This window comes from Schistocerca gregaria, chromosome 5 (genome assembly GCF_023897955.1).
Source record: "Schistocerca gregaria isolate iqSchGreg1 chromosome 5, iqSchGreg1.2, whole genome shotgun sequence".
NCBI lineage: Eukaryota > Metazoa > Arthropoda > Insecta > Orthoptera > Acrididae > Schistocerca > Schistocerca gregaria.
In genome coordinates this window covers 648,729,479-648,801,567 of record NC_064924.1, presented here as the reverse complement: position 1 = coordinate 648,801,567, position 72,089 = coordinate 648,729,479, and the positions used below count along the sequence as shown (strand labels likewise).

General features: G+C 42.8%; 1 pseudogene; it reads left to right on the top strand.

Annotated features, from left to right (window-relative positions):
- The first annotated feature begins 15,199 nt into the window (after positions 1-15,199).
- Positions 15,200-15,317, top strand: LOC126274381 (5S ribosomal RNA; annotated as a pseudogene).
- Positions 15,318-72,089: the final 56,772 nt, after the last annotated feature.

Genomic DNA, 72,089 nt, shown 5'->3' with positions numbered 1-72,089 from the left:
TCACTGAATGAACGCGTAAGGGAAACCGCAGGCATTATTTTCGTCTGGGAAAATATAAAAAAATATATAAAAAATTATAAAAAATACGAGATTGTTTGTAACATGCCAAAGATACATGCCGGGGCTTACGCACGACTTAGGTGAAGTTTCCCCGAAATCGATCTACTCAATGGGTTACACGGCAGAATTTAAACGTCTAGTACTCCATGATCTTTTCTTTAAAATTAGTTTCGAGACATGCCCATTAAGCCATCCCAGTGGAGTGTTGTCACTTATGGAGATACGAACTTAAGACAGCGAGCGAAGAAAATCTCCGCTCCGTACGATAATTGAGACCTGGTCTCTTCGGTTAGCAGACCCACCCAGGCGGATCTGCGCGATCTTGGAGACGAAGTGTGTCGTATGTTGGACACCCACGATCTCGTCGCGAAGACATCCTCTGTTATTGATGGTTTTGTTTTTTCTGTGGTCGACTTTTACATTACAAGGCAGTAAGGTAACACCCCAAATCATTCACTTAGCCGTTGCTGCAGACGTGCCTGTCTCCAGTGCAGCACTTATCACTGTTTGAGTTACCAGTCAGAGTATATGCGGTCAGTCAGTAACTGAAGACTATGTATAGCACGTCACAGATGTGGTTCTAGCCGTAATACAGACGGCATTTAGCTCTCTAGAGGCAATATCTATTACGATCGGAAGCGTTTACGCTGTTAGTGGTTCCACTGGCTGTAGAAGTAAAGGATGTTAATGGCAGCATGAAAACATACTGAATAAAGGAAAATCCTTACGTGAAATGATTAGTGAGCTAATGCCAATACCAACAACAGTCACATATTTCTGTAGTGAGAGTGACATTATACATGGTAACGTCGAACTTTGTGATAGTCGGTGGAATACACTCCTGGAAATGGAAAAAAGAACACATTGACACCGGTGTGTCAGACCCACCATACTTGCTCCGGACACTGCGAGAGGGCTGTACAAGCAATGATCACACGCACAGCACAGCGGACACACCAGGAAGCGCGGTGTTGGCCGTCGAATGGCGCTAGCTGCGCAGCATTTGTGCACCGCCGCCGTCAGTGTCAGCCAGTTTGCCGTGGCATACGGAGCTCCATCGCCGTCATTAACACTGGTAGCATGCCGCGACAGCGTGGACGTGAACCGTATGTGCAGTTGACAGACTTTGAGCGAAGGCGTATAGTGGGCATGCGGGAGGCCGGGTGGACGTACCGCCGAATTGCTCAACACGTGGGGCGTGAGGTCTCCACAGTACACCGATGTTGTCGCCAGTGGTCGGCGGAAGGTGCACGTGCCCGTCGACCTGGGACCAGACCCCAGCGACGCACGGATGCACGCCAAGACCGTAGGATCCTACGCAGTGCCGTAGGGGACCGCACCGCCACTTCCCAGCCAATTAGGGACACTGTTGCTCCTGGGGTATCGGCGAGAACCATTCGCAACCGTCTCCATGAAGCTGGGCTACGGTCCCGCACACCGTTAGACCGTCTTCTGCTCACGCCCCAACATCGTGCAGCCCGCCTCCAGTGGTGTCGAGACAGGCGTGAATGGAGGGACGAATGGAGACGTGTCGTCTTCAGCGATGAGAGTCGCTTCTGTCTTGGTGCCAATGATGGTCGTATGCGTGTTTGGCACCGTGCAGGTGAGCGCCACAATCAGGACTGCATACGACCGAGGCCCATAGGGCCAACACCCGGCATCATGGTGTGGGGAGCGATCTCCTACACTGGCCGTACACCTCTGGTGATCGTCGAGGAGACACTGAATAGTGCACGGTACATCCAAACCGTCATCGAATCCATCGTTCTACCATTCCTAGACCAGCAAGGGAACTTGCTGTTCCAACAGGACAATGCACGTCCGCATGTATCCCGTGCCACCGAACATGCTCTTGAAGGTGTAAGTCAACTACCCTGGCCAGCAAGATCTCCGGATCTGTCCCCCATTGAGCATGTTTGGGACTGGATGAAGCGTCGTCTCACGCGGTCTGCACGTCCAGCACGAACGCTGGTCCAACTGAGGCGCCAGGTGGAAATGGCATGGCAAGCCGTTCCACAGGACTACATCCAGCATCTCTACGATCGTCTCCATGGGAGAACAGCAGCCTGCATTGCTGCGAAAGGTGGATATACACTGTACTAGTGGCGACATTGTGCATGCTCTGTTGCCTGTGACTATGTGCCTGTGGTTCTGACAGTGTGATCATGTGATGTATCTGACCCCAGGAATGTGTCAATAAAGTTTCCCCTTCCTGGGACAATGAATTCACGGTGTTCTTATTTCAATTTCCAGTAGTGTATTATCACTCGGAAGGTGAAGCAAAAAGATCAAATGAACGGATCTGCGTTAATTCGCGCTTTCAATTCCAGAGACTGAATCATTTCTACATCTTTCTAGGATCAGACCACCCACTGTCGTTACCATAGCACTGATGTAAGCTAAAGAATCATTATATAAAAGCAACAGGTCACTTAGAACAGGCAAAGACTTTTCTTCCAGTAAGATAAGTTGGCATTCACCCACAATATGCTGATTCATCTTCGAGGAACAAATCGATCGCTGAAAGGACGATAAATAACTCTGTCCGCTACGAACGTGGATGTGAAGTCGTAGTGAGTCATTTTAATGACATGGTTCCTACTGCAGGTTGATGGGCCTAGCCTTCTTTCCACCACTGAACCCGTTATACCCAGATGATTAGTTTAACATGGTTTCCAAATAATGGAAAACTTTAAATTTTTTACATTAACAGAATTCTGCCAAGATATGGATAATAACAAACAATGCTGCTGCCGCTGTGGAGAACAGTAGCACTCTTTGAGGGGTGTGGGAGTCAAATTGCCCACATGAATGTACTGTTCAGGGTGTGGCGACGAGCTTTTCTGAACTCCTTTGTATTTTCTGTTTCATATTTATTTATTTGATACTGCCTGTCACCAACTCCTCTCCATGCCAAAATCTCATCCCAGAGTAGCGCTTGCTACCTACATCCTCAGTTATTTCCTGGACGTGTCCTGGCCTCAGGCTTCTTTTACAGCTTTTAACCTCTACAGCTGTCTCTAGCACAAGTGGAATTATTCCGTGATGTCTTAACAGATATTCTCTCATCCTGCCCCTTCTTTTTATCAGTGGTTTCCGTATAGTCTTTTCCTAACCAAGTCTGGGGAGGATCTCACCATTACTTACCGTATCAGTCCACCTAATTTTCAACATTCTGCTGTAACATCACATCTCAGTGGCTTCTATTCTCTTCGTGTTCCTGTTTCCCAAACGTCTATCTCACAGTGCCATACAGTGTTGTACTATAAGCGTACATTCTCAGAAATTTCTTCCTCAAATTAAAACCTATGTTTGTTACTAGTAGGTATACACTTTCTGGTAGAGCAAGTCAGCTCTTAATGTCTTTGCTCCGTCTGTTATTGGTTATATTGCTGCCTATGTAGCAGGTGTAAAATACTACATCAATGTCATAAACCTCTTTAATTTGTGAACTTCATTCTTGGTCTTCTGCATATTCTATGTTACCCGTGTTTTCCTATAGCTCACCAATAATTTTCACAGTATTTCTAACATCTTGTAACAATTTTATATTTTTCCACTTCGACAAATATCACGAATGTGCCTTGATATTTCTTCAGTTTTGATTTCAATGTTAACCGCAGTACCAGAACTCCTCCCTAAAGCCAAACTTATCGCCATCTAACAGATCATAATTTTTTCCCATTCTACTGTATATTATTCCCGTCAGCAACATGGATACATGAGCTGTTAAGCTAATTCTTCGATAATTCTCGTAGCTGTATGCTCTTGGAATCTTGGGAATTGGGTGGAAGATATTTTTCTCAAAAGACTGATGGTATATCTCTAGAGTCATGCATTCTAGATACCAATGTTAATATTCGTATTGTGGCCACTTTCCCCAGTGGTTTTAGATATTCTGATGAAATGTTTTCTATCCCTTCTACTTCATTTGACTTTATGTGTTCCAAACGCATTCTAAATTTCGATTGCAGTATTCGCTACCGTATCTGATCCCTAACGACTCCTTTTTATCATTCTATCATGTCATCAGATAAGTCCGTCGCTCATGGAGGCTTTCAATGTACTTTCATTTATTTACTTACACACTGAGTTCTGTGGGACCAAATTGAGGATCAAATCTCCATTGTCATGTAACGTGTCAGTACACGAAATTACTACATTACAGTGATGACAGATAGAAATAAAATGCTTATGAAGCCCAAAATGTCAAGCCATAAGTTTCAGTAAGCGCTGTCAACAATATAACATAAGAATCAGCTTAACTTTTGAAGGAACTCCATAACAGAATAGAAGGAGTGACCCATGAGGAAACTCATCAGTTTCGATTTGGAAGATCATGGCTTATTTCTAAGATTTTTGAATTCTTGTGTTAGCTTATTGAAAACGGATGCAGCAGTATACTGTACACCTTCCTTCACAAGAGCCAAGGAAATAAGATCCAAATGCAGGGTGGATTTCTGCCAATTATTAGCTTAATGAAAGCTGCTCATTCTTGGGAATAAGCTGACATTGTCAACTAGAAACGACAGTAAAGAACATACATACTTAGAAGCCAATATCAAAATACAAAAACTAGTGTACATGGGTCGACAAGAGGTTCGCGAACTTACCCCACTTACTGCCCAAACCACCCGTTTCTAAGCCAAAAATATCCTCCTACAATGTGAAAAGTTCCCCCAAAATACATCATACGGCATAAGCGAATGACAATAAGCAAAGTAGGCTAATTTTTATGTCGAGTGATTACTTACTTCAGACACAGTTCGAATAGTAAAAATGACAGCATTAAGTCTTTGAACAAGATCGTGAATGTGGGGTTGATACGTCTGTTTACTATCTATCTGAACACTTTGAAATTTGAACTGTTCAGTTTCACTAATCATAAGCCCGTTCTGTGATATTAAAACGTCAGGTTGTGGTGAATTATGTGTTAGAAACTTTGAAAAGGGAGCCTTACTGTGATGTAGTGATACTTTATTTTCTTCAAGTCATCAACTTATGTCATATGCTGAACTGTTTGAAACAGAGCCAATGTTGCTCACAACATCCATTACTACTAAGCTAGTGTCATCAGCAAACCGAAATATTTTATCCGTAATGTATCGTGTATGTAAATAAGGTGCAAGAGTGGCCCTAACACTGATCCTTGGGACACCATCCACCCCCCCGCCCCCCCACCACCACCACCCATTTGACTGTACCCCACTCAGACCTCACATCACAGCCATTCTCAACACTGTGAATAACGACATTTGCTGTCTGTTGTTAAATTAAGAGGTGCATCAATGGTGAGCTACTCCCCATACTCCTTAATGGCCCTACTTCTGGAGCAGTATTCTGTGGTCAACACAATCAAACGCCTTAGTTAAATAAAAAAATTTTCCTATCGTTCGAAATCTTTTGTTTACCCCACCCAGTACCTCACAGAGAAAAGATAATATTGAATTTTCAGCTGTTAAACGGCTAAAACCGAACTGTACATTTGATAGCAAATTATGTGATATAACGTGATCAATTATCGATACATGCACAGGCTTTTCAATAACCTTAGCAAACACTGAAAGCATGGGAACAGGTCTAAAATTGTCCACATTATCCCTTTCTTCCTTTCTATAAAGCGGTTTTACTACTGAGTGCTTTAATCGTTGAGGAAACTGACCATTGGTAAAGGAAAAGTTACAAATATGGCTAAGTATAGGGATAACATGTGCATCATATCCATGAGAGTCCTTAGTGTTCAGCGATTTAATTATTGACTGAATCTCCTCTTGTCAGTATCACAGAGGAGTAATCAATCATCAGTCTCAGAAAGGAATTTTCTAAGAGAGTTATATGATTCCCTGTAGAAAGTAAATTTTTGTTTAATTCACCACAAATGCTCAGAAAACGATTGTTAAATACTGTACATATATCTGATTTATCAGTAACAATTCTGCTGATCAGACACTTCCCTCACAACTGACCAAATGGTTTTAATTTTATCATGTGAATTAGCTATTCTATTAACGCACTACATACTCATTGCACTACTATTAACATTTTAAAGCACCTCACAAAACTGTTTGTACTGGGAAACTGTAGCTTGGTTGTGACTGCTTCTAATATTTTGATATAATTCCCACTTTGCTCTATTTCATATCCTTACCCCACTAGTCAGTCATCCAGCTGCGTTTTACTGTTAAACCCTCGTTCTCATGGAAAGCATCTCCCAAAGAGCATTAGAAATGTGTTAAGGAAAGCATAATATTTGTCATCTATATTATTGGCACTATAAACACCCTGCCACTCTTGGTTCTTGACGAGTTTTAAAAAAATTTCTATTCCCATTGGCTTAAATTTCTTACATAGTTGGTAATTACGTGTCACATTTGTTTGAGTACAAAGGCCTTTTAGTGTTAAAATTTATGCATCATGGTCTGAAAGGCCATTCGCCCTTTTACTAACAAAATGCTCACCTAGTAATGAAGAGTGAATAAAAATATTGTCTATGGCTGTGCTTCTGGTGCCCTGCACCCTATATGAAAAAAAAACACAATGTGCATCAATTCATAGGAATCTAGGAGATCTACCAACATCCTTTCTCTTGCACAATCATTTACAAAATTAATATTGAAATCACCACATATAACTAATTTCGGTTACTTCCTATAGTGAATCAAGAACTCTCTCTAGCTTGAGCAGAAATACTTTGAAGTCAGAAATAGTGGGCCTATAAAAAACAACAATTTGAAATTTAGTTTCATTAAATTCAACTGCCCCTTTACAACATTCATATACCTTTTCAGTGTAGTGACTTGATACGTCTATGGACTCAAATGGAATATTGTTTTTTACGCACATGGTCACTCCGCCACGCCGCAAGGAATTCCTTGAAAAACAGCCAGCTGATCTGTATACTGGCAAAGGAAGCCTCTGAACTGTCAAATTATTTAAGTGGGGCTCCGATATACCAAAAATTTGAGAGTCAACGTCTATAAACGTTTCCCTACCTTTATCTCTAATATCTCTTATATTTTGATGAAATATGCTAATTAATTGTTTAGTTGCAAAAATGACGTCCTCTGAAGGTGATTTCTTAGTTAGAAGGACATCTTTTAAGCTGGTATACTTATTAGCTGATTTCAATCTATGGAAGGTGCAGCTCTAATACCCACTACTACTGTTTCCATGTCTCCTCTCTCTCCTCGGCGCTTAACAGTGGAATTCCAAATGAACTCCTCATGTTACCGCCTTTGTTTTTTATTTCATCGAAGGTTGTATTGATGTTTCTATATACTAAGTCAGCATTCCCGACAGTCAGTCTTTTTCCGAGGTCTTCAAGTTTTTCATGTTACTACTTCCCCTCATCATCACTGAATGTCCTGTTTATTTCATTCCTAGGTGCCTTTTATTTCTATACTACTAAATACCTCCCCCCATGAACCATGGACCTTGCCGTTGGTGGGGAGGCTTGCATGCCTCAGCGATACAGATGGCCGTACCGTAGGTGCAACCACAACGGAGGGGTATCTGTTGAGAGGCCAGACAAACGTGTGGTTCCTGAAGAGGGGCAGCAGCCTTTTCAGTAGTTGCAGGGGCAACAGTCTGGATGATTGACTGATATGGCCTTGCAACATTAACCAAAACGGCCTTGCTGTGCTGGTACTGCGAACGGCTGAAAGCAAGGGGAAACTACAGCCGTAATTTTTCCCGAGGACATGCAGCTTTACTGTATGATTAAATGATGATGGCATCCTCTTGGGTAAAATATTCCGGAGGTAAAATAGTCCCCCATTCGGATCTCCGGGCGGGGACTACTCAGGAGGATGTCGTTATCAGGAGAAAGAAAACTGGCGTTCTACGGATCGGAGCGTGGAATGTCAGATCCCTTAATCGGGCAGGTAGGTTAGAAAATTTAAAAAGGGAAATGGATAGGTTAAAGTTAGATATAGTGGGAATTAGTGAAGTTCGGTGGCAGGAGGAACAAGACTTCTGGTCAGGTGACTACAGGGTTATAAACACAAAATCAAATAGGGGTAATGCAGGAGTAGGTTTAATAATGAATAGGAAAATAGGAATGCGGGTAAGCTACTGCAAACAGCATAGTGAACGCATTATTGTGGCCAAGATAGATACGAAGCCCACACCTACTACAGTAGTACAAGTTTATATGCCAACTAGCTCTGCAGATGATGAAGAAATTGAAGAAATGTACGATGAAATAAAAGAAATCATTCAGATAGTGAAGGGAGACGAAAATTTAATAGTAATGGGTGACTGGAATTCGAGTGTAGGAAAAGGGAGAGAAGGAAACATAATAGGTGAATATGGATTGGGGCTAAGAAATGAAAGAGGAAGCCGCCTAGTAGAATTTTGCACGGAGCACAACTTAATCATAGCTAACACTTGGTTTAAGAATCATGAAAGAAGGTTGTATACGTGGAAGAACCCTGGAGATACTAAAAGGTATCAGATAGATTATATAATGGTAAGACAGAGATTTAGGAACCAGGTTTTAAGTTGTAAGACATTTCCAGGGGCAGATGTGGACTCTGACCACAATCTATTGGTTATGACCTGTAGATTAAAACTGAAGAAACTGCAAAAATGTGGGAAATTAAGGAGATGGGACCTGGATAAACTGAAAGAACCAGAGGTTGTACAGAGTTTCAGAGAGAGCATAAGGGAACAATTGACAGGAATAGGGGAAAGAAGTACAGTAGAAGTAGAATGGGTAGCTCTGAGGGATGTAGTAGTGAAGGCAGCAGAGGATAAAGTAGGTAAAAAGACGAGGGCTGCTAGAAATCCTTGGGTAACAGAAGAAATATTGAATGTAATTGATGAAAGGAGAAAATATAAAAATGCAGTAAATGAAGCAGGCAAAAAGGAATACAAACGTCTCAAAAATGAGATCGACAGGAAGTGCAAAATGGCTAAACAGGGATGGCTAGAGGACAAATGTAAGGATGTAGAAGCTTATCTCACTAGGGGTAAGATAGATACTGCCTACAGGAAAATTAAAGAGACCTTTGGAGAGAAGAGAATCACGTGTATGAATATCAAGAGCTCAGATGGCAGCCCAGTTCTAAGCAAAGAAGGGAAGGCAGAAAGGTGGAACGAGTATATAGAAGGTTTATACAAGGGCGATGTACTTGAGGACAATATTATGGAAATAGAAGAGGATGTAGATGAAGACGAAATGGGAGATACGATACTGCGTGAAGAGTTTGACAGAGCACTGAAAGACCTGAGTCGAAACAAGGCCCCCGGAGTAGACAACATTCCATTAGAACTACTGACGGCCTTGGGAGAGCCAGTCATGACAAAACTGTACCAGCTGGTGAGCAAGATGTATGAGACAGGTGAAATACCCTCAGACTTCAAGAAGAATATAATAATTCCAATCCCAAAGAAAGCAGGTGCTGACAGATGTGAAAATTACCGAACTATCAGTTTAATAAGCCACGGCTGCAAAATACTAACGCGAATTCTTTACAGACGAATGGAAAAACTGGTAGATGCAGACCTCGGGGAGGATCAGTTTGGATTCCGTCGAAATGTTGGAACACGTGAGGCAATACTGACCTTACGACTTATCTTAGAAGAAAGATTAAGAAAAGGCAAACCTACGTTTCTAGCTTTTGTAGACTTAGAGAAAGCTTTTGACAATGTTGACTGGAATACTCTTTTTCAAATTCTAAAGGTGGCAGGGGTAAAATACAGGGAGCGAAAGGCTATTTATAATTTGTACAGAAACCAGATGGCAGTAATAAGAGTCGAGGGCATGAAAGGGAAGCAGTGGTTGGGAAAGGAGTGAGACAGGGTTGTAGTCTCCCCCCGATGTTATTCAATCTGTATATTGAGCAAGCAGTAAAGGAAACAAAAGAAAAATTTGGAGTAGGTATTAAAATTCATGGAGGCGAAGTAAAAACTTTGAGGTTCGCCGATGACATTGTAATTCTGTCAGAGACGGCAAAGGACTTGGAAGAGCAGTTGAACGGAATGGACAGTGTCTTGAAAGGAGGATATAAGATGAACATTAACAAAAGCAAAACGAGGATAATGGAATGTAGTCAAATTAAATCGGGTGATGCTGAGGGAATTAGATTAGGAAATGAGACACTTCAAGTAGTAAAGGAGTTTTGCTATTTAGGAAGTAGAATAACTGATGATGGTCGAAGTAGAGAGGATATAAAATGTAGACTGGCAACGGCAAGGAAAGCGTTTCTGAAGAAGAGAAATTTGTTAACATCGAATATAGATTTATGTATCAGGAAGTCGTTTCTGAAAGTATTTGTTTGGAGTGTAGCCATGTATGGAAGTGAAACATGGACGATAACTAGTTTGGACAAGAAGAGAATAGAAGCTTTCGAAATGTGGTGCTACAGAAGAATACTGAAGATAAGGTGGATAGATCACGTAACTAATGAGGAGGTATTGAATAGGATTGAGGAGAAGAGAAGTTTGTGGCACAACTTGACTAGAAGAAGGGATCGGTTGGTAGGACATGTTTTGAGGCATCAAGGGATCACAAATTTAGCGTTGGAGGGCACCGTGGAGGGTAAAAATCGTAGAGGGAGACCGAGAGATGAGTACACTAAGCAGATTCAGAAGGATGTAGGTTGCAGTAGGTACTGGGAGATGAAGCAGCTTGCACAGGATAGAGTAGCATGGAGAGCTGCATCAAACCAGTCTCAGGACTGAAGACAACAACAACAACACTACTAAATACCACTGAACATTTTTGTACTTCGTCGATCAATTGCATTTCTTCTGTTGTTCATGGTTTCTTTGCAGTTACGTTTCTTGTATCAACGTTTTTCTCTCCAACTTCTGTGACAGTCATTTAGAGATAAGCCCATTCGTTTTCAGCCGAACTACCTACTGAACTACTCGATGCCTTAGCATCTTTAGCCTCTGAGGTCTTCAATTGTATCTCTTCATTCTTTAATACTTCAGATACAACTTCTTTCATCATTGATTCTTCCTGCCTTGTCTTTTAAATATTAGGCTATTATTCATCACTACCAGGTTGTGGTTTCAGTCTGTAGCTACCCTTTGGTACGCCGTCGACGCCATATCTAATTTCGGAATATCTCCCTCCTGCCCATCACGTAACGTAGCTTAGTGTGGAAGTGTGTGTTAGTGCGAAAATAAAACATCGGTATTGAAAAAACCTTGCTCGAAGTGTGCACCCTATGTGTTACTTGTACTGAAACTGTACACGGATACATCCAAATCCAGCTCTTTACTCCGCAAAACATTTTAAGCAGTGTGTGGCGTAGGGAAGGGCATTTCCAGAGCCAGCATTTCGCTTTCATTTAAGAGGAACCACTAGGAAGCCTTTGATAAGATTATAATCAGAGGGAGAGTGACCATGATCGGGTCGGAAGGTCAGATATGTTCTGCATTCAATTATGGAACAATATGTGACTGGTATGACTGTGAGTTCCTAGACTACGTTTACATTGATTTGGCTTTGAGTATACGGAGATAAGTCAACTGGGATGTTTGGGCGTAGATATTCAGTTGCGGCAATCAAATGATTATAAAGGGAAAGATGATCGTAACCTGGGAATTGGGCGACAGTTTAATTTATATCTGGAACGATGTTGAAATTCATCATAAACAAATAAATAGCTTGTGTCTTGTCTATTACATGAACTTCTTATTCTCGTCTTGTGTGAGATGGACCGGTTGCGGCAGAAGTACGTTGTTTCCAACAAAGTATATAGGTACTCTAGGAGTGTGACAAAAGGAACCCCATTTGGGGATGTACAGTGCTTTAAATGGCACAAATTTCGCTCCCCAGCCCAGAGATTGCTTGGACTTTTGTAAAACCAACGTTCATATTACCAGACAAGAATGCTAGAAGCTTGAGAGTATCCCAAAGCCTGCCGGTGTGGCCGAGCGGTTCTAGGCGCTATAGTGAGGAACTGCCTGAGCGCTACGGTAACAGATTCCAATCCTGCCTCGGGCATGGACGTACGTGTTAGGTTAGTTAGGTTTAAGTAGTTCTAAGGGACTGATGACCTCAGCAGTTAAGTCCCATAGTGCTCAGAGCCATTAGAACCATTTTTCAGTATGCCAAAACGAATCACACTTGAAGATATTGACAGCGAAAGCCCATTTCCGATGTCCAGGAGAAACCTCCCAAAACCTTACTGAAACTGTGGAAAAATATCTCGCTCCCTCTGTGTGTGTGTTCAAAATGGCTCTGAGCACTATGGGACTCTACTGCTGTGCTCATTAGTCCCCCAGAACGTAGAGCTACTTTAACCTAACTGACCTAAGGACATCACACACATCCATGCCCGAGGCAGGATTCAAACCTGCGACCGTAGCAGTCGCACGGTTCCGGACTGCGCGCCTAGAACCGCGAGACCACCGCGGCCGGCTCAGGGTGTGTGTGTGTGTGTGTGTGTGTGTGTGTGTGTGTGTGTGTGTGTGTGTGAGTGAGTGAGTGAAAAGTCGGTGTGCCAATGTGTCTCCTTCACAGCAACCACTGACTATATGTAGTATGTAATATACCCATAGGCTGCGAGAGCATTTAGAGGTGGAGCGAATGCACTTAAATGCACCTAAGGTGCCGTTAGTTTCCTGCCGGTGAGGCACTGCCAAAAATCTCCGGCTCGCGGTTTGTGGAGAATTCCAGCAATAAGCTCAGCCGCGTCCTGGAACAGCACCCATTCCGGGCTCGCGGGAATGCTCGCGATCGGGCTGGCCGTTTTTATTGCACCGCATACTGGCGCCGCGGGCGGCCGGGTGTGGAATTTCGGATAAAGGTGCCAGGTACGCGGCTGGCTCGTAACCCGAGCGCGTCGAGGCCTAAAATTACGCATAGCGCCGAGTAGATGGGGCCCTGCAGGTGGAAATGCAGTGCGGAAGCGCGAGGCAGGAAACAGGACGTGTCTGTTGCTGTTCTGCACATCATCCACTCCACACCTCTGCTGCGTCCTACAGTCTGGAAAAAGGAGCAATATTTTCAGAGATTATTAAAAAAAATTCCTTTTTCACAACCAAGGATCTTTGTCTGTGCTGGTATCCACTTCTGACTAGTAACAGAATAATTAACTATATCAACTGTATGCAGGTCTGTACTCGTACGTGCTCCTACAACTGGGGGGATGCAGCCATACCAGCAGAACATTTTTGGCTACGGCTGATTTTGCACTATTTTGTAGGTCCTGTAGTATGCCTTCAGAAAGTGAACACGCAGGTTACTACATATTTGACAGTTACAGCGAAGTTGAACGCACACGGTGGATGATGGGTGTAAGAACAAATTAAATGAGGCTGAAATGTGACAGTCACATTAAAAACAAACACCTACGAATGAAAAGGCGAAATAATAATTGAGTTCTGCAATAAATTTCTGCTAATACTAGCAAATACTGTCTTAGAAAATCACAAGAGTAGTAGGTATAATCGCCAAAATCCTAGAAATTCGGGAAGATACCACTTGGATTGCATCATGGCTACACACAAATTCCGGAATCACGTAATGCATTGTAAGACATGCACAGGAGCAACGTAGACTCGAATCACAATTTAGTAATGAAGAAGAGTAGGCTGAAGTTCAAGAGGTTCTTCCGGAAGCTCTACGTGCAAAGACGTGGGACACTAAGGTACTGAAGAATGATGACTTCTGACTAAAGTTCTATCGGGCCGTAGGTAGTGCCGTAATGAATAACACAGTAGGCAGTTCACATGAAGAGAGGTAGACATCGCTAACAAGGGCAATCACAGATGTTGGACAGACATATGAAGGTACAAGGAATATAACTGGCGAGACACCTTTGGTGACTGGTAAACGAAGACATTACGAGAAGGTTCAGGAAGATTCGGGACTCCAGAAACGTATTTCACTAAGGAAAGATCTAAATAGGATATGCAACATGACAAAGCAAATTGATACATAAAAGCAAATCGCCAGAGATATGTTTGTTGGAAGGACTGGTACAGAATATAGAAAAGTCAGAATAACCTCCGGCGAAATTGAAAGTAAAGGCGTCTACGATAAAACTGCAATTGGAATCTCCGTTTTCAGTGCAAAGGAGAGAGGCTGCTACATGGCCCTTAAGTGAGGGAATATTGGTCTAATGCTGTGATTCAAAAAGAAATGGGAGCGGAGCCTTGAGAGACTTTCGCTCTAATACGGAAGACTTTTGAGGAGGTGGCAAGCAAAGAAATACTTTACATCAAATAAGGAAGTTCTGAAGCCATTGAGGACAAGTGCAACCAAATGGCTATTCAGGTTTGTGTGAAGAGGTGTGAGTCTGGCGACGTACCAACTGAGTTTCAACGAAAAGTTATCCACATAGTGTAGAAGGGGAGCTATAAGGGAAGGTAAGTCGAAAACAGTCGTGCAGTCAGCTTAACTACACATGGAACTAGGCTGCTCACCAAAATAGTATACAGAATAATGCAAAAGAAAACTCAGAAGCTATTAGATAATGGTAAAATGTATTTCGACAAACAAAACGCTCGTAACAGGCTGTTCTGACGTTGCGACTGATAATGGAAACAAGACTTCAGGAAAATAAAGACACGTTCGTATTGTTCTCCCACCTGGAGAAACTGCTCGATGATGTCAAATTGTGTAACATGTCTTGAAGTATAAGAAAATAGAAGTAAGCTATTGGGAAAGATGGATAATATACAATACGTACAAGAACCTACAACCAACAATAAGAATATACACCATGTGATAAAACGTATTCAGACACCTGGCCGAAAATGACTTACAAGTTCTTGGCCTCCTCCAGCGGTAATGCTGGAATTCTGTATGGTCTTGGCACAACCCCAGCCTTGATGACAGCTTCCACTCTCTCAGGCATACGTATTGGAAATTTCTTGGGGAAATGGCCGTCCATTCTTCACGGAGTGCTGCACTTAGGAGAGGTATCGATGTCGCTCAGTGAGATCTGACACTAATTCGGCGTTATAAAACATCTCATAGTTTTCTACAGGATACAGGTCAGGACTCTGAGCAGGCCAGTCCGTTACAGTGAAGTTATTGTCGTGTAACAACTCCGCCACAAGCCGTTCATTATGAACAGGTACTCCATCGTGTTGAAAGATGCAATTGCTCTCCAACAGTGGGAAACAAGAAGATGCTTAAAACATTAATTTAGGCCTCTGCTGTAATAGTGCCGGCAACGGCCTTGCCGCAGTGGATACACCGGTTCCCGTGAGATCACCGAAGTTAAGCGCTGTCGGGCGTGGTCGGCACTTCGATGGGTGACCATCCAGGCCACCGTGCGCTGTTGCCATTTTTCGGGGGGCGCTCAGCCTCGTGATGCCAATTGAGGAGCTACTCGACCGAATAGTAGCGGCTTCGGTCAAGAATACCATCGTAACGACCAGGAGAGCGGTGTGCTGACCCCATGCCCCTCCTATCCGCATCCTCGTCGGAGGATGACACGGCGGTCCGATGGTCCCGATGAGCCACTTGTGGCCTGTAGAGGGAGTGGTGGTTTATGATAGTGCCACGTAAAACAAGATATGGTTCAAGCCCTGACATGAAAAGCACGATAACACCATAACACCACTGCCTCCGAATTTTACTGTTGGCTCTACACAAGTTGCAGATGACTTTTACCAAGAATTCGACATGCCCACACCCTGCCATCGGACCGCCACATTGTGGACCGTGATTCATCACTCCGCAAAACGTTTTTCCACTGTTCAATCGTCCAATGTTTACCATCCTTACACCAAGCGACGTGTCGTTTGGCATTTACCGGCATAATGTGTGGCTTATGAGCAGCCGCTCGAATATAAAATCCTAGTTTTCTCACCTCCCGCCAAACTGTCATAGTACTTGCTGTGGATCCCGATGGATTTTCGAATTCCTGTGTGATGTTCTGGATAGATGTCTGCCAATTACACATTACTACTCTCTTGAACAGTCGGCGGTCTCTGTTAGACCGCGTCGTCCTCTAGGCTTTTGTGCTGTACGTGTCCCTTCACATTTCACTTCACTATAACATCGAAACAGTGGACCTATGGATGTTAAGGGGCGTGAAAATCTCGCGTACAGACGTATCACACAAGTGACACCCAATCACGTGACCACGTTCGAACTCCTGAGCGGCCCGTTTGCTCTCTCACGATGTCTAATGACTACTGAGGTCACTGATATGGAGTACTTCTCAGTAGGTGGCAGCACAATGCACCTAATATGAAAAACGTATGTTTTTGGGTGAGCCCGGATACTTTTGATCAAACAGTGTAGGACCAAGACCTAAGTGATCGGATTGAAAAAGGTTTAAGTCAGGAACGTAGGCCTTCTCATCTACTGATCAGTATATATATCGAAGAGACGATGACGGAAACCAAAGAAAGAATCAACGGAATGACTTGTATTCGGCACGAAAACATTTTAGTAATTAGATTGAGATGTGATGTTATAGCAAAAAATTAGGTGGCTGTATTAAGGAACGTAGAGGTTCTCTGGGGAATAGGCGAGAAAAGAACATGTGCGAAACATTGATATGACAATGTAACAGGTTAGCAGCACTGTGTTAAGACATCGAGGAATAAGTTCCATGGTACTAGCGTGAGCTTTGGAGAGTGAAAACGGTATTGAAAGACAGAGACTGGAGTACTTACATCCGACAAATAATTGAGGAGGTAGGGTATAAGGCCAGCAGAAATTACGCAAATTAGGGTAGGAGACGCTCGCGTACCCGCCCTGTAGTCGTGATCCCTCCCATGCAACCATCACTCCTTCCATCGCTTAAAGGAGACTCTGAAAGCTCCATGATTCCTGTCCGACGAGAATGTTCACAGCAGGCAGTTACGGACTTCTTCACGCAGCAGTACACGGTGTTTTACCAGATGGGTGTCTTCAAAGTAGTGAGCCGTTGGGATGGTTACCTCGATGCTCACTGAAATTTTGTCTCATTGGCAAACAGATTCTGGACTGTACGGTCTTAGAACAGAGACTTTCTCATGGCCCTTTACATCTTAAGGTGTGTGGTAGTTTTCCTTTTGATGCTACTCTCGAGACTGTAAAAGTGAACCTCTGTGTGATGCAAAACGCCACTCTTCAAGTGTTACCAAGTGGAGATTAATAAAATTTTATTCTATTTCCTCTAGATTTGCCATTCCTTAAGATTCTCCCAGCCTGACACATACATTTCCTATGACTTCTTTTGTGAGCTTTTATATGAATTCGTGGCGCTCTTCCTTTCGGAAATGTCCAAAGAACAGACACCATGTATTCATGTAATTGATTCACCTAAATGGGCAATGAATCCACCTTCTTCAGTGCGGATGCACAAATACTTCCGACCTCGGCGGGAATCTCAGAGTAGCGAGCACGGAGTAAATGGACGGGGACTGCGGATAGGAAACGCTCAGTGGGAATGTGGATCGGTCGTGGGGCACGCCGAAATACCCGGCGCAGTGGTAACAACACTGTGTCCCGGAAGGCCCAGTGGCTATGGTTCAAATGTCTATGGGACTTAACATCCGAGGTCATCAGTCCCCTAGAACTTCCAACTACTTAAACCTAACTAACCTAAGGACATCACACACGCCCATGCCCGAGGCAGGATTCGAACTTACGGCCGTAGCAGTCGCGCCGATACTGCATGAAGTGCCTAGAACCGCGAGGCCACCCCGACTGGTTCGCAGTCGTTAACGAACGTGCCTAGTATGCAGGAGATCCAGGGTTCGAGTCGCAGTATGGTATACATTTTCATTCGTTTCCGCTGATTCGACGTAATGTGCCGATGCAGCTGAAATCTGTAAACCTTTCCCTGTGCTTTCTTTACTTTTCCACTCTACCTTCAATTTAGACACAATTCTATGTGCTTGTTTCATTTTAGGTAGCTTCGGCCTGGTACTATTACATATTTCACGCTTCTTCAATAGGCTGAAGTGTAATTTAACACTGATAGCTATTTTTGCCTATTTATAAGTAATATTTACATTTTTCAATAAATGTCTACTGCCAGTACTTGCACATTGCATCACTGCTTGTCAGATCCTCTTATATCTCTCTGGGTGTTAAAATTACAAACAACTTCAGTTGGAAGGACCACATAGATAATATTGTCGGGAAGGCGAGCCAAAGGTTGCTTTTCATTGGCAGGACACTTAGAAGATGCAACAAGTCCACTAAAGAGACAGCTTACACTACACTCGTTCGTCCTCTGTTAGAATATTGCTGCGCGGTGTGGGATCCTTACCAGGTGGGATTGACGGAGGACATCAAAAGGGTGCAAAAAAGGGCAGCTCGTTTTGTATTATCGCGTTATAGGGGAGAGAGTGTGGCAGATATGACACACGAGTTGGGATGGAAGTCATTACAGCATAGACGTTTTTCGTCGCGGCGAGACCTTTTTACGAAATTTCAGTCACCAACTTTCTCTGCCGAATGCGAAAATATTTTCTTGAGCCCAACCTACATAGGTAGGAATGATCATCAAAATAAAATAAGAGAAATCAGAGCTCGAACAGAAAGGTTTAGGTGTTCGTTTTTCCCGCTCGCTGTTCGGGAGTGGAATAGTAGAGAGATAGTATGATTGTGGTTCGATGAACCCTCTGCCAAGCACTTAAATGTGAATTGCAGAGTAGTCATGTAGATGTAGATGTAGATGTAGTCTCCGAAGACTGAATTTTCATGTTTACAATTGCGCCGTCAAATAACGACCTGAAAGAGCTTCCTACGTTTCCCACTATTTCTTTTACATGCAGAATGTAACAAAAATATACTGACACAATTGTTGAGACTGTAGAGAGGTCTCGAGGATCCCACTGAAGACCTGAACTCATGTTTCAAAACGCTAACCAATGACGCTGCAAGGGTCAGAACTTAACAGGGAACGCCCACCGCTAGGTCACCCCTGCGGTAGAAAACCTGGTTCTTAACGCTGACTGCCATCCACATTAGCCGAGTGGTCCTAGGCGCTTCATTCTGGAACCGCGCAGCAGCTACGGTCGCAGTTTGGAATCCTGCCTCGGGCATGGATTTGTGTGATGTCCTTAGGTTATTTAGGTTTAAGTTGTTCTAACTTCCAGGGCACTGATAACGTTACATGTTAAGTCCTATAGTGCTCAGAGCCATTTGAACCAAATTATCGCTGATGCCTCTGCCGCCACTGCAGTTAGCGGTCTCTGCAGCTTTGCTATCGGTGGCATCGACACGTTAGATTCTATCTTCGTCCTGAATACGTCACTCAAACGCGAGGTATTTAGCTGGCCGTTATCAGCGATACAACTCTCGTTTTAGTCCGCTGATGACCTGTGATTTACTCAGCAAGTGACATCCTTCCAGATGGACTGCTGAAAGTGGACCAACCAAGACTTCACACACATGTGGAAAAGAATCTTTTTGATATATCAGCTAATAGATCCTGTGTTACACTCTTCAACAGTCAAGGATTTCCTCCCAAGGAGACACCGAAACTTAGGCCTTACGAAATACCAGTCAAGACAGTAGGACCTAGTCACATATGTTGAGCGCCTTATGGACCGCATTTTTCAATGTAAGGCACATATTACTGAAATTTGGCATGCTATCAAGTGTGTGAGTTGGAAAGCGGGTGCAGCAATTGACTAAGTCAGTATAGTACCCTGTAACGTCTGTAATTTTATTGTTGTTGTTGTGGTCTTCAGTCCCGAGACTTCTTTCATGCAGCTCTCCATGCTACTCTATCCTGAACAAGCTTCTTCATTTCCTAGTACCTACTGCAACTTACATCCTTTGGAGTCTGTTTAGTGTATTCATGTCTTGGTCTCCCTCTACGATTTTTACCTTCCACGCAGCCCTTGAATACCAAATTGGTGATCCCTTGATGCCTCAGATATGCCCTACCAACCGATCCCTTCTTCTAGTCAAGTTGTGCCACAAATTTTTCTTCTCTCCAATTCTATTCAGTACCTCCTCATTAGTTATGTGATCTACCCACCTAATCTTCAGCATTCTTCTGTATCACCACATTTCGAAAGCTTCTGTTCTCTTCTTGTCTAAACTATTTATCGTCCACGTTTCACTTCCACTTCACTTACTTACTTTTATTGTGCTTACTTAATTTTTGGTCAGTTCCAGTCTCATGTCCAAGGATTGTTGTTGTTGTTGTCTTCAGTCCTTAGACTGGTTTGATGCAGCTCTCCATGCTACTCTATCCTGTGCAAGCTGCTTCATCTCCCAGTACCTACTGCAACCTACATCCTTCTGAATCTGCTTAGTGTACTCATCTCTCGGTCTCCCTCTACGATTTTTACCCTCCACGCTGCCCTCCAATGCTAAATTTGTGATCCCTTGGTGCCTCAAAACATGTCCTACCAACCGATCCCTTCTTCTAGTCAAGTTGTGCCACAAACTTCTCTTCTCCCCAATCCTATTCAATACCTCCTCATTAGTTACGTGATCTATCCACCTTATCTTCAGTATTCTTCTGTAGCACCACATTTCGAAAGCTTCTATTCTCTTCTTGTCCAAACTAGTTATCGTCCATGTTTCACTTCCATACATGGCTACACTCCAAACAAATACTTTCAGAAACGACTTCCTGATACATAAATCTATATTCGATGTTAAGGATAGTTGACAAATACCGGTACAAAAAATTTTAATAGTACCTGGGGACCAAGCATGTACACCGAATAATGTGCTTTTAGTCGAAGCAATTGAGCCTGCCTTGTACGTACGGTGTGAGTTCTTTAGTGTGAACTCTGTAACTTACCGTGATTCTACTACACGTCCTGATACTGGCCCAGCAAACATACTCTTCCCCAAATTGTTCATTATATATCAGATCCGCCCTACATATCACTAACAGTAACACTCCATAAGCGCATCATACCTCGTCTGCTGAATGTCTGCTCTTTCACGAAGTAGATTACCTTGCCAGTGTACTGGCACCATTCGTTGTGTTTAACTGGGACATTGTCTGTGGTGATTCAAATAATATAGTCGGAATATCTGTCGAAACATAACAAATCTGAGCCACACTGATGCTTCGAAGAACGAAGATGGACTTGGTGTTGCTAACTGGAATAATAGCTGTCACATTGGAATGAAATTCGGGTTACGTAAGTCGAGAGTTTGGTTACACTGCGAGCCATTCAATATGCCGAGAAGCATGTGTTACTCTTTCTCATTCCAGACCAGCGCCTTTTAGGGATGTGTGGGAATGAAATTGTAACAACAGTCAAAGAGAAGCGGAACACAGAATGGTGAGAATATCTGGAATGAATGCTGATGACTCTGCAGGACCTGCTCATGTGCCAAACTAAAAAACAAAAACAAAAGGAAAGAAAGACCTCACGGCAAGACACTTTTTCCTGAAAATTCGCCACTTTGTAGAATCGTTGAATGACAGTTTCGGAGAAGGGTTAGAGTCCTCGGTGTCTACATCAAGGGATCCACTACACATCGGCGAGTTTTTCAGTAATTTGTATTTCCATGCTGCATATGTGAACGGTAAAGAGTCTGTACAATCCTTAAGTATCCAATAAGAGTATATCTCGCTCATGGACATTATCAGTGTCGTGCTGCACGTGAATGTATAAAGTTTATTGGCTAAAATGTTTTCACAAATAAATTATTCCGTGATTTTGTTGTATGAATATATATAATCAGTTATTTAGAAAATGTGACAATCTCACAGCTATGTACAACACACAGGGGGCGTCGATGCCCTAGAAGATAACACCACTGCCAAGATTTGCCCGACTAACTTCTGTCTCAGGTTGAAGGCTTAGTTGGTCGAGTGAAGCTAATACACATATATGTCCACTACTTAAATTATTAAAATAAAATTAATAAATGGGTATATTAAAACAAAGAAGTGTTTACATCTGACAGTCTCGTTAAATTGAGGACATCTTGAGTCATGTGCAAGGAAATTGTGAACGCATGCACAAATCTGGCCTGGTAAGTTCGTTCGTTATTTACTACGTGTCAATGCGAAAATTTTAGAAAACTTTCTGGAAGTGAAACAATACCGTAATAACTACGAGTTTCTGAAAGTAATACATGCACAGAACGAGTTTTGTTTCGTAATATGACTTTTTTGGATTCAAGGTAGATGACAGGAGGCTTTCACTCATGAAATCGTGTTCCAAAATTCTGTAATTTTTATGTCAGGTCTAAGGAGAAACAGAAGCAATTTCCTTTGCATACTTTGCAAAAAAATGATTGAAATGGATCTAAGCACCGTGGAAATTAACACCTGAGGTCATTAGTCCCGCCGACCGGTGTCGCCGTGCGGTTTTAGGCGCTTCAGTCTGGAACCACGAGACCGCTACGGTCGCAGGTCCGAATCCTGCATCGGGTATGGATGTGTTTGATGTCCTTAGGTTAGTTATGTTTAAGTAGCTCCAAATTCTAGGGGACTGATGACCACAGATGTTAAGTCTCATAGTGCTCAGAGCCATTTGAACCATCATCAGCCCCATAGACTTAGAACTACTTAAACCTAACTAAGCTAAGGACCACACACACATCCATGTCCGAGACAGGATTCGAACCTGCGACGGTAGCAGCAGCGCGGTTCCGGACTGAAGCGTCTAGAACCACTCGGTCACAGGGGCCGGCGCATACTTTACAAAATCTCAGAGATTGGATATGATTTTCCATACCAAGATCATTTATCTCACGTCGGTATATGTGACTTTCACATTGGTGCGACGACTGAAGGAAAAATAAATAAATTATAGCTTTCGAAGCTAATATGATCTCCGGGAGATCCAGTAGACGATTTGTGTCGGCATACTGACTATTGGGTTAGCATGTGTATCACAATATGGAGTAGAATCTGTGCCGTGGAAACCTTTTTGACTATTTGTGAGAAGAGATGCGATCTTCCAAGAAAATATACGACACATGTATGATTGTCTGTGTGCACTGCTACAGAATTTAGCTAGAGAGGACTATAAAACACACTGCAATAAGCGATGAGAGTATAAGTTTGCTACCCTGTAATTAAGATCATAATTCCACTGTTTATGTGTATAAAACCAAAATAAAACATAAGAATATCAGCACAGTTCAAGTTATCAGGTTTATAATTGCCTAGGATTGAGTACCAGGAATGATGATGGTTTGGGATCGCCGTTCGTTTCCGCTGGTAGTGCTCTGTAGATTAGGTCACCCTGTAAACTGATCCCCTTACAACGCTACGGAATTAGCACATACCACAGCAAAGATAGAGCTTATTCACAATCTAGAGAGCAATAATGAAGTTTATGCAGTAATCGCTTTACTCCATTGTCGCTGACACCGTATATGAGCACCACTCTGGACAAATCAGCTTAAGCAGTCATCCGTGAAATGAATCCATTAGACTAGCTTTGAATCCGATTATGAAATATTGCAGAGATACGCCATTTGTGGAGCAGAGCTACTTGATCGCTAATGGATTACTTTGCAGTTGTAGGTTATTATCTCCACTTCTATGGTTAGCGTTTCGTAGTAGAAATTTCGCTACGTGAACAAATAAACACCACCCTGATGAATTTCCTAACTGATGCATGCGGTTAAACATGAACTGAATGAGACGTATAACTCCGTGGTGTTTGCTTCATTTCTGATCGTTCGCTTCCTTGAAGGTACAATCAACTTCCGAGAACAATTTTCTTGACCTTAGTGGTTGCTCAGAAACATGTGAATCCAGCCGAATATGACCAGTGTGAGACATAGCCAGGGAAATACTGCACCGACTTATGCTGTGTTAGTGCAAAGAACATCTTCCCACTACGACGCCTGATGATGAGGAAATTGAATATGCGATGACGAAGAATGGCCACATTGACCATATACCTGAATCTCTACTTTCAGGATTGTCTAAGGACTGCGAATACATAGTGTATAAGTAGCAAAACTTCCTGCCAGTTTAAAACTGTACTCCGGAGTGAGACTCGAATTCGGGATCTTTCTCTTCCGAGGTAAAGTGTTCTCCCAACTAAGATACCTAAGTATGACTCACGACCTATCCTCACAGATCTACATCGGCCAGTTCCTATTTCCAATCTTCCAAACTCGACAGAAGTTCTCCTGCAGACCAAGCAAGACTAGCACTTCTGGAAGAAAGGATATATGACAAGCGTCAACTTCTTTATAATCGATTTAAAGATTCACCAGTCATCAAGAAGGTTGTAGGAAATGTCGTGGTATTGCAAACATTCTATCAAAGTGATGAACAACGTGCTAAAACACATGAGTTGATTTATGACGGTCGGTGACGTATATGTGCATTTTTATATACCTGAAGCATCGTCAGTAATAACGCTTAGATGTGACCACTGTTCTTCGTAGTTCTTAATCGATGTCTCAGGAATAATTTCAGCACTAGATCTATCCAAATAAGGCAGGTGCTACTATCACTTAATCTGAGCTGTTTTTCTTTCACCACATACAAATGACTTTGACTAGGTCTGATTTATGAAATAATCCACAAAATTGATCGTAATACTTAGGATGCCTCTACCGCCCTGCTGCCCTTGGTATAACCTTGGAGCTCGTCACACGTGCAAGGATCGAACCGAACCTTTACTAAATAAAAAATTAACCCCAGTAAATGAAAAGAAAGGAAAGGAAACGCAAAGGATAGGCCATCAGTTCGGAACGACTATGCGGAATGTACAATTCCTCTATAATTTCGTGACTTATCTGTCTTCATATTATCCTGCACACAGTTCTCTTACGTTCCTTATATTTGGAGAGAGAGGAGTGATTTAAATGAAGAGTCATTTCTCATGTGAACAGTGGTTTGTTATTGTAATGCAACACTTAACAAGAAAATAAGATTTTAGCGTTAAAGTTCGGTATCTAACTGACTGTTCTTTCGTAAGCACATGGATAATATACGACGGTTAGAACTTTGATGAATTCTTCTAGGGGAATCAGCCTAGTGGTGGCGTCGTCTTGACGCAACCTTTCGGTGAGTTTCGTACTCATAATCGCCTGGCGAAGTCTGGAACTTTAACAGTGGTAACTATATATTTACAGCTCGTACAAAATAGATACGTGATTCAACGTTTTACTGACCTTCAAAGTAGTCATCAGCGTTGTGTATAACCCGTTGCCAGCGATGTGGAAATCTTAGGATATTCTTAGCAGTGCTAGTTGTGTTGACAGTTAGAGCATCGCGGTCTATTGCCCGGCGAATTTGTAGCAGTTCTGAAATGAATGCCGTGAAGTGTTTCCTTTCGTTTAGAAATCGAGTTGAACTCACGAGGGTTTAAGTCAGGGCAGAGGACTAGGCGGTATAGCACTTAGCAGCCCCATCAGTAAAAACAAATCAGTAGCAGCTTGCACTGTACGTGCTTGAGCATTGTCCTGCAAAATGATGGTCAGGTCTTGCAGAAAGTGTCATCACTTCTGCCTCTTTGCTGTTCATTTTTGGAACACAGCTTACGGCCAACTTCGAGACAGAAGTGATGACACTTTCAGCAGGACCGGATCATCATTTTGTAGGACTACGCTCAAGCACGTACAGTGCAAGCTGCAACAAATTTGGTTAAATGATGGGACTGCTAAGTGCTATACCACTAAGTCCACTCTCCTGATTTAAGCCTTGGTGAGTTCAGCTCGGTTTCTAAACTGAAGGAAACTCATCACGGCATTCACTTCAGAACTGCTACAAATTGGTCGGGCAATAGGCCGCGACGCTCGGACTGTCAACACAACTGGCACTGATGAGAGTATCCAACGACTTCCGCATCACTGGCAACGGGTTATGCAAAATGCTGGTGACTACTTTAAAAGACACTAAAACTCTGAAACACGTAGCTGTTTTTTACCAGCTGTAAATAAATATTCGCCACTATTAAAGTTCCAACCGTCGTATTTGCGGGTAAAATATTGAACCAACAACATTGCCTTTGAATAGGACATCAGGAAAAATGACAAATACTCTGGAAGTGAGTAAAACAGAAGTAGGATACAAGCGCGTATTCTATCTCCATCGGTTACTCAGAGAAATTGAAGCCATCGAAGTTAGAACTACCGGTAAAGTATTCGCTGACAGCGATTGATAACGAATAAATGAACGAAATCCGGATTACAAAGACACAAACGTGTAGCTGGGAGCCATTATGCCTTCAAAGTTTCCTCTGCTGTTAAGTTTCATTTCTAATTGAAAACATCATTCGGATTACTCTCTCTTAGGTGAAATGCGATAGAAGGATTGAACAGAAGCTCGATAGAGGAATAAGCCCGCCATAGTGAGACCAATGATCATTATTACTGGATAACGCCTGAATGTCAGGTTTCACAGAGCTCACATGTTAAATAGTCTCCACACACCAAAATAATCGAAGGGGCTAAAGTAATCGATAATTGTTCCATGTTAAGAATAACTTGAACTTACTAGACGTACCCTAACACCATGTTCCCAGGGACTATGCATACTTACGCATCAAGTAATGTGGCAAGACTGACCGATTAAAGCTCGCCTTTCATTGGCGTTATGAACGGTGCCTCACATTATTTAGAAGAAGAGAAGGCGTCTTTGGGTCATCCACCCAATCGGAACTATTCCCTGCATGATTTCTTTTCGGACAGGCAGAAAGAACCACGAAATCCCATGATTTTTACCCATGGTATTTTTACCAGGCATCTTTGCAACTCAAAGCAAGAGAAACAAGCATGAATTTGAACATTGGTACTGCTACTTCAGGGAGGGAAAAAACACCGTTCTGGCCTCTACGGGACAGAAAAAGGACTGACAAGGTTTCATCCGATACGAAAAAGAATGAAGATAACTAGAAAGTGGCTGCAGGGAAGACACTGCTGCTTTCCACAAAAGAATGATTTAAAATACGCATCCTCTCATAACTTTCTCCCAGGCATCAACATATCTTCAAAAAAAGAAAGGGAGGGCAACATATCGTAAATTATGAAAGTGGGGCGAGAGACGTACCCCTTTCAAAGCAGCTGTCTGTGGATCGACAACTTTCTACTACATCATTATCTATTTTCGTGTTGTCTCCGATACTGTCTATGCCGTAGATTAATTATAAAAATGACTAACTAACAATTCCCTGCCACATGCTCAGACTGTTTCGGTTACTTTGTCATACAGCTTAAGATAGATCGATAATCATGAAGGTAGAAGTAGCATCAGATCTTATTAGTTGCCAAGACGCATAAAGACTGGAACGCAAATTACACAATGGACAAACTTAACATACAGCGTCCGTCAAGGATCATTGATTCGCTTTAGCTTTTTTTAGGTTGTATATTAATAAATTGTGTTACATTGTACCATAATGTAACCACCATGCGAAGGTTATCTTCAGCTCCAGTAAAAATCCCCATACAGGAATATAATAGCAGCTCTAAACTCCATTAACGTAGATAATTTAGATTTTCGATGTTCATCAATTTGTCATTAACGTAGAACTCACCATAAGCTCTACGCTACAAGGTTAAATTTTGATAGTTCATCAGCACATAACCAATTCAAATCTGGGCGAATGTCATCCTCATTTCGTTCTAAATAATACAGGAATCATTTTCAGGTCATCAATTACAAATCTTGGAATAACACAGAAAAAGCACTTAAATTCATGGGAATGTACAGTCTCTGTGTGTTAGAGACGTGACCATCGCCGCATATTTTACGAATATACTGTTTCATACACGTAGCAACGGGAAATTAATTCAGGAACCAGTTATTGCCAGGATACATTTCTGCGACGTCCTATACTAGATTGAAAAAACTGAAAACTTACGACGCGTTGATGAAGGTTTCTCGGGTCTCCAGCCGGGTGGTAGCGTTGATATTTCGCGAGATATATCTGCGCGATATCAACGCTACCACCCGGCTGGAGATCCGAGAAACCTTCATCAACAGTTTCCGCCTTGAAAGATTACTGTCACATTCCGACGCGTTGCCCCTAAAGTCAGTATGAGATACATTATAGAGGAACATCCTGGTTACCTACTATCTAGAGACGTCATTTCTAACAGAAGAGTTACGCTTATTGTCCACTTCGCAACCTCAGACATACGTTACATCCTCAGATACAGCATAGCTAGAGATGTTTGCGCAAAAAAATGAAATGATGAAAGGAATTTGAAAGTTAAAGTCCTCTCAGTACTTTATATTTTCACAGATGTCCACCACACCATTGTCAACACCCTGAAACATTTCCCTTTGTATGAAGTCTGACACATAAGTCGACTAACGCAACCTGACCAACTATGTCTCAGATTTGGTAGTGGTAAGGAACTTTGTCATTGCATAAGGGAATAATTAAAGGCGAAATTAACATAAGCTAAATCAAGACAAAAATTACAGCCCTTAAAATTGGTCTCATGTAGCTAGTTGCTATCTGCGTCTATGAATTAGGTATTATAGGTGTAACACTTGCAATGCAAATATTTTAAACTCTGTTTCCTACAAAACTTAATAAAACATTCAGATCTGACCTAGTTTATTTTATTTATTTGCAACATCCTCCATCACGATATTTGTACTCTATAGTGTAAGCGAAACTCAGTTCATGCAAGAATTAGTTCTTAAGTGATCACATGTAAAGGTTTGAATAAAACTCTGAAGAGTGAAAAATTAATTCGTTAGACTCCCAAATTACATGAATACTGAAAATGCATTATCCAGAAAATGAGTACCACCTGACTTTACATGTCCATACATACACAAAATCAAGGAAAATAATCCTACAACCGTATTAACTCTCGTAGTACTACAATGCTGTCCAAACTTTAAAGGTGAAACTAGTTTGCGCATAATGTGTCACTGCCTAGTAAAATCGCTAAATGAAGATTGGGCCACACATAGAAAGAACTGCCACGACACAGTGTGGAAGATCATGAAAAGAAGTACACAATGAGACGAACAGAAGTAACTCTTTTATTGACAGACAGCCATCACTCTGACCCCATCGCAATTTATGACGGTCCCTTGGACATTACGAAGGACAAGCATGGTTCTTAATACGATAACTGAACGCCACAGATGGCGCAGCATGCCGGGCAACATGCTGTCATTATGGCAACAATGCTGGTAATAAGTTCCAGTCCTCTACCAATGCGGCAGCAACAGGAGGATGGTTGCTGTTCCTGATGCTGTATGTGGACATGCTACAACGCATCAACCCAACGCATCCAACTAATTCCCGATACGATTCGATGCTGTCGCTCCATTCGATCCACAAAACTGTAGCCAGGGCCGAATACACGGCTGAAAGGACTCACATGGGGATGGAGAAGGGTGTCACAGAATGTTTGATTAGTGAACTTACCGTCGTTAAAGAACCGGAGGTCCGTATGCCCTTAAAACATTATACCTCCCCACACAATGACATCTGTACCACTGAAACGATCATGTTCGACAATATTCTCATTTCTCGCCATATGCTGTGGGCTCAGTTCGAAGCGCTTCTGGGATGGTTTCTTAAAGCGAGCGTAACTTTCTTTTTCTAGTACTATGTTAGTCCAAGAAGCTTAGATACTGGATTAATAAAAAATAGAGAAACGTTAAGATGGTGGTTTCATTGCTTCAAATGGTGTAGACCGTCTCCTCTGTCACGAGTATAACACGCAGAACGTTCTATAGGTCGGCGTTGGAGGGTCACATTGGCTTGAATGCTGTTCACGTCAACAAAGCTTTCACTCATCATGCGAATTTTTGCACTTTAGCGCTTCGTCGAAGGTTCGTTTTAATAGAACGAAGTCTCATCCCCCATGACGATCTCTTCCAGAAAAGAAATGTTCGGGTTTTCCATTTCAGTCAAGTGGCGGCAGGCGTTCACGCCTTTGTTTTTTTCTGAAGTCAAGATGAGCGGCAAACACTTTGCACACACTTGTCTCTAGAATGGCGCGCGGGAAAAACGAGCACTTTTTCTGTGCGAGCCCAGATTTCTCTCCTTTTATCGTGTTGTTGTTGTTGTTGTCTTCAGTCCTGAGACTGGTTTGATGCAGCTCTCCATGCTACTCTAACCTGTGCAAGCTTCTTCATCTCCAAGTACCTACTGCAATCTACATCCTTCTGAATCTGCTTAGTGTACTCATCTCTCGGTCTCCCTCTACGATTTTTACCCTCCACGCTGCCCTCCAATGCTAAATTTGTGATCCCTTGATGCCTCAAAACCTGTCCTAAAAACCGATCCCTTCTTCTAGTCAAGTTGTGCCACAAACTTCTCTTCTCCCCAATCCTATTCAATACCTCCTCATTAGTTACGTGATCTGTCCACCTTATCTTCAGTATTCTTCTGTAGCACCACATTTCGAAAGCTTCTATTCTCTTCTTGTCCAAACTAGTTATCGTCCATGTTTCACTTCCATACATGGCTACACTCCAAACAAATACTTTCAGAAATGACTTCCTGATACATAAATCTATATTCGATGTTAACAAATTTCTCTTCTTCAGAAACGCTTTCCTTGCCATTGCCAGTCTACATTTTATATCCTCTCTACTTCGACCATCATCAGTTATTTTACTTCCTAAATAGCAAAACTCCTTTACTACTTTAAGTGTCTCATTTCCTAATCTAATTCCCTCTGCATCACCCGATTTAATTTGACTACATTGCATTGTCCTCGTTTTGCTTTTGTTGATGTTCATCTTATATCCTCCTTTCTAGACACTGTCCAGTCCGTTCAACTGCTCTTCCAAGTCCTTTGCCGTCTCTGACAGAATTACAATGTCATCGGCGACCCTCAAAGTTTTTACTTCTTCTCCATGAATTTTAATACCTACTCCAAATTTTTCGTGATGATCATTTTTCCCTATGTAGGTGGATGCGAACAGAATGTTTTCACAATCGGAGGAGAAAACTGGTGATTGAAATTTCATCAGAAGTTCCCGTCGCTGCGAAAAACACCTTTGTTTTAATGATTACCACTCCAATGCACGTATCATGTCCGTGACACTATCTCCCCTTTTTCGCGATAATACAATACGAGCTGCCCTTCTTTGTACTTTTTTGATGTTATCCGTCAGTCCCACCTGATTCGGATCCCACTCCGCTCGGCTATACTCCAGAATAGGGTGGAATAGCGTGGTGTAAGCAGTCTCTTTAGTAGACCTGTTGCACCTTCTAAGTGTTCTGGAAAAAGAATAGCAGTCTTTGGTTTTCTCTACCCACAATATTATCTATGTGACTGTTCCAGTTCAAGTTATTCGTAATTGTAATCCCTAAGTATTTAGTAGAATTTACAGCCTTGAGATTCGTGTGATTTATCGCGTAATTGAAATTTAGCTGATTTCTTTTAGTTCAAAAAATGGTTTAAATGACTCTGAGCACTATGGGAGTTAACATCTGAGGTCATCAGTCCCCTAGAATTTAGAACTACTTAAACCTAACTAACCCAAGAACATCACACAAATCCATGCTTGAGGCAGGAGTCGAACCTGCGACTGTAGCGGTTGCGCGGTTCCAGACTGAAGTGCCTAGAAGCGCTCGGCCAATCCGGCCGGCGATTTCTTTCAGTACTCATGTGAATAACTTTACACTTTTCCTCATTCAGGGTCAACTGCTACGTTTCGCACCATACAGATATCTTGCCTAAAAGATTTTGCAAGTCGTTTTTATCATCTGATGACTTTACAGGACGGTAACGACAGCATCATCTGCAAATAGTCTAAGACGGCTACTCAGATTGTCTCCTATTTCGTTAATATAGATCGGGAACAGTAGAGGTCCTGTAACACTTCCTTGGGGGACTCTGGATATTGCTTCTGTTTTACTCGATGACTTTCCGTCTATTACTACGAACCGTGATCTTTCTGACAGGAAATCACGAATCCAGTCGCACAACTGAGGCAATACTCTGTTGGCACGCAGTTTGGTTAGAAGACGCTTGTGACGAACGGCGTCGAAAGCCTTCTGAAAATCTAAAAATATGGAATAAATTTGACATCCCTTGCCGATAGCTCTTACTACTTCATGAGTATAAAGAGCTAGTTATGTTACACAAGAACGACATTTTCTGCTGACTATGTGTCAATAAATCGTTTTCTTCGAGGTTCTTCATAATGTTCGAAAACTGTGTATGTTAGAAAACCGTACTGAAAATCGACGTTAGTGATATAAGCCTACTTCCCTTTTTTTGGTATTAGTGTGACTTGAGCAATTTTTCAGTCTTTAGGTACGGATCTTTCTGTGAGCGAGTGGTTATATATAACTGCTAAATAAGGAGCTATTTTATCAGCATACTCTGAGAGGAAGCTGACTAGTATAAAATCTGAACCAAAGGCCTGGCCGTTATTAAGTGATTTAAGTTGCTTCGTTACTCCTAGCATATCTACTTCTATGTTTCTCATCTAGGCAGTTGTTCCTGTTGGGAATTCAGGAATATTTACTTCGTCTTCTTTGGCGAAGGAGTTTCGGAAAACCATGTTTAATTACTCTGCTTCAGAGGCACTGTCATCTGTGACTTCATTGTTGTTATCACGCAGTGAAGGTATTGATTCCGTCTTGTCACTTGTGTGCATTATGTATGACCAGAATCTCTTTGTGTTTTCTGCCAATTTTCGAGACTGAATTTCGCTGTGGAAATTATTAAAATCATCTCGCGTTGAAGTACGAGCCATATATCGATCTTCTGTAAAACTTTGCCGATCTTACGGTTTTTTGCGTTCTTTTAAACTTGACACGCTTTTTTCGTTGCTTCTACAACAACGATCTGATCCGATTTGTGTACCATGGGGAAGCAGTACTATCACTTATTAATGTATGTGATATGGATCTCTCAGTTGCTTTCGATATTATCTCTTTGAAAACATTCCACAACTTCTCTGCACTTACGTCATCAGATTGGAAGGAGTGAAGACTGTCTCTTAAGAAGGTGTTACGAGCATTTTTTTCAGCTTTTTTAAATAGATATACTTTGCGTTTCTTTTTGATGGTTGTAGGTGTTATGGTATTCAACGTAGCAGCAACTGCCTTGTCGCCGGTAATCCCTTTACTCGTCACGACACTCACTATTTGTCCAGGATTATTTGCTGCTAAAAGGTCAAGTATGCTTTCGCAACCATTAAGCTTCGAGTGGGCTCATGAAGTAATTGTTCAAAATAATTTTCTGAGAAAGCATTCTGTACAATTTCGGATGATGTTTTATGCCTGCCATCGGCTTTAAACGTATCATTTTTCCTGCATCTCGAGGGTAGATTGAAGTGACCACCGACTATAACTGTATGAACAGAGTACGTATATGAAATGAGAATTTTTTTAACTGTTTAGAAACTATATCTTCTGAGTTGGGTGGTCGGTAAAACGATCCAATTAATAGTTTAGTCCGATTGTCAGGTAGAACCCCTACCCACACAATTTCACACAAAGTATCTACTTAAATTTCGCTACAAGGCAAACTACCTCTGACAGCAATAAATACTCCCCCACCAACTGTATTTAATCTATCCTTTCTTAACACTATTAGATCATTTGAAAAAATTTCGGCTGAACTTATATCCGGCTTTAGCCAGCTCTCTGTACTTACAACTATTTGATCTTCATTGCTTTCTATTAGGGCTTGGAGCTCTGGTTCTTTCGCAACACAGCTACAACAATTTACAACTACAATACCAATCGTTTATACTACTACCTTACTGTGTTTTACCTGTCCACTTTTAGACGGGCGTCCTTTCTATGGTTCCCTGAGACCCTCTAACCTAAAAAACTGTCCAGTCCATTCCTCACAGCCCCTGCTATCCGTGTAGCCGCTTCCTGTCTGTAGTAGACTCCTGACCAATTAAGCGGAATCCGGAAACCCACCACCCGATGGCGCAAGTCAAGGAATCCGCAACCTACACGGCCACAGAGCCGGCTGAGCCTCTGATTCAGACCCTCCAAAGGACCACAGTTGGTTGTGTCGACGATGCTGCAGATGGTGAGCACCGCCTTAATCTCGAAAACAAGACTGGCAGTCTTTACCATTTCCGCTAGCCGCCCGAAACCAGACAGAATCTGCTCCGATCAAATGTGTCACACGTCATTGGTACCGACAAGGGCCACCATCTACAGTTGGCTGCACCTTGTACTCTTTATGGCATCCGGAAGCACCCTCTCCACATCCAATTATTGGCATATGATCAGTTCTTCCCTATGGTAGCAATGTATCCCTTTACACTACAGCAGATGCTTATTACGGTTGTCATTCCTTTTTAAACATCTTTCAACCTTCCTTCTCAAATAATCACGCTACATCTGCCTGCCCTCGATTTTTGCCACATGCACGGAAGCATATTACAACGTGCACACATTCTTGGTGGCTTGTTTAGCACCGTCGTTTGGGGTTTCGATATCCAGAAATCTAGGATATTACGTCACTGAACAGGCTGAACGTATTCCTGTTAGATGATGTCGTACGAAGTATGGAAATCGGATAGTGTCCTGAAGTTGATGTACCGGGTCTCCAGATTGTCCACAGTGTAAAGTTTTTAAATATGGCACCTAATTTCGCACACATAAACTGGTAATAAGCTAGCACCTCTTAATTTTATTAACTTGGATCTCACAGTGTCTATCATCACATTAATATTCCGTTATTGCTGAAGGGTCTGTACCAGTCCACACATGGTTACTATCGTAATGTACTGTACTAGTCTACGAGAATTTCTTTTCTTCTGTTAAGAGAATTATAGCTACGCCCTGCGACTCTTAAGCACCCGAGCTAACAATGCAAAGGCAGAACGTTGATCTGGCATGACGTTCTTGTCGCCTCGGAGCTTGCGTTCGCTGTAAGAGGTGTAGGTGAAACAACTGCTCGTATAGAACTGACCAAGAAAGATCGTGTATATCTTCAGCAGCTCGACTTCATCGTAAACTACATTCACGATTATGTAATTATGGCAACACATGCTCCTCCACATCCGGTGAACAGTGACGTCGTCCAAGATCCTATTGCACTGGTTGCCAACGACCCATATCTACATGTCGCCCAGCGGAGTGCTCAATAATTTTCCAGGTGGGTTGCGATGTGGAGGCTGTCATTAGGTGTAGTTGACAGATCTTTGTTGATTAATGATGTCTGCCATCTCACATCATGGAATAATATAACTCCGTTTCACTCTTTAAATTAATCACACTCCATGCAATCACAATCCTTACGAACATGCCTTCGTTCCATGTACGGATCCCAACCTAAACGATTGTGGATTGAAGACATAAACCACTTCCTGGACCACTGTGAATTCTGCTGCGACTACGTAATAATGGGCGATTAACCTTAATTAATAAATTCTTCATATTATTACGGATCATATGATGAAATCAATAGACTGGCTGGGTGAGATCAAGATATGTGAACACAAAATAAGCAGTCTTGCATATGCGGATGACTTAGTTGTGATGGCAGATTCGATTGAAAGTTTTCCAAGTAATATTTCAGAGCTAGATCAGAAATGAAAGGACTATGGTATGAAGATTAGCATCCCCAAAACGAAAGTAACGTTAGTGGGAACGAAATATAAACGGATTGAGTGCCAAATAGGAGGAACAAAGTTAGAATAGGCGGACAGTTTCAAGTACTTAGGATGCATATTCTCCCAGGATGGCAACATAGTGAAAGAACTGGAAGCAACGTGTAGCAAAGCTAATGCAGTGAGCGCTCAGCTACGATCTACTCTTTTCTGCAAGAAGGAAGTCAGTACCAAGACTAAGTTATCTGTGCACCGTTCAATCTTTCGACCAACTTTGTTGTAGGGGAGCGAAAGCTGGGTGGATCCAGGTTGCCTTATCAACAAGGTTGAGGTTACGGATATGAAAGCAGCTAGGATGATTGCAGGTACTAGTAGATGGGAACAATGGCAGGAGGGTGTCCCAAATGAGGAAATCAATGAAAAACTGGTAATGAACTCTATAGATGTAGCAGTCAGGGCGAACAGGCTTAGATGGTGGGGTCATGTTACACGCATGGGAGAAGCAAGGTTACCCAAGAGAGTCATGGGTTCAGCAGTAGAGGGTAGGAGGAGTCGGGGCAGACCAAGGAGTAGGTACCTGGATTCGGTTAAGGATGATTTTGTAATAGTTTTAACACCAGAAGAGGCACCAATGTTAGCACTGAATAGGGGATCATGGAGGAAGTTTATAATGGGGGCTATGCTCCAGACTGAACGCTGAAAGGCATAATCAGTCTTAAATGATCATGATGATGATGATGAATAAATGGCTGACACCACTAAAACTCCTCTTTGTGTGAGTGTCTGTGTGTAAGTGGTGTTGTGTAAGACTAGTTGAGGGATGACTAGAGAAACTTCAGTTAGTTTGGTAGATACTGTAGCGTGTTATTTCCTGATCCTACTGTCAGCTAGTACTGGGCACTGTACCGAAAACCATCTCCAGTTGTCCAGTTTCAGGGGGGATGGAGTCTATTCTCCAACCTAGAGCTAATGAACTGGTCATATGCAGCGTGACTCTGCTTCCTACACTCATGGGTTTCAAGCGACCCGCAACGCACATAAATACCACATGCAAGATTTTCGTATTCTCTCATTTACTGCATGCAGTATATTAGTCTTGCCCAAAAAAGGAACCAGTGCTTTTTTTACGAACTTAGTGTAGTTACAGTGTGTACTGGCATACATTTTCGCTAGAGGCAAGAGCTTTCCAATTATTCAAGAGAAAAATGCTACATCGACTTCAAACTGTGGGCTTTAGCGAAAACATATCCCAGTACAAAATTCAACTACACTACTGGCCATTAAAATTGCTATACCACGAAGATGACGTGCTACAGACGCGAAATTTAACCGACAGGAAGAAGATGCTGTGATATGCAGATGATTACCTTCCCAAAGCATTCACACAAGTTTGGCGCCGGTGGCGACACGTACAACGTGCTAACATGACGAACGCTTCCAACCGATTGCTCATACACGAAGAGCAGTTGACCTGCGTTGCCTGGTGAAACGTTGTTGTGATGCCACGTCTAAGGAGGAGAAATGCGTACCATCACGTTTCTGACTTTGGTAAAGATCGGATTGTAAACCATCACGATTGTGGGTTATCGTATCGTGACACTGCTGCTCACGTTGGTCGAGATCCAATGAGTGAGTTAGCAGAATATAGGTTCGGTGGATTCAGGAGGGTAATACGGAACACTGTTCGTGATCCCAACGGTCTCGTATCACTAGCAGTCAAGATAACATGCATCTTACCCGCATATCTGTAACAGATCGTGCAGTCACGTCACGATCCCTGAGTCAACAGATGGGGACGTTTGCAGCACAACAACCATCTGCATGAACAGCTGGACGACGTTTGCAGCAGTATAGACTATCAACCCGGAGACCATGGCTGCGGTTACCCTTGACGCTGCATCACAGACAGGAGCGCTTGCGATGGTGTACTCAACGACGAACATGGGTGCACGAATGGCAAAACGTCATTTTTTCGGAAGAATCCAGGTTCTGTTTACAGCATCATGATGGTCGCATCCGTGTTTGGCGACATCGCCGTGAACGCACATTGGAAGCGTGTATTCGTCATCGCCATACTGGCGTATCACCCGGCGAGATGGCATGGGGTGCCATTGGTTACATGTCTCGGCCACCTCTTGTTCGAATTGACGGCACTTCGAACAGTGGACGTTACATTTCAGATGTGTTACGACCCGTGGCTCTACCCTACATTCGATCCCTGCGAAACCCTACTTCTCAGCAGGATAATGCACGACCGCATGTTGCAGGTCCTGTACCGGCCTTTGTGGATACAGAAAATGATCGACTGCTGCCCCGGCCAGCACATTTTCCAGATCTCTCACCAATTGGAAACGTCTGGTCAATGGTGGCCGAGCAACTGGCTCGTCACAATACTGCAAGTCGCTACTCTTGATGAACTGTGGTATAGATTTGACGCTGCATTGGCAGCTGTACCTGTACACGCCATCCAAGCTCGGTTTTTGCTCAATGCCCAGGTGTATTAAGGTCTTTATTACCGCCAGAGGTGGTTGTTCTGGGTACTGATTTCTCAGGATCTATCAACCCAGATTGAGTGAAAATGTAATCACATGTCAGTTCTAGTATAATATATTTTTCCAGTGAATACCCGCGTATCATCTGCATTTCTTCTTGGAGTAACAATTTTAATGGCCAGGGGTGTACATTAAATTTTCTACAAACGTACTCTGTTCTTTCTTGTCTATGACTAATAATTTGCGCATAGCGTGCAACAGAATATGAAAACCTCATGCGTGGTTTTTGAAGGCATTGCAGGTTGCATAGAAACTATTGGCAGAGGGAGCAGAATCACGCTGTATGTAATGCGTTGTCTTAAACGTACTGCATAAGGAATTATTCAGATGTAAGTGCGGGTAGCTTGAAAGTGTTGTTAGTAGCGTCTTAGTTCTCATGCATCAGTGCAAGTAGTATTGCAAGGTGTAGTTAGATGCTATATCACTGAACCTAACTAAGATAAGTTGTCTTTGGCATAGTTATAACAGTTTTTCCGATTGTGTCAGTATGCCAAACCTTTTAAAACGTATGATGTCGCCTGATGACCTTTTGTTTAGCCAGATTCAATTTCTCCTACATTCAACGTTGTACTGTTGTTGTCAGAAGGATATTTAGTGCTTGATTATTCCAGGCTTACATAAGTCCGTTCTGGGTAAAGAGAACTATATTTCTTTTATTGTAAATGGTTTCGGTTAGGAAAGACGAGGTCGCATATTGTGACGAAGCACATGCGTGTTCTGCCTGGTACCGTGGGCAGAGATGTCACAGCTGCTGCGGAATGCCGCGGTTAGTCGGTGCAGTTGACTGGAGGGCGATACGTGGGCGTGAGTAGCGCTCCCAGTATTATTAATTTTGTCCTACCAGAATTTGAACTGGTGATGCTGTTCTTGCAGTGTGAGTTAGCTCGAGGACCATTTGCGTAGTATAAGAGCAAGAACGACACGTTATAATAGTGGTAGTGAGCTGTTAGGAAAGGAAGTTAATCCGTGTACGGTGACTTGTATGAGGGGCTGATCAGGTTACAAAATGGATAGTTAACAGTCAGTTCAAAGGAAGAACGTCGAACAGATTGGTTGGTTGATTTGGTGGAGGAACCAAACAGTGAGGCCACCGGTCCGATAGCACTTGCGAAGGATGGGGAAGGAATTCGGCCAAGAACTTTCAAAGGAACCATCCTGGCATTTGCCTGAAACGATTTAACGAAACAACAGAAAGCCTATATAAGGATGGCCGGACGCTGATTGAACCGTACTTCTCCCAAATGCAGTCCAATTTGCTAACTACTGCGCCACCTCACTCGGTATAGAACAGATGTTGAAACTTACAGTGGAAGTTTTTTTTGCAAGATAGCAAAGTGGATATCTTTTGTTTATTACATTACTGCGGTTTCGTTGTCTACATCTACACATCTACATGACTACTCTGCAATTCACATTTAAGTGCTTGGCAGAGGGTTCATCGAACCACAATCATACTATCTCTCTACTATTCCACTCCCGAACATCGCGCGGGAAAAACGAACACCTAAACCTTTCTGTTCGAGCTCTGATTTCTCTTATTTTATTTTGATGATTATTTCTACCTATGTAGGTTGGACTCAACAAAATATTTTCGCATTCGGAAGAGAAAGTTGGTGACTGAAATTTCGTAAAAAGGTCTCGCCGCGACGAAAAACGTCTTTGCTGTGATGACTTCCATCCCAACTCGTGTATCATATCAGCCACACTCTCTCCCCCATTACGTGATAATACAAAACGAGCAGCCCTTTTTTGCAGCCTTTCGATGACCTCCGTCAATCCCACCTAGTAAGGATCCCACACCGCGCAGCAATATTCTAACAGAGGACGAACGAGTGTAGTGTAAGCTGTCTCTTTAGTGGACTTGTTGCAACTTCTAAGTGTCCTGCCAATGAAACGCAACCTTTGGCTCGCCTTCCCCACAATATTATCTATGTGGTCCTTCCAACTGAAGTTGTTCGTAATTTTAACACCCAGGTACTTAGTTGAATTGACAGCCTTGAGAATTGTACTATTTATCGAGTAATCGGATTCCAACGGATTTCTTTTGGAACTCATGTGGATCATCTCACACTTTTCGTTAATTAGCGTCAACTGCCACCTGACACACCATACAGCAATCTTTTCTAAATCGCTTTGCAACTGATGCTGGTCTTCGGATGACCTTACTAGACGGTAAATTACAGCATCATCTGCGAACAAACTAAGAGAACTGCTCAGATTGTCACCCAGGACATTTATATAGATCACGAACAGCAGAGGTCCCAGGACGCTTCCCTGGGGAACAACTGATATCACTACAGTTTTACTCGATGATTTGCCGTCTATTTCTACGAACTGCGACCTTCCTGACAGGAAATCACGAATCCAGTCGCACAACTGAGACGATACCCATAGATCCGCAGCTTGATTAGAAGTCGCTTTTCAGGAACGGTGTCAAAAGCTTTCCGGAAATCTAGAAATACGGAATCAACTTGAGATCCCCTGTCGATAGCGGCCATTACTTCGTGCGAATAAAGATCTAGCTGCGTTGCACAAGAGCGATGTTTTCTGAAGCCATGCTGATTACGTATCAATAGATCGTTCCCTTCGAGGTGATCCATAATGTTTGAATACAGTATATGCTCCAAAACCCTACTGCAAACCGACGTCAATGATAGAGGTCTGTAGTTAAATGGATTACTCCTACTACCCTTCTTGAACACTGGTGCGACCTGCGCAATTTTCCAATCTGTAGGTACAGATCTATCGGTGAGCGAGCGGTTGTATATTAGTGCTAAGTAGGGAGCTATAGTATCAGCGTAATCTGAAAGTAACCTAATCGGTATACAATCTGGACCTGAAGACTTGCCTGTATCAAGCGATTTGAGTTGCTTCGCAACCCCTAAGGTATCTACTTATAAGAAACTCATGCTAGCAGATGTTCGTGTTTCAAATTCTGGAATATTCCATTCGTCTTCCCTGGTGAAGGAATTTCGGAAAACTGCGTTCAATAACTCCGCTTTAGCGGCACAGTCGTCGATAACAGTACCATCGGCACTGCGCAGCGAAGGTATTGACTGCGTCTTGCCGCTTGTGTACTTTACATACGACCAGAATTTCTGCGGATTTTCTACCAAATTTCGAGACAATGTTTCGTTGTGGAACCTATTAAAGGCATCTCGCATCGAAGACCGTGCCAAATTTCGCGTGTCTGTAAATTTTAGCCCATCTTCGGGATTTCGCGTTCTTCTGAACTTCGCATGCTTTTTCCGTTGCCTCTGCAACAGCGTTCGGTCCTTTTTTGTGTACCACGGGGGATCCGTTCCATCTCTTACCAGTTTATGAGGTATGAATCTCTCAATTGCTGTTGCTACTATATCTTTGAATTTGAGCAAAATCTCGTCTACATTTGCATAGTCAGTTCGGAAGGAATGGAAATTGTCTTTTAGGAAGGCTTCTAGTGACACTTTATCCGCTTTTTTAAATAAAATTATTTTGCGTTTGTTTCTGGTGGATTTGGAAGAAACTGTATTGTACCTAGCTACAACGACCTTGTGATCACTAATCCCTGTATCAGTCATGATGCTCTCTATCAGCTCTGGATTGTTTGTGGCTAAGAGGTCAAGTGTGTTTTCGCAACCATTTACAATTCGCGTGGGTTCGTGGACTAACTGCTCGAAATAATTTTCGGAGAAAGCATTTAGGACAATCTCTGAAGATGTTTTCTGCCTACAACCGGTTTGTACAAATATTTTTGCCAACATACCGAGGGTAGGTTGAAGTCCCCACCAACTATAACCTTATGAGTGGGGTATTTATTTGTTACGAGACTCAAACTTTCTCTGAACTGTTCCGCAACTGTACCATCGGAGTCTGGGGGTCGATAGAAGGAGCCAATTATTAACTTAATTCGGCTGTTAGGTATAACCTCCACCCATAACAATTAGCACGGAGTTTTCACCCGGCATGACACACTACTCGGCTGCAGTTTAACAGCGTTCCGGTCGGGTGTCTTTGTCTTCGTGTGACGTGAGGATTTGACTGATGCTGAGATTTTTCAGCGAAGACAAGGCCATGGGTAAGACTTTAGCGTACCTTATGTATGAATAATGCAGCCCTAGACACATTCACCAAGCATTGTAATGTTAGGTGTATAATAGTGTGTATAATTTTGCATGTCTCTACTTGAACGATGTGTGATTCGAAAAAGTTGTATGATCACATGGCCGGCTGTCATTATCATTCTTTTCATATCCATATGTTATATACTGCCTTTGTCTGCTGGACGGGAGAGGAGGCAAGAGGATTTTTATATTTTTCGGGAAGGAGTGGTTGGGGACTGTGCCGTCACGAAAGGCGAGGTCGAGTTCCCCGCCTCCAGAGATTCATTTCTAGCCGTGTGACGCGCTCGTGCCTCGAGAGGATGAATGGGGTGGGTGAGGTGATAGATGCGAGCGGCGCCACGGCCGAGCTATGGACAGAACGGACGGCGGTGGTATTCAGCAGCAGAGACGGGAACCAGCAACATCTCGCAGTGCCCTGGCCATGATGGCCGCCTTCGGCGCGTCGTCAGCAGTCAGTGGCGCGCGCAGAAGGCTGTGGCGGTGGCTGAGATATCGGCTCGGGATGTGCTTGGAGATGTGGAGCGAAGGAAGCCTGAAGCTGCACACTATTGTAGAATTTTGGAACACGAGTATAATGACTATTCCGGAGACTAGAAGTCTACTCTGTAGTAATTAGCATGGGTTTCGAAAAAGACGATCGTGTGAAATCCCGCTCGTGCTGTTCGTCCACGAGACTCAGAGGGCCATAGACACGGGTTCTCAGGTAGATGCCGTGTTCCTTGACTTCCGCAAGGCGATCGGTACAGTTCCCCACAGTCTTTTAGTGTACAAAGTAGGAGCATATGGACTACCAGACCAATTGTGTGATTGGATTGAAGAGTTCCTTGATAACAGAACGCAGCATGTCATTCACAGTGGAGAGAAGTCTTCCGAAGTAAGATGGATTTCAGGTGTGCCGCAGGGTAATGTCGTAGGACCGTTGCTAGTCGCAGTATACATAAATGACCTGGTGGATGACATCGGAAGTTCACTGAGGCTTTTTGCCGATAATGCTCTAATATCTTGAGAGGTTGTAACAATGGAAAATTGTACTGACATCCAGCAGGATCTGCAACGAATTTACGCATGGTGCAGGGAATGGCAATTGAATCTCAATGTAGAGAAGTGTAATTTGCTGCGAATACATAGAAAGAAAGATCCCTTATCATTTAGCTACAATATAGCAGGTGAGCAACTGTAAACAGTTAATTCCATAAATTATCTGGGAGTACGCATTAGGAGTGATTTAAAATGGAATGATCATATAAAGTTGATCATCGGTAAAGCAGATGCCAGACTGAGGTTCATTGGAACAATCCTAAGGAAATGCAATCCGGAAACAAAGGAAGTAGGTTATAATACGCTTGTTCGCCCACTGCTTTAATACTGCTCAACAGTGTGAGATCCGTACCAGATAGGGTTGATAGAAGAGATAGAGAAGATCCAACGGAGACCAGCGCGCTTCGTTACAGGATCATTTAGTAATCGCGAAAGCATTACGGAGATGATAGATAAACTCCAGTGGAAGACTCTGCAGGAGAGACGCTCAGTAGCTCGGTACGGGCTTTTGTTAAAGTTTCGAGAACATACCTTCACAGACGAGTAAAGCAGTATATTGTTCACTCCTACGTATATCTCACGAAGAGATCATAAGGATAAAATCAGAGAGATTAGAGCCAACACAGAGGGATACTGACAATCTTTCTTTCCACGAACAGTACGAGACTGGAATAGAAGGGAGAACCGATAGAGGTTCTCAAAGTACCCTCCACCACACACCGTCAGTTGGCTTAAGGAGGCTGGATGTAGATGTAGATATACAAGTTCGAAGCAGCTGGAGTGACACGAAGCAGCGTGTATTGGGCCGACACAAGACCGTGTGGTCCCAAAACATGGCGGGACAATGAACAATGGACTGTGCGGACGAGGCTTCTGTGTGGAATACAACATGGGGGGGGGGGGGGGGGGGGTTGCTTTCTTTATTTATCCGGACGCTCAGCGGTTCAAGAGAAGGCGAAGGAATGGGTTCTCCTGTTAATCAGGAGCACTACCTGACGGGTTTCGCAACTGATGGTTGTAGCACGGGAGCTTTGTGACTGAAGCGATACATCGTGTTACGACTGTAACCAATTGTAAAACGTTTTCCTGAACGGAAGTCAACGAGTGCTAAGTAACGGCTTATTTGTGTTTATGTCACACGGTGAATGCATCAGTGTCTGTGTGATACAGAACAGCCGTAATTGTAACAGTATACGCTGTGGGTCTAAGCAAGCAAATTGAACAGAAGTTGAAACTTCCTGGCAGATTAAACCTCTGTGCCGGACCGAGACTCAAATTTGGGATCTTTGCCTTTCACGGGAAAGTGCTCCACCTATTAAACTACCCAAGCACAACTGACGAATCCTCCACACAGAATTACTTCCGCCAGTAACTGAACTCCTACCTCCAAAAATCTGCTGCAGAGTGAAAATTTCATTCTGGAAACATCCCTAGGGTTTAGGGTTGTGGCTACGCCACCTCTCCGCAATACTCTCTCATACTCAAAGTTCCGTAGGAAAACTTCTGTGAATTGTGGGAGATACGAGATGAGGTACTGGCGGAAGTAAGCAGTGAGAAGTTGTCGTGAGGCATGATTGGGTAGCTCAGTCAACAGAGTTCTTGCCCGAGAGAGACAAAGGTCTCGAGTTCGATTCTCGGTCCGGTACTCGGTATTAACCCGTCATGAAGTTTTACATCAGTGCACACGCTGCTGCAGAAAAAAAAATACTCTACAAACAGAAGTTGATAGTCATAACATGTAAGCTTTCACGGCCAGCGTCTTCATTAATTAAGACTTCCGTGCTGAATTGCCGTGGCCCTTATATAAAACTGCTTCTCCTTCCTGACGTTTCGTTGCCTACTTCGGGCAACATCTTCTGAGGTTGATAGTGTTCACTATCAGCGTGCATCAATTGATGCCAGTGGTTGTAAGATCTTAATGAGTATTTTAATTCACGTGACTGAAATTGTGGTTTGTGGTTGTGTGTTACTACCTGATGTGAATGATTTGGCATGTACGTAATGAGTTGTCGTATATACATTGCACAGGAAGTTATTCAGACATAAGCGTGGATAACTAGGTGGATAACTAGGCAGGCAGTTGATTTAAAACATGAGCGGATAAAAGTCTTACGTCAAGATCGCACATTTTCTTTATTGATTACCAGCGCTAAGAATACGACGATGTATAATGTTTGTTATACACTGAACAACTTATTAGATTGGTATGAGGACGGCTCATCAAAGAAAACAAGCCCGAAATCGATAAGGAATATTTCAGAACATGATGTGGCATTTTGATCCACAGATTTTTCAAGTTAAATATCCTTTGATGTAATTATGTTTTTGCTGTCATTTTTGGTGGCGATAAATCGCCAAATAACTTAAAACTGTATGTTTCTGCCTAGTGGCCCATTGTATGGCCAGACTGAAGTTCTTCAATTTACTCATATTCTGCTGTAAATGTCGGTAACAATCAAACTCTCCAACAGATGTTCTTTTATTTAATTTGAAGGCTACCAGTTTCGTCATACCACTACGCCATTTCCACTCCCCCTTTGCGTCTTTCCAATAAATGATACTGTCATATAGTGCCATAAAACCATGGATGTCGTGAAGTCAATCGTTTCACTTGTGTTTCATTAGAAGGCTTGATACTAACTGTTGTTGTCAGAATAGTTGTGTATGCTTGATTATCTTAGCTATAATTATTTCGAGCTACAGAAAACTATAGTTAAGTTACTGTAAATGTGTTCTGTTCTGTTCATTGAAATTTTTTATGATGAATGTAATAACTGTTAAGCTGAGCCGGCCGGTTAATGACCTGTTGACATTTACTCGCTAGGAGTGAGATAGCAGTAAGAAGGCGTCTCATGTGAATCATATATGTGAATTAGATGCTTAATGTATTCCAAACTCAGTCTCCCTCTACAAATTTTACTTTTTACTGCTCCCTCTAGTACTATGGAAGGTATTCTCTATTATCTTAACTGAAGTACTGTCATCCTGTCGATTCTACTTATCAGTATTTTCAAATCTATTCCTTTCCCCAACGATTCTGCAAAGAATCTCTTTATTCTTTTTGTACCACCACATCTCCAAATCCTCGAGTTTCTTCATTTCCGGTTTTTTCACAGTCCATGTTTCACTACCTTACAATCCTGTGCTCCAAACGTATATGATCAGAAATATCTTCCTCAAAATAAGTTCTATGTTTGATCCTAGTAGATTTCTCTTGGCCAAGATTGCCCTTTTTGCCAATGGTAGTAGTCTTTTTATGTCCGCCAATCCTGATGTTGAGTGTCACACTCTTCTTATTTCTGTTACTTCTCATTACTTTCGTCTCTCTTCGATTTATTCTCAGTCCATGTACTGAACTCACTAGACCGTTTATTCCGTTCAGTAGATATCTTAAAACTTTTTCATTTTCAGAGAGGATTGCCATGTCATCAGCGAATCTTATCAGTGAATCCTTTCACCTTCAATTTTAATTCCACTCCTGAAGCTCCATTTTATTTCCGCCATTGCTTCTTAAATGTATAGATTGAACAGTAGACGTGACAGACTACATCCTTGTGTTACAAAATTTTTAATACAATCACTTCGTTCCCGGTCTTCCACTCTTATTATTCCTTCTTCGTTCTTGTAATTATTGTATATTACCCTTCTTACGTTGTAGCTTACCCCTGTTTTTCTCAGAATTTCGTACATTTTGCAACATTCTACACTGATGAACGCTTTTTCTTCTCTATAAATCCTGTGAACGTATTTTGATTTTTCTTTACCCTTTCTTCTGCTATCAACCTCAACGGTGCCTTTACATTTCCTTAAGCCAAACTGATCGTCATCTAAAATCCTCAATTTTCTTTTCCATTCTTCTCTATACAATTTTTTGCATGAACTGTTTTATCGACTTCTGTTTCTACTTCAATCATCTCATCAGACAAATTGTCCCCCTCCTACAGGCCTTCATGTATTCTTTCCACCTCGTAGTTCACTCCTCTGCATTTAAAAGTGGTACTCCCAATACACATTTAATGTTACCATCGTTGCTTTTAATTTTTTTTTTAATTTTCTTTTACGTCCCTGTATGCCGAGTCAGTCCTTCGGTCGATCATTTCGTTTCCTATTTCTTCACACTTTTCATGAAGGCATTTCACATTAACTTCCGAGCACTTATTTCATTCCTAAGTGACATGTATTTCTGAATTCCTCAATTTCAATGTACATTATTATACTTATTTCAGTAATCGATTGAAGTAATTTTTCTGTTACCCATGGTTTCTTCGTAATTACATTCTTTATACAGAAGGTTTTCTACCCAGCTTTCGTTAGTGACCTTTTTAGAGGTGTCCATTCCCTTTCAACTGAATTGTCTACTGAGTCTTTCTTTATCGCCTTATCTATAGCTTTAGAGAACTTGAAGCGTAGCTCTTCATTCTTCAGTACTTCCATATCAAAGCCTTTGGGAATTTATTCTTCCTGACTGTCTCTTTAACTTCCACCTACTCTTCATCACTAATAAATTTTTATCTGATTCTGTGTCTACTACTGGGTACGCCTTACAATCCACTGTATGAGTTAGGAATTTCTGCCTGACCATGATGTAAACTACCTGAAATCTTCCTGCATTTCCTCCGCCTCTTGCGATTCTTGAACACAGTATTTGCTATTACTAGCTGTAATTTATTGCAGACTCAATTAACATTTTTTCCTCTCCTTTTATGTACTAAATTACCCGTTCAGTATACTCGTATACTTACTCTATCCCTCCATCCTCGGCGTTAGACGTCAGCATGTATACCTGGCGGTGCTCGTTTGCTGTCGGTTCTGATGAGAGCCACCCAATGACTGAATTGTTCGCAGTAACACAATCTCTGCCCTACCTTCTTATTCGTAACCGATTCTACTCCCGTTATTCCAGTCTCTGCCACTGTTCGTAATACCCTGTACTCATCTGACCACAAATCCTTGATATTTACTTTATCTCTTTTCCTTTCTGATGAATTATTGGAACGAATAGGGAATCGGGAAAGGCTTGGTAATCTGTTAGTTTCATGTAAAATATTTATTTCAGTACAAGCTACTTATATGTGATCATTATGGTAAAATCGTAAAAAGTATGTATTTAAATACGTCAGTGTCAGTCTTTAAAGTGTCTTGAGAGATTTATCGATTTTAGTCAGTATGCACTTAGGTCTTCAACCCAGAAAGTAAAGTGGACTGTAGAGTTTTACTATGTCTAATAATTATCGATGTAAAAATTTCGTTTGGTAAGTATTCTCATTAATAACTTCGACTTCATTACTGAGAAAACTTTCACTCTCTCAGAGGACCTCCGACGGTTTTGATGTGGTCTGCGAGTGAATACATTTACTGCATACACGACGGACTTTGATAACTCACTGTTGAACGATTCGTACTGCGTCATACGACTCACACGATTTTTCCACAATTGCTCTTTCCATTGCAGTCAGGAAAGACAATCTAACCACTCTACACTGCAACAATACTGAAAGTCACTAGAAGTGGTCAAGTTTCGAATGTTCAGCTTTAGATAACATTTAGTTTCTTTGGGCCCTCTTACCATTTAAATGTTAGTCAATGTACTGGCCTTGTTATGATGTGAAATCGATTTGGGATTAATGACGTTATTATTATGTACTGGCTATCGTTTGTAGAAATTTTCAATGTCGAAAAACGGGTATCTCATATTCACGTACACTTTTGCGCACTTTATCGAACTTGGTGGCTCTTCAGAATCCTATGGTTTGGATGAGGGTTACATTTAGACGTGAGGTGCCACTGACACTGTTTAGTTTTTAACGTTAATAGAAGGTCGAATTTGCTCCGTTGTCACGTTCGAATCTATGAAGTAATGTCGTCATGGTTCTCGACAAACGGTACCTTAGGATGTAATAAAATGTATTGAATTCTGATTATACTCTACAATGAATTCTTAAACTTATGGGAACTGAAGACTTAACTGGCGCATTTAATTTTCTTAACTGTTGTCATCCCTCTAGTGAAACTGTGAGCTGTTAGCTTCTCCTTTGCCACGCTGCTGCAACTACATAGGATTTTCGGAAATCCCCATTACAAACTGCTAAGACTCAGAGAGGGAAGTGGATCCGCAATACACTAATGTGCCAAAGGAACTGGTATATGCATGCGTATTCCAGTGCAGAGATACACTCCTGGAAATTGAAATAAGAACACCGTGAATTCATAGTCCCAGGAAGGGGAAACTTTATTGACACATTCCTGGGGTCTGATACATCACATGATCACACTGACAGAACCACAGGCACATAGACACAGGCAACAGAGCATGCACAATGTCGGCACTAGTACAGTGTATATCCACCTTTCGCAGCAATGCAGGCTGCTGTTCTCCCATGGAGACGATCGTAGAGATGCTGGATGTAGTCCTGTGGAACGGCTTGCCATGCCATTTCCACCTGGCGCATCAGTTGGACCAGCGTTCGCGCTGGACGTGCAGACCGCGTGAGACGACGCTTCATCCACTCCCAAACATGCTCAATGGGGGACAGATCCGGAGATCTTGCTGGCCAGGGTAGTTGACTTACACCTTCTAGAGCACGTTGGGTTGCACGGGATATATGCGGACGTGCATTGTCCTGTTGGAACAGCAAGTTCCCTTGCCGGTCTAGGAATGGTAGAACGATGGGTTCGATGACGGTTTGGATGTACCGTGCACTATTCAGTGCTCCCTCGACGATCACCAGAGGTGTACGGCCAGTGTAGGAGATCGCTCCCCACACCATGATGCCGGGTGTTGGCCCTGTGTGCCTCGGTCGTATGCAGTCCTGATTATGGCGCTCACCTGCACGGCGCCAAACACGCATACGACCATCATTAGGACCAAGACAGAAGCGACTCTCATCGCTGAAGACGACACGTCTCCATTCGTCCCTCCATTGACGCCTGTCGCGTCACCACTGGAGGCGGGCTGCACGATGTTGGGGCGTGAGCGGAAGACGGCGTAACGGTGTGCGGGACCGTAGCCCAGCTTCATGGAGACGGTTGCGAATGGTCCTCGCCGATACCCCAGGAGCAACAGTGTCCCTAATTTGCTGGGAAGTGGCGGTGCGGTCCCCTACGGCACTGCGTAGGATCCTACGGTCTTGGCGTGCATCCGTGCGTCGCTGCGGTCCGGTCCCAAGTCGACGGGCACGTGCACCTTCCGCCGACCACTGGCGACAACATCGATGTACTGTGGAGACCTAACGCCCCACGTGTTGAGCAATTCGGCGGTACGTCCACCCGGCCTCCCGCATGCCCACTATACGCCCTCGCTCAAAGTCCGTCAACTGCACATACGGTTCACGTCCACGCTGTCGCGGCATGCTGCCAGTGTTAAAGACTGCGATGGAGCTCCGTATGCCACGGCAAACTGGTTCACACTGACGGCGGCGGTGCACAAATGCTGCGCAGCTAGCGCCATTCGACGGCCAACACCGCGGTTCCTGGTGTGTCCGCTGTGCCGTGCGTGTTATCATTGCTTGTACAGCCCTCTCGCAGTGTCCGGAGCAAGTGTGGTGGGTCGGACACACCGGTGTCAATGTGTTCTTTTTTCCATTTCCAGGAGTGTATGTAAACAGGAAGAATACGGCACTACGGTCGGCTACGTCTACATGAGGCAATAAGTTTCTGGAGCGTTTGTTGGTGCGGTTACTGCTGCTACAATGACAGGTTATGAAGATGTAACTGAGTGTGAACGTAGTGCTGTAGTCGGCGCAAAATCGATGGGACACAATACCCGAGATAGAGATAAAGTGGCGATTTTCCCGTACGACCATTTTACGAGCGTACCGGGAATATGAGGAATGAGGTAAAAAATCACACACTGCAAGAATGGCACCATCGGCGACTGAACAGACCCTTTCAACGTGACAGAAGTGCAACCCTTCCGCAAACTGCAGCAGATACCAGTGCTGGGCCATCAACAATTGTCAACGTGCGTACCATTCAGCGAAACATCATCTATATGGGCTTTCAGCGCTGAAGCTCCACTCGTGTTCCCTTGATGCCTGCAGGACACTGAGCTTTACACCTCGTCTGGGCCCGTCAACACCGACCATCTGCAGTTGATGACTGGATACATGTTGCCTGGTAGGAAGAATCTAGTTTCAAATTGTATCGAGTGGATTGGCGTGTATGGGTATGGAATTCAACCTCATGAATGTACGGACCCTGCATGTCACACGGACTGTTCAAGCTGGTGGAGGCTCTGTAATGGTGTGGGGCGTGTGCCGTTGGAGTAATGTAGGAGAGCCCCTCATACATCTAAATACGACTCCTACAGGTGACTCGTACTTAAGCGGCCTGTCTGATCACCCGCTTACATTCATGTCCGTTGTGCATTCTGACTGACATAGGTAGTTTCAGCGAGACAATGCGACGCCCCACACGTCGAGCTACAGCGTGTCTCCGGGAAAACTCTCCTCTATATAAACACTTCCACTGACCACTAAACTTACCGGACGTGAACCTTATTGAGCATATCTGGGATGCCTGGCGACGTGCCGTTCAAAAGAGATCTCCAACCCGTCGTGCTCTTACGGATTTGTGGACAACCCTGCAGGACTAATGGTGTCAGTTCCAACACTACATGCCACGTCCTGTTGCGGCACTTCTACATGCCCGTGGAGTCTTTACACTACATTAGGCAGGTGTATCCTTTTCTTTGGCTCTTCAGTGTATTTTGAATAGTTCCTTATTTCCGGAAACCTAACGTTTCCGTTCTACGGCTTTTTGGATTCAGATGTTTTTCTAATCGACTTGTAATTCAGGAACTGAACGGTGCTTGTTGCAGTAAAATTATTAGGTATCAATTCCTAGGGTAACATAAGGAAACATCCCATTTATCGCTTAAGCACATTTGTTTGTATTATCGTTAGAACATTTCATGCTTACGTTATTCCAAAACAAAAAGGAATCCAACACACTGTACATATGAAACAGTACTGATGTACTAAAATAGTGAGTCCATATTGCGACCAACAACGTTGTTACAGACATTGTACATACGAACCATGTGCTGGTACACACTCTTCATCCTGCCTGATGTGTCTTCGTTTTCTAGTGCAGCGGCTAGAGCTCTTGCAAGCAGATCTTCTTCTTTCTCTACAGGAGTCCTGCAAATTAAACTTTGCGTACCACCCCACAAGAAGTACCTCGTAGCAGTTAAGTCCAACGATTGAGGCGGCCACGCGGATTGACCACCTCGGCCTATCTACCGTTCACGATATCGTCTGTTGAAATGTTTCCGAACCGCACTCGAGAAATGCGGCGGTGCACCATCATGTTGAAACCGGCCTTTCTGTCGTAGCACACGATATCCTGCCTACCCTATTGCATACCAGGCTAAACACCACTGCGACTTCTCTTACTCGATCAGCAAACTTGGACGCATTACATTTCTGCTCAGAGATCCTCGTAGAACGGAGTCAGTACGTTTCCGGTCACGGGTTCCTATTCAATATATTATGCACTCACTCCAGAGTTCTAGAAGTTTGTAACTGGAATCGGCGAACACGGTGTACATGTAAAGATGAGTATTTGTTCTACAAAAATTGTTTATATGGCACTAATTAACCTCATTTACTATACAGCAGGAGTGTTTGAATAATGGGATTATGTCAAACAAATTGCTGAAGATGGAAGATTAATGTTCTGATATGGTTGTTGTTGTCGTCTTCAGTCCTGAGACTGGTTTGATGCAGCTCTCCATGCTACTCTATCCTGTGCAAGCTGCTTCATCTCCCAGTACCTACTGCAACCTACATCCTTCTGAATCTGCTTAGTGTACTCATCTCTCGGTCTCCCTCTACGATTTTTACCCTCCACGCTGCCCTCCAATGCTAAATTTGTGATCCCTTGGTGCCTCAAAACATGTCCTACCAACCGATCCCTTCTTCTAGTCAAGTTGTGCCACAAACTTCTCTTCTCCCCAATCCTATTCAATACCTCCTCATTAGTTACGTGATCTATCCACCTTATCTTCAGTATTCTTCTGTAGCACCACATTTCGAAAGCTTCTATTCTCTTCTTGTCCAAACTAGTTATCGTCCATGTTTCACTTCCATACATGGCTACACTCCAAACAAATACTTTCAGAAACGACTTCCTGATACATAAATCTATATTCGATGTTAACAAATTTCTCTTCTTCAGAAACGCTTTCCTTGCCATTGCCAGTCTACATTTTATATCCTCTCTACTTCGACCATCATCAGTTATTTTACTTCCTAAATAGCAAAACTCCTTTACTACTTTAAGTGTCTCATTTCCTAATCTAATTCCCTCAGCATCACCCGATTTAATTTGACTACATTCCATTATCCTCGTTTTGCTTTTGTTAATGTTCATCTTATATCCTCCTTTCAAGATACTGTCCATTCCGTTCAACTGCTCTTCCAAGTCCTTTGCCGTCTCTGACAGAATTACAATGTCATCGGCGAACCTCAAAGTTTTTACTTCGTCTCCATGAATTTTAATACCTACTCCAAATTTTTCTTTTGTTTCCTTTACTGCTTGCTCAATATACAGATTGAATGATATGGTAGCCATATTAATAAAGGGCAGCGTGCAAAGGTAGTATTTTGAATGTTGGATATCACAATCTCAACTCACAGACAGATATTTTTTGATAATTTCTCTTTCCGCAGGTACTCGTCTTTCCCAGAATCTGTCTCGATGTATTCGTTAAAATATACTATGAAATTTACGAATCACTTGTCGAAAAGAAGGTGCGCGTTTTTGTCACGTTTCGGTGTGTTTATTACACATAAGATGGTGTCAGTGGCTTTTCACACCGTCTCCCAACGCTTTTATTCGTCGCCTTAGAGGCAAATTAGCAGTTTCTTTAAAGAGATCCACGCGTGTATACACATTCATATCCATGAATATCCTCGCAGCCCGTTGATCTCCTGTCGGTGCAGATGGTGCAGCCGACAGAAGCACCCTCCACCGTCGCGTCATCAGCTCTCACAACATCATTAACGGCTAATTGACTCTGTCAGCGTCCCGTTCGCGCGACCGCTAATGACCAATTTTCCGGTCATTCCTTTGTTTCACGGGCCACTGTTGCCTCATGTTGTCGTTAATCCAGATCGGTGATGATCCCTCGTCCCATCCCAACTCTCGTGAATCGAAAAAGGTCACGTAAACGGTTCTCGCTCCGAACGCTCTGTTAAATGAATATGGGACTCACTTTTCGTTTCAGAGGCGCTTGAAATCACATAGAAATGCAAACCAAATTGGATATCAATATAGAGCCTAGGAAATAATATCCATGGAAATAATGATAGGGTTTGTAGAAAACGCACTCTGAAGGGACACTGAACAAGCCAACGCGAATGGGAACCAATTTGGTTTCCGTAACAGGAAAATTATCTTTTACGTAACTCTTTTCACTGTTAACTAAGTGTAATATAAAGTTCATGGGTTACAGTCGCCATTATTATTTAGGTGGTTTTGTTCCTTCATACAGATAAAAAATAATAATAAAATAAACATCGCGTGTAATTATCTCATTCATATATTCTTAGTTTCAACGATATGGGTAACCAGTTTGGAAGACTAAGGCACGCGAGTTAGCCATAGACGAAAATTACGTTCCAAGAAATGATCACATGTTACCGTACATATTTTTGAAGTTTTGAAGTGGTATTTCTTCGAGATGTAGATGATAAACCTATCGCTTAAATTGAGAGGTTTGAGGAACGACCAAAGACTCGCCCTTAGAGCGGCAGTTCTACCAGACCATGGATCGCGACTCCTGGGTTCTTGTGGTATCCTCAACTGCCACGCATCCGTGTCTCAACAGCTATTGCGCTAAGACAGCTGATGGACAGTCCAAGGATCATCTGCTCATCATTAAAATTTCACCAAATGTCTGTAGTAGAGCAGAAGAATAGGAATGTCTTCTTCAGGTCCTCAACATATGTTCATGTGAATATCCTTTTACTGCCTGCCAATAATAACATAGTAATCAGCTTAAATCAGTGGAGTAAAATTAGTACAGAACGGCCGTGCTACGAGAAAACGGGAGTTGACTGAACCATTTGTACCCATCGGAGGTGATGAACATCCAGACTCACATCTAGTATGTGTAGCTAAAAGACAATAAAAAAGCCGATAGAAGGAATTATTCGTGACATTGATATCTAGTATTCACCGCTAGGTAGAGAGCCAACAAAATGAAAACGAATCAGAATCCTATGTACTTTTCATGAAGTAGGGTCGGCTTATGACACAATAAAAGATAATACTTTCAGGTGTGTGTTTCAAACTGTTGATAAAATGCAGTAGCGCCGTTCTGTGGCATAAAAGTAATGAAGGGGCGGGCGTTGGTGTTGCACATAGAAACGCCGAAACGTTGAAAAGTAGAACGTGCAGTTTTTATTTATTTATTTGGCTCTGAGCACTATGGGACTTAACATCTATGGTCATCAGTCCCCTTATTTATTTATTTATTTATTGTTCCGTGGGACCACATTAAGGAGAAGTCTGCATGGTCATGGAACGAGTCAATACACGAAATTATAACGCGATACTGGAAACAGATAAAATGAAATATAAGAAACATATTCAGGTGACAATTCGTAAGTTTAAATAAAGAAAATCAACAATGTAAAATATAAGACTGGAATCTGCTTCATTTTTCAGCTCTTCAAGGAGCTCCTCGACAGAATAGAAGGAGTGAGCCATGAGGAAATTCTTGAGTTTAGACTTGCAAGTGTTTGGGCTACTGCTAAGATTTTTCAGTTCTTGTGGTAGCGTATTGAAAATGGGTGCAGCAGAATACTACCCTCCGTTCTGCACAAGACTCATGGAAGTGCATTCCACATGCTGATTTGATTTCTGACTATTATTAACTGAGTGAAAGCTGCTAACTCTTGGGAATAAGCTAATATTGCTAACAACAAAGGAAATTAAAGAAAATGTATACTGTGAGGGCAATGTCAGAATTCCCAGACTATTGAATAGAGGTCGACAAGAGGTTCTCGAACTTACACCACACATAGCTCGAACAGCTCGTTTTTGAGCCAAAAATACCCATTTTGAATCAGAAGAATTACCCCAAAAAATAATACCATTTGACAGGTTGTTGTGTTGTTGTGGTCTTCAGTCCTGAGACTGGTTTGATGCAGGTCTCCATGCTACTCTATCCTGTGCAAGCTTCTTCATCTCCCAGTATCTACTGCAACCTACATCCTTCTGAATCTGCTTGGTGTATTCATCTCTTGGTCTCCCTCTACGATTTTTGCCCTCCACGCTGCCCTCCAATACTAAATTGGTGATCCCTTGATGCCTCAGAACATGTCCTACCAACCGATACCTTCTTCTGGTCAAGTTGTGCCACAAACGTCTCTTCTCCCCAATCCTATTCAAGACTTCCTCATTAGTTATGCGATCTACCCATCTAATCTTCAGCATTCTTATGTAGCACCACAATTCGAATGCATCTATTCTCTTCTTGTCCAAACTATTTATGATCCATGTTTCAATTCCATACATGGCTACACTCCATACAAATACTTTCAGAGAAGACTTCCTGACACTTAAATCTATACTCGACGTTAACAAATTTCTCTTCTTCAAAAACGCCTTCCTTGCCATTGCCAGTCTACATTTTATATCCTCTCTACTTCGACCATCATCAGTTATTTTCCTCCCCAAATAGGAAAACTCCTTTACTACTTTAAGTGTCTCAATTCCTAATCTAATTCCCTCAGCATCACTCGACTTAATTCGACTACATTCCATTATCCTAGTTTTGCTTTTGTTGATGTTCATCTTATATCCTCCTTTCAAGAGACTGGCCATTCCGTTCAACTGCTCCTCCAAGTCCTTTGCTGTCTCTGACAGAATTACAATGTCATCGGCGAACCTCGAAGTTTTCTTCTCCATGGATTTTAATACATACTCCGAATTTTTCTTTTGTTTCCTTTACTGCTTGCTCAATATACAGATTGAATAACATCGGTGAGAGGCTACAACCCTGTCTCACTCCCTTCCCAACCACTGCTTCCCTTTCATGTCCCTCGACTCTTATAACTGCCATCTGGTTTCTGTACAAATTTCAAATAGCCTTTCGTCCCTGTATTTTACCCCTGCCACCTTTAGAATTTGAAAGACACTATTCCAGTCAACATTGTCAAAAGCTTTCTCTAAGTCTACAAATGCTGGAAACGTAGGTTTGCCTTTCCTTAATCTTGCTTCTAAGATAAGTCGTAGGGTCAGTATTGCCTCACATGTTCCAGTATTTCTATGGGATCCAAGCTGATCTTCCCTGAGGTCAGCTTCTACAAGTTTTTCCATTCGTCTGTAAAGAATTCGTGTTAGTATTTTGCAGTTGTGGCTTATTAAACTGATTGTTCGGTAATTTTCACATCTGTCAAGACCTGCTCTCTTTGGGATTGGAATTATTATATTGTTCTTGAAGTCTGAGGGTATTTCGCCTGTTTCATACATCTTGCTCACCAGATGGTAGAGTTTTGTCAGGACTGGCTCTCCCAAGGCTGTCAGTAGTTCCACTGGAATGTTGTCTACTCCGGGGGCCTTTGACATAAGCGTATGAAAATATGCGAAGTAGACTACTTTTCGTATTGAACTGTCACTTATTTCAAATACTGTTCTACAGCATTTAGTTTCTAAAGAAGATCCTGAACATGGGCTTTCCACAACAGCTTACTATCTATCCGAACGGCTAGGAAGTTGAACTTATCCGTCTTGCTCATAATATGGCCATTCTGTCGGACCAAAATATCGGTTCTTGTTGAATTGTGAGTAAGAAACTGTAAAAACTGAGTCTTACTGTGATTTAGCATCAAATTATTTTCCACTAGCCACGAACGTATTTCATGAACTACATTATTTGATACTTTTTCAATATTACACACAAGATCCTTCACTACCAAGCTTGTGTCATCAGCAAAAAGAAATATTTTTGTATCACCTGATATACTAGAAGACATATCATTTATATAAATAAGAAACAGCAGTGGCCCCAGCACCGACCCTTGGGGACTGCCCCACTTAACAGTGCCCCATTGGGACTAAACATCATTAACACTCTAAGTATTGCGGAGAATTACCTTCTGCTTTCTGTTCTTAAAGTAAGAGGCGAACCAATTGTAAGCTACTCCCCTTACTCCATAATGGTCCAACTTCTGCAGTAATATTTTGTGGTCAACACAGTCAAAAGCCTTCGTTAAATCAAAGAAAACACCTAATCGCAGACTTTTATTTAATACGTCCAAAACCTCACAGAGAAAAGAGAATATAGCATCTTCAGTTATTAAGCCTATTCTAAAACCAAACTGTACATTTTACAGCAAATTATGTGAATTTGAATGCTCCAGTAACCTTGTATATACAGCCCTTATTGTTCTCAAAGGAAAATCTCGGCGCCGCGATTCCATTCACAACGTTATTGGCTCAGAAATGTGTACTCCGCATCGGCTTTGTGTGCGAATTAACCGTTCTGCGGAGTTCTCCACACTTTCTATTGCGAACCGATGTCATTATTAATTCACCGTTGCTTTCATTATCTGCCATCGTTTCCCAAAAAGTTACTTCCTGCCCCCAGAGTTTTAATTTGTTATTAAAGTTGTGAAACCCTTTCCGTTCTTACCTGCTGTGTTGTTTGATTTATTTCCGCTGGAGTTTCTACTCCCCAGTCTCCCATAGCGCCAACATGATCGTAAAAACTCCTATAAGGAAGATAGAGAACCATGATACAGAACTAATTTGACGGAATCTTCTTCAAAACATTTTCATAATGTGCTTTACGTTGTAACAGAAAAATGAAAACAGTCTTGTGCAACACACATTTAGTTTCCTCCACCAGCGTTACACGTGTGTTTCTTATTCTGAATGTAGCCACGTGTCTGCTTTGCTATTGATTCTCAATATGTTTCAGCAAATAATACACTTCTAAAAGTTATGTTAACATAGTATTATCACTGAATACTGAAAACTTCAGGATATGGTTGCAAATGGAAATGGTGATCAGTCACGATATCTCCCAATGAAATTTATATCCAGGAAAATAAAATGCTCTCTTATTTTCGTAACAAAATTTACGTACTACTTATAACGCATGAAAGCCCTATTACCTACGGACTTGCCGAGCGTTGACGCTTTTGGCGCTGGTTTGTCACACAGGCCACTACGGTGCTGAGGTTTCTGTCACTCATCCATTTCTCAGATGAGGGTTCCTTTTCAAGGGTCGATATCTTTAAGCTTCACAACACTCACCAGTGGGCTACAGGGAATCAACATGGCATGGTATGGTGTCAATGACCCATCTGAAACTGTCCAGCCTCAACGTGTGAGAGGAGTGACAGCCACATGGGAACGGTCATCATTTCTCTTCACACAGGCGAGCCATATCCGCATTTCCTTCAGGTGACTTGCCTCCCGTACTGTAAGGCGTGCCTTTGGTGGTACGAAGGGTGGGGTAGCTACATGATGTTGCTGTTGTGTGTGGAGCTAGAACATTAGTATAGCAAATGGTTCAAATGGCTCTGAGCACTATGGGACTTAACATCTGTGGTCATCAGTCCCCTAGAACTTAGAACTACTTAAACGTAATTAACGTAAGGACGTCACACACATCCTTGGCCGAGGCAGGATTCGAACCTGCGACCGTAGCGTTCACGCGGTTCCAGACTGAAGCGCCTACAACCGCTCGGCCACCCTGGCCGGCATCAGTATAGCCATTAATTCCCACCTGCCTGGTGTGTCCTAATGTGTACCTTATATCAAACATGCAGAGTTGAAGATATTGTGTTTTAACCTCCCGTGGAACGTTAGAAAAATCACTCTTTGCTATGCACTGAATATCCAAAGAAAATGTTGCACTTGCCTAATATCGTGCAAGGACCCCTGGAGCACGCAGAAGTGCCGAAGAACGACGTGGGATGGGCTCGACTAATGTCTGAAGTAGCTGCAGGCAACTGACACCATGAATCCCGCAGGGCTATTCATAAATCCGAAACAGTTTTGGGGGGGGGGGGGGATATCTTCGGAATAGCACGTTGCAAGGCGTCTCTGATATGCTCAATAATGTTCGTGTTTTGGGAGTTTGGTGTCCAACGGAAGTGTTTAAACTCAGAAGAGTTTTCCTGAAACCACTCTGCAGCAATTCTGGACTTGTGGGGTGTCGCATTGTCGTGCTGGAATTGCCCAAGTCTGTCAGAATGCACAATGGACATGGATGGATGCAGGTGACCAGGCACGATGCTTAGGTACGTCTCACCTGTCAGAGTCGTATCTAGACTTATCAGGGGTCACATATCACTCCAACTGCACATGCCCCACACCATTACAGAGCCTCCACCAGCTTAAACAGTCCCGTGATGACATGCAGGGTCCATGGATTTATGAGGCTTTCTCCATACCCGTATACATCCACCCGCTCGATACAATCTGAAACGAGACTTTGAAACGTCCCCTTTGTAAAATTATACAAGACTGTGCTTAAACCGACACACAATATTTTTAGCGCAACGCATTCTGACTTTCAATAATCCCTACAAAAGAATGGCCCTGACTAACATTAACCTATACCTTTCACAAATCACTTACCTCACAAAAAAATCTTCGTTACTCGAACTACTGCAATACAGCGAGCGCCACTACTGCCAGCTAAATAAAAGATTCAAACTACGGAAGGCACTAACTACTGATAGGCATAGTTAGCAAATGAAAGATTTTAATAGAGAACAAACAATGTATTTACCTCACTAGTCATAATATATATAGCAGTTCATGACACCAATTCTTACAAATTTCAAAACTCCGCCATCTCTCTCCCCACGTCCATCACTGCTGGCGGCTCACCTCCAACTGCGCAACGCTACGCGCCGCTAGCAGCCAGCTGCCGCTGCCCAACACTACAATGGCAGACAACAATGCAAACCAGCCACAGACTGCACACGGCACACCCAGTGATTTTTCATACAGAGCGCTACGTGGTGTTGGCGTTACCAATAAAAATACTTAAACAGCCTACTTACAACTTGACTGACCAGGCAACGTGTTTCTAGTCAACAGTCCTATGTCAGTGTTGACGGGCCCAGGTGAAGTGTAAAGATTTGTGTCCTGCAGTCATCAAGGGTACACGAGTCGGCCCTCGTCTCCGAAAGCCCACATCGGTGATGATTCGTTGAATTGCTTCCACTCTGACGCTTGCTGATGGCCCAACACTGAAATCTGCACCGATCTGTGGAAGGGTGGCACTTTGAACGATTCTCTTCAGTCGTCGTTGGTCCCGTTCTTGCAGGATCTTTTCCCGGCCCGCAGCGACATCGGAAATTTTATGTTTTACCGGTATACTGATATTCACGGTACACACTGAAATGGTAGTACGGGAAAATCACCACTTCATCGCTACCTAGGAGATTGCGTCTCATCGCTCGTGCGCCGGCTTTAACATCACGTTCAAATTCGCTTAAATCATGCTAACTTGCCATTGTAGCAGCAGTAACTGGTCTAATAACTGCGCCATAGACTTGATATATAGGCGTTGCCGACCAAAGCGCTGTACTCTCCCTGTTTACATATCTCTGTATTTGAATACGCATGTTTTAGCAGTCTCTTTGGCGCTTCAGTCTACCTACCACTTACAATACATTTAAGAGACGCTTTCAGTTAATAATGCAAGACATTCCTTTTCTCGGCCAATTTCGGTTGAAAACTTGCGGAATTTGTAGCTGGACGTCGAGCAATGTTTCAGCTTCAGCTGCTGTAATTTAATAAAGGACCGATAGATGGCAGGGCTCATAGCCTTCAAAATGGCATCTATAACGGAGGCACGTATTAAATTGAGAGATGTCCTTGTAGCGAATAACCAGAGCATCACTGAAGTTTATAGGCGTTTGCAGAATGTGTAAGAAGACCTGGCTGTGAAGCGATCACGGCGAGACAAAGGAGATGGCGTCTGACGGCATTGCAACAAGGTCGCGCAAATCTGTCCGAGCTGTCTCCTGCTGTCCATCTGCACACAGCTGTGACTCCTGCAATCAAGAGAATACCATCAGTGTTTTCGTCTGCACAATAATGCAAACGAACTTCTCCATGACCACGCAGGTCCTCATACAAGCCTGCACACTAGAGAGGAGCTCGCAAAAGCTTCATTCGACTGTTCTCCCTCATCTATCCTACAGCCCGGACGTTGTACTTTCCGATTTCTATCTGCCCGGTACAATGAAAGATGGACTACGCGGGAAACAGTACGTAGATGGTGGAGGAAGACGTTTTGTACGACGTCGACCTGTAGACTGGTACCATGCGGACAAACAGACCGTCCCTGTAACATGGCGTAACGCCATCACATTGGACAGAGATTATGAAGAAAAATAAAGTTTTTTAGACAAAGGAGTGGGGAATGTAATGGTGCACTGGAATCCTAAATAAAACCAAACTGCTTTCAATACAAATAGTGTTGTATTACTTCCTCAACCCCTCGCCCCCCCCCCCCCTCCCGCCGATGTCAAATCAAACACCTTTCCGCTGTCTAGTTTCCAACGGCGGTCAGAGACCTGAAGATGGCGTAGTAAACCGCCGAAACTGGTAGCCAAATGAAATACGTTTGGATACAAGACTGCTGAAACGTGTTTTATCTGACATCCTAATACCCAATATGTATATGTACTATTTTTATCATGGGAGAAATTTTTCTGATTACGCAACGGAGTATTCAGAAACAAAGACAGAAATGGTGCTAAAACAGACTTCGAGACGTAACACCTATTGACACATGCAAGCGGTCTGGTCTCAATAACAAAGTGGCGCTCTACCACCAACTTGGTAGTGGTCTGGGTGTGGATATAGGGGCCAAACCCACATTTCTCTACGAAAAGCTAGATTATAAGATACAGTGTACAGAAACGTGGTTCGTAATATAATGCATTGTCAGTTACCTGTGCATGACGACATGAAAAATTCACGACGCCACTGAAATAGTAAACTCCTTCTTCAAATTCTGATGATTTGCAATTTTCATGTATATCAACACTTTAAGACGTGGCAGCGATACATAATCTCACTACCCTCCCACGTCTCCGAGATATCATGATATTTGATTAAATGTTTCAAATGGCTCTGAGCACTATGGGACTCAACTGCTGTGGTCATCAGTCCCCTAGAACTTAGAACTACTTAAACCTAACTAACCTTAGGGCATCACACACATCCATGCCCGAGGCAGGATTCGAACCTGCGACCGTAGCAGTCGGACGGTTCCAGACTGCGCGCCTAGAACCGCGAGACCACTACGGCCGGCTGATATTTGATTAAGATAGAAGTGGAAACATACACAACTTGTACATTTGTATGTATTCGGTCTTTTACTGAAGGTTAACTGGCACAAACCACATCGTCATCCGATTTTCGATTACAATTTATTTTAATTATGATTAATTGCCGAGAAAAGATTTTTGCTTTTACACGTAATGGCCGGGGGTTCCAGATTTCCCTTTCTATGTCGGTATTCTGATTTCTGTGGTTTATCTATCAATGGTCATCTTTTATCTGTAGTTTACAGCTGCTGTCTGAGCCTACATATAGTCGTTTTGTCATTGTAAGATATTGTGTGGTGCTGTGGATCCTGGAAAATGGAACATTTTCGACATATTCTTCTGTTTGAGTTTATCAGAGGGATGATAGCAGCGGAGGCAGCCACAAAGGCTTGCACTATGTATGGGGATAATGAAATTGGACAGAGCATGGCAAGGAAATGGTTTCCCCTTCTAATGAGGATCTCCTTATATCAGTGACTTCTCACTGTCAGGAAAATCTTTGGGGCTGGATGAACATCGATTAAACGCTTTAATGAATTGTGACCCAATTCATCGTACTCGATAACTGGCAAATCGGATGAACTGTGCTCATTCCACCGTCGTAAGACATTTGCATGCAATAGGGAAGGTTCAAGAATTGGGTGTATTGGTACAGCATGTTCTATCACAAAATCACAGAAATCCGCAAGAGGCCATATGTGCATATCTGCTTGCTCGTCATCAATTGGTTCGTGAATAATATCGACCGTTCCTATTCTGTATCGTTAGAGTGACGAGAAATGGTATGTTTATGTTAACATACCGAAATGAAACGAATGGCTCGGCCCTAACAAAGCAGCCACTTCCTTTACAAAAGCCTGTGCGCATCCATGAAAGACAATGTTAGATATCTGCGGAAACGGCAATGGTATGGAGCATTACGAATTGCTTCACCGATTTGTAACCATCACTACTGATATTTACGTTCAACAGCTGAGGAGTCTTGCAGATGGCATACAAGAACAATGAACAGGAGGATTGCACAACGCGAGGCTGCTCCACGATAACGCACGCCCGCATTTTGCTAGACTGACAAAAAAAAAGACTATACCAGAGTTTGGTTGGGAAGTCATTCCGTAGCCACCGTATTCCATGCGCTCTTATATATTCGCCTTTTCCGCTTTCTGTGAACAACTTTCAAAGAACTTCCTTCTCGATGAAAATGCGCTCCGAACATGATTCGGCGAGCTCTCCGCCTCAAAACCAAGTATTTCTTATAGTTGTGGAATCTGAAAGTTACTCCAGCTGTAAATAGTGAACGAGAATATATTATTGATGACTAGTGTCTCCGTTATGTGTATATGTCGTATTTATTAAACTTGCGGAAAAAACCGCTACTAACTTATACACCATACCAATACATCTGTGTTTTAGAATAACTGGCAGAAGTAAAGCTGTGAGTACCGGGTGTGAGTCGTGCTTCGGTAACTCAGTTGGTAGAGCACTTGCCCGCGAAAGGCAAAGGTACCGAGTTCGAGTCTCGGTCGGGCACACAGTTTTAATCTGCCAGGAAGTTTCATGTCAGCGTACACTCCGCTGCAGAGTGAAAATCTCATTCCAGAATAACATAGTTTATCAGACAGTATAATAAAATATTGTGTTTTTACATATTTCACTGGTGTGGAATGCCAGTTGCGAGTGTAAGTTTTTGCTGCCTGTTCAATTCGTTTTATATCTGTGATAACGCTTTATTTAGGAGTGAAGGATCATATCCATTGTTCTCTTAACTTACGGGAATGCCATACCATAAGTTATACCAACACTGAATAGCCCGGGAGAAAGTCGGGTCACATATATTCATTGTTTACTGCAATACATTTTCTATTTTCTGTCTGATGTACGAATTTTTTAACCTGAAATGTACATTTGTGGTCTCCGCATAACATTGACTTTTATGCAGCTCTGTTGTTTGGGGTGGGATGTACTGAAGAGTTTGGTGTACCAGTAGCCTTTCTGTGAAGAACGACCTATTAGTAGCGTAGTAGGTGAACTGTACTTCAACCGTATAGAGAATAAAGTACTCCAGCTAAATGTCACACAGGCAATTCTGTAAAAATTATGTGGCTGCCACCCTCGTTCTATTTGATGGAAGATATGGTGAAGTAACAATTCTTCTTAATAAATTCAGTTGTCTATATAAAAATATCCATTTTAGCCATGAATTTTAAGAGAGCAACAACCCAATTTTCGTGGCATGAAACTGTCAAAACAGACCCATCAGGTGTCTTTCAGTGTAAAAAAGAAATACACTAGTACAGATAGCACTATATCAAAGTTTCCTACATATTCCATCGCACACAAATTTTCACTCCAGTATACAAATCCGCGATAAGAAATGGAAACCATGAAATGGTTCAAATGGCTCTGAGCTCTATGGGACTTAACATCTTAGGTCATCAGTCCCGTAGAACTTAGAACTACGTAAATTTAACTAACCTAAGGACAACACACACATCTATGCCAGAGGCAGGATTCGAACCTGCGATCGTAGCAGTCGCGCGGTTCTAGACCGAAACGCCCAGAACAGCTCGGCAACACCGGCCGGCACCATGAAATGTAACAAATATTGACCATGATCCTCTACTCACAGCAGATAAAAAAGAAACGGAATAGACCACAACTACACTTTCCACTTACAGAACCACAGCAGTCTAATACGTAAAAATGCCATAATCTGGTATAAGGTCTGATAAATTAGCTATCTTATTCAAAAACATATCTGCCATTTACAAAATTAGCTGCAGCCAACTTAGGCGAAACAATCAGAAATTTCAGAATCCAACGTAGCGTACATATAGACTGCTACCGTCTACAGGAATATAACAAATCAGCAGTATCAACACATATTAATGACACAGGCCTCCCTTTGACATTTAAAGAGAATCCAGAAATGGATCAAGGTATACGAGTGAATATCAAGGAAGAAATGAAAATTTTTATTGATAACATAAAAGCCGGCTATAATATTCTTTATAACAGAATTTTAAGAAAAACGAAGTTCTTCGGCTTCTTTAAAACTATACTAACGTAACAGATTTCAGATGAGCCTCTCAGAAACAAATTACTACCAGACTGTCAGTATCGCAAAATATCTGGAATGAAATGAAAGTCATTACTCACCCACACGCTCAAGACTGCCACATGGTATTTAACGTATACTGTTTACATCGGTTGACAAACACATGTGCAGTGAAAGAACGTCGAGAAAGTGTTAGATTGAACAATATAATAGTGTTGTGTTGAACAACAGGTCCGCCAGCGTTCCATCAATCCAGATAATCCTTTGCAACTTAAAATATTAAGTGAACAACCGACGTATAAAGAAGTGTATCACGTGATTATCTGACCGTAACAACTGATGAAAAATTATCTGCATCCCGCAGGGGTTGTGGTATGAATCACAACAATGAGGTGCAGCTCTATACCAACAGCAGACCGCACTAGACATTAATTTTCGGCCATCCACTTAACCAAATACCCCATAGTTACTACAGCAGCTAATCATTTCTTTGCTCATTCTGACAAAGAAATTTTACTTTTAAGTAACATGTGTATGCGCAAACGCCTGATGATGGGAAAATAAGTTGGAAATGCGTTGCAGTGTATTAAATGAAAAATAATATAAATAAATGTGGCTAGGTTACGGAAATTAGAAACAATTTCTTCTTTACATTTATTTGATGACAGCGAATAAAAATTTGGAAAACGTTTAAAATTGGGTGTGAAGTTCGTAGGAGGTCGTTAACAGTTCTTATTCTGAAATGCTAGATAAATATAATCTGGGTAACTGGCGATCCATGGCTTACGCTGGCTCAAGATGTACAGGGTGACTGCGTGATGATGTTCCAATCTTTCAGGGGTGGTGGAGAAGGGTACATGTATTAATCTGAGCTAAGAGATCCTGGTCCCGTAACGACCGAGTCGGAAGTTGTGAGCGAAAATCATTCTACGATATGAAACATGGTGTCTGTTCTTCCAGACGTGTCCGAAAGAACAAACGTTATGCATTTATATAATTGCTTTGCCTCGGTGTGCAGTGAATCCACAAGCTTTAGTGTGGATGCATAATTACCATTGGCTTCCTGAGGGAATCTCAGAGTAGTGAGTACGGAGAACATGGACGGGTACTGTGGATGCGTGGCGCTAGGTGGGAATGTGCATCGGCCGGGAGGCGTGCCGAGATAGTAGCTACAGTAGCCATACAGACTGTGTCCGGATGGCGCAGTGGTAAGCGCAGTTGATCAGAACGCAGGAGATGCCGGAAGCGGATATCCGTCTGGCACAAAGTTTCACTCGTCTCCGTTGATTCCACATAAAGTACCAACGTCATCAACAGTTCTTTCCCTTTCCTTTCCTTCCACCTCCATCCACCTTCAGTTCTCATAAAAAAAATCATTCTCATAGTTTTGACAGTATTATGCGTGTAACGATACTGTTCTTGCTACGACTGTACTGTAGGGAAGTGTCAGAGGTGACAGTAGCGACCACAGCAAGGGAAACATGGCCAGGAAGTATGCGGTGTCAAATGCGTAACTTAAGAGCTGTGGACACTAGTTCAGTGACAGAGTTACAATTCAGAGCAGCGAAGATGAACAAGTGCTCATAGCTCTTGGGGTATGTGAAACGTGCACGGCTCGTGTTCATCTTCAGTTACGGTACTGCCGCCTTGTTTTCTTGTTCCGTTTACTGGCGCAACTAACTTCCTGTCTTACTTTTCCGTGAGCGGTAGCAGCACCGCGTATCGATAAGTGCACTCTCGTAACATCTCTGGAGCGACCGATAATATTTCCGGGTCGTTGTGTATCTGCTACTCATTTGGAGACGGACCAGAAGTGCAGTCGTGACGCAGCAGCAGTGCAGTTGGGGACGGAGCGCCGGTGAGGTGCCGACAGCCAGTGCTCGCCGACTGCTGGCGACACACATGAACTGTCCGACGGAGGGAGATGGTAGCGGGACGACCGCTGGTTAGTCGTTCGGTCGGTCGTCTCATCGGACGACACGTATTTGGTCCTTTCACCGTTTCCGGGCATGGACAGTTGGTCGGCTGGCATCGAGCAGCGAGGAAATCTCTGGGGCGTGTTGTTTGGCTGGGCCTGCTGGCGGCCTCTATGCAGTGTCCGAGTGTAAGGTGCTGTTCCTATTGCTACAACGTTCGTGGTTCACCGATCCTGAACATGAAAGTTGAGTTTTGACTTAATCTACCAGCAAGTCACGACTGTTAACATTGTGTCGTTTGGAGTTCGTTGTCGGCTGTTGGGATATACCGACGAAAAACGACGTGTGTTTTCAAGTTGGCAAATTTTAGCCACCCTCCGGTGGAGTTTAACTCTATTTTGTTATTTGAATTGAAATGCACCAGTGGAATCTTCTGCCATTAACGTTCCAGATAGCTGTCTTGGCCGTTGACGTAAATTCAGGCAGTGTATTTTCCTCATTGTGTTGTCGCTGTCCTGCACGGTGTGTAGTTTGACGGCTCAATGTATAACTGGGTGTGGACGCCAATACCTTCTACATTGTTCGAGTGAACTCCCTGCTGTGTGCTGATCGGGTCAAGCAGAAGTTATCTTGTCGGTGGGTCCGTTGACTGTCTGTCGGTTGGGTTGCCGTCGGATCCACAATGGTTGGGCTGACTGGCTGTCTCACCTAAGCGAACATTGTTTTTCTTTTTTTGGTCATCAGTCTACTGACTGGTTTGAAGCGGCCCGACACGAATTCCTCCAGTGTGCTAACCTCTTCATCTTAGAGTAGCACTTGCAACCTACGCCCTCAATTATTTCATTCCTCAGATACTTGTATTTCTGTATTCCTGATTTTCCCGGAACATGTTTGTACTTCCTCCTTTCATCAATCAACTGAAATATTTCTTCTGTTACCCATGGTTTCTTCGCAGCTACCTTCTTTGTACCTATGTTTTCCTTCCCAACTTCTGTGATGGCCCTTTTTACAGATGTCCATTCCTCTTCAACTGTGCTGCCTGCTGCGCTATTCCTTATTGCTGTATCTATAGCGTTAGAGAACTTCAAACGTATCTCGTCATTCCTTAGAAATTCCGTATCCCATTTCTTTGTGTATTGATTCTTCCTGACTAATGTCTTGAACTTCAGCCTACTCTTCATCACTACTATATTGTGATGTGAGTCTATATCTGCTCCTGGGTACGGCTTACAAACCAGTATCAGACTTCGGAATCTCTGTCTGACCATGATGTAATCTAATTGAAATCTTCCCGTATCTCCCAGCCTTTCCCAAGTATACCTCCTCCTCTTGTGATTCTTGAACAGGGTATTCGCTATTACTAGCTGAAACTTGTTACAGAACTGAATTAGTCTTTCTCCTCTTTCATTCCTTGTCCCAAGCCCATATTCTCCTGTAACCTTTGCTTCTACTCCTTCCCCTACAACTGCATTCGAGTCGCCCATGACTATTAGATTGTCGTCCCCCTTTACATACTGCATTACCCTTTCAATATCCTCATACACTTTCTCTATCTGTTCATCTTCAGCTTGCGACGTCGGCATGTATACCTGAACTATCGTTGTCGGTGTTGGTCTGCTGTCGATTCTGATTAGAACAACCCGGTCACTGAACTGTTCACAGTAACACACCCTCTGCCCTACCTTCCTATTCATAACGAATCCTACACCTGTTATATCATTTTCTGCTTCTGTTGATATTACCCGATACTCATCTGACCAGAAATCCTTGTCTTCCTTCCACTTCACTTCACTGACCCCTACTATATCTAGATTGAGCCTTTGCATTTCCCTTTTCAGATTTTCTAGTTTCCCTACCACGTTCAAGCCTCTGACATTCCATGCCCCGATTCGTAAAACATCATCCTTTTCGTTGATTATTCAATCTTTTTCTCATGGTAACCTCCCCCTTGGCAGTCCTCTCCCGGAGATCCGAATGGAGGACTATTCCGGAATCTTTTGCCAATGGAGAGATCATCATGACACTTCTTCAACTACAGGCCATATGTCCTGCGGAAACACGTTACGTGTCTTTAATGCAGTGGTTTCCATTGCCTTCAGCATCATCATGTCCTTGATCATTGCTGATTCTTCCGCCCTTAGGGGCAATTTCCCACCCCTAGGACAAGAGAGTGCCCTGAAACTCTATCCGCTCTTCCGCCCTCTTTGACAAGGCCGTTGGCAGAATGAGGCTGACTTCTTATGCCGGAAGTCTTCGGCCGCCAATGCTGCTTATTTATCAAAATTTAGGCAGTGGCGGGGATCGAACCCGGAACCGAATACGTTTTTGATTATGAATCAAAGACGCTACCCCCCCCCCCCCCCCCCCCCCGGACATTTGTGTTTGAATACCAGGTAGACTCTCAGAGTGCCCTTGGGTATACTGCCTTTCCTGTTTGTTCTTGTTGTTTGTACTTGCATGCCTTCTAGACGATTTTTAAATTCAGTTGATTTGCACTTAAGGCGTGAGAAGCTTTGGCCCTTCAGCCTGATTTAAGAATTGTTTTACATAAAGCCTTTGGCATTTTTTTAAGTTAATATTATTGAGCCTTAAGTGTTGGGCTTTCAGCAGATATTGATTTTAAGTTGCTTTGCTCTTAACGTTTCAGATTCTTTGGGCCTTCAGGCTAATTAAGGAACTGGTTTTAAGATAAGGCCTTGCCTTTTACATTTCTGATCTTAGTTGATCTTTAAGTTATTGGCTTTCAGCCGTTTTTAAATGAAAGTGGTCTTGCCCTTAACACATGAGATGGTACGGCGCATGCAGACACGAACTAAGTTTCAAAACTAAAGCTGTGTTTTTTTATATATTTTTTAAAACTTTTCTTGGTTTTTGTAGTGTTTGATAAAATAAAAGGTTGTATGTTCGAGTGTAAGTGACAGCCGTTAATTTGGCCGCTCTCTACAACATAAAATACCTTTCCTGTCGCCAGCCGGCGTGGCTGAGCGGTTCGAGGCGCTTCAGTCTGGAACCACGCGACCGCAACGGTCGCAGGTTCGATTCCTGCCTCGGGCATGGATGTGTGTGATATCCTTAGGTTGGTTAGGTTTAAGTTATTTAAAAAACAGTTATTTATTCCTTGGTGGAAATTGTCAACGCTGGAAGAGTCCTTCCCTGCTATACAGGTAACAACACTATTAGTACATCCTCTGTCAGATGTATTAGAAAGGTCATCGTTTCCAGCTTTCGATTTTTTCGTTTCTGGACCAGGATTCCTTACCTCAAACTGATAATCCATCCTCTTTAAAAGTGTATAACTTCATTATGTATCACAATTTCTAAGTTTAGTACATGTCTTATTGTGTTAGACAGAAGATTATACCTATTAATGAGTACATAATGACAAGCTATTAAATTTTTAGATTCGGGCGATAATCACGTGATATACTGAAGTTAATTTTTTTTTTCTACTGGACGCACTTAGACAGGAAATCTGCAAATGAGATTAAGCGACCGTTTGAACTGTTAGTAACACACATCGTGGTGACGGTAACATGAACCACGGCCTGCTAACCGTGGCGTGCCCCTGGAACACCTGCCGCCTGAGGAAGTTGGCCGCCGCCGGCGCAACTTGGCCGGAACTGTTGTAGCAGGTGAGGCGACACGGCGGGGGTAGCCGCGCCAGATGCAGGCCGGCGGAGAAACTCTCCGTCAGGCCGCTGCAATTTC